Source organism: Dromiciops gliroides, chromosome 4, assembly GCF_019393635.1.
Source record: "Dromiciops gliroides isolate mDroGli1 chromosome 4, mDroGli1.pri, whole genome shotgun sequence".
Taxonomy (NCBI): domain Eukaryota; kingdom Metazoa; phylum Chordata; class Mammalia; order Microbiotheria; family Microbiotheriidae; genus Dromiciops; species Dromiciops gliroides.
Window position 1 is genome coordinate 60,403,010 of NC_057864.1, and position 72,089 is coordinate 60,475,098.

At 39.2% G+C, this 72,089-nt stretch overlaps 1 protein-coding gene across 1 annotated transcript; it reads right to left on the reverse strand.

Annotated features, from left to right (window-relative positions):
• Positions 1-1,162: 1,162 nt before the first annotated feature.
• DPT (dermatopontin) lies at positions 1,163-46,259 on the reverse strand. Its single transcript, XM_044004650.1, has 4 exons — positions 45,953-46,259; positions 26,268-26,393; positions 8,535-8,642; positions 1,163-4,268 (listed from the first exon to the last, which is right to left on the reverse strand). The coding sequence occupies exons 1-4, from the start codon at positions 46,246-46,248 to the stop codon at positions 4,202-4,204; spliced, it is 597 nt and encodes a 198-aa protein (XP_043860585.1). The 5' UTR covers positions 46,249-46,259; the 3' UTR covers positions 1,163-4,201.
• Between the last annotated feature and the right edge of the window lie 25,830 nt (positions 46,260-72,089).

Here is a 72,089-nt window from a genome sequence, read left to right on the forward strand (position 1 = left end):
CATACTGCATACTCTTAACTCATCCAAGGATGAGCACATCTTTTGGTGTGAGGAGAAGTGGTGCCTCCCATATCCCATGGTGTACAAAGTTAACAGTACTGCAGCTTCCTGTAAGTTCTTCAGCAGTGAAAATGGTGTCTGAAACTGCTTTTACGTTTTTTTCCTAGTGACTTGCACAGCATTGAGTCAAGAGAAGATGCTCAGGAAATAATTGAATTATTTTCTTTCAAGAGAAAAGGACAGAACACAGAAATCATCTTTTTAGTATGGTCCTCACATTAGACAAGAGGAATACAGGAGGGAAATCATAACCTTTCTCTGCTGGCTACCCTCTTCTTGACACCCATTCTGTCTTCATTTCATTGAGGCTGTGAAGGCAGTTGTCCCTCAGCTGGGACTGAGAACAGGCTAGCCATATTTCAGTCACTGCCAACAAACGGCTGAACCCTTTGGGCCTGATTTCATTATTTGTAAATCAACAGACTGCAACCTCTTTGATAACTGGCACTGGTGTATCTTTCATCTTTATGTTATTGCTGCTTAAGGGTAGGAGGCAGTCCTATAATTGCATTTCTATAGAGAACTAGGTGTGAAAATCTTCATTGTATCAGAAACTTGTCCATAACATAATCTTGCAGCAGAGATTCTTATCCTTAAGTCCATGAGCTCCTTGACAGTCAGTCACAATCGGTCAGTAAATATTAAAAGCTTGCTAGGTATGTGCTGGGCACCATGCTAAGTTCTGGGTGTACAAAGAAAAGTAAAAGATATTCTCTACACTTGAGAAGCTCATAACTGGATGGAGGAGACAACAGGTAAAAATTTAGGCAATACATTTTGAGAAATGTATTTTATTCTAATTGGTTTTCTTTAAAATCATATATATATATATACTTTTAAATGAATACTATAAATATATATTTACTGCAAATTATATATAAAATTTTGCTGTAAAATACATACATAAACACATACACATGCATATATATATATACACACTCTATTCATTTAAAAGTACTATTCTGAAAGGGGGTCCATAGGCTTCACCAGACTGTTAGAGGGATCCAAGATAAAAAAAAGGACCCATGTCTTAGAGAGTTCCCTGGGAGCATTGAATGGTTAAATGACTTTTCCAGGGTCCCACAGTCAGTAAGTGTCAGAAGCAGAATTTGAGCCCAGGTCTTGATGATTCTGTATCTGGTTTTAGTATCCAAGTATTCCATGCTTCCCTCTAGCTTTGTACCTAGATAGAACTCAAATGCTCCTTTCTCGGTTTGTGGAGGTATGATAACAAAGCCCAACTTCTCAAGGCTGTTACATGGAATAATATCTGTAAATTGCTTTTCATTTTCTAGAAGCCCTTTTCTTTTCACTATATTTCCCATAATTATGGCATGAAGCAGGTAGGGCAAGGAACTTTGACCCAGAGAGGCTTGACTCATTTAAGGTTACACAGTTTGTTGCAGGAAGATCCAAGATTAGAACCCAGATCTGGAGAATTCCAGCCTCCTAGTTCATCCTTAGACTCCAATACCTCAGAAAACAACAGGGACCGTCAAGCACTTTGCCAAATGGGTTCAGCTCACGTTAAGTATTCATTACTTATTTGTTGAGTTGAGTATGTAACAAAGGGCATATGCTTCTTGGCCTCAAACCAAGGAGTCAGTTCGTTCTTAGCTTCATCAGCCTCTTTGCAGACCAGCCATTCTACTTCAGGAAGGCATTTCCCCCTTGACTCTACTTGGCACCTCTTGTCATGGGACTTTATCTGTCCTTTCCTGCCCTGAATATTCTTGTACAAGCTCTGCCAGCCTTGCTCCAGCTGTGTGCTCCAGCATTTTTCATTAGCCTTGCCTTTTCCTGGGGATTGTCAAGTCAGCCAATCAGTATTATTTGTCTCAGTCTCCAGCTGGGTCCCTCCCACCCCCCCACCCCCAATCTGGGGCCATTTCCTGGATCTGGGACTGAACCAGTGCTGCAGTTTCTGAAATATTAATGGTTTCTTTTGTGAAGGACAACACACTGAGTTCTTTTGTTGCAAATTAAAATCTCCAGCAGGAAGAAAAGGAAGAATGGGGTGGAGAAGTCACTGTTCTGGAGTTTAAGGCAAATAAGGATAGTGTTTTTTCCTGCTAACTCTAGTTCATTCTAAAAAAGATGCCCTGGTTGAAGACTTAGGAGTCTGAGGTTATAACTAATCAAGCATTTAATTAATAATAATAATTAATAATTCAAAAAGCATTTATTAAGTACCCACTACATTAGAAACTATGTAAGAACAAAGGTTTTAACATATGTAAAATACTTTGCAAACCTTAAAATGCTATATAAACATTAGCTATTATTATTAATGATGATTACTATAATGATAATGCAATACAGATACAAAGGTGAAAGTTCCTGCCCTCAAGGGGCTTACATTCTTGGGTTTTGTTTTTTTTAAGGCAATTGGGGTTAAGTGACTTGCCCAGGGTCACACAGTTAGTAAGTATTAAGTAAGTTAGTAAGTATTAAGTGTCTGAGGTCAGATTTGAACACAGGTCCTCTTGACTCCAGGGCCAGTGCTCTATCCATTGAGCCACCTAGCTGCACCCAAGGGCTCACATTCCTACTAACTAATAAGCTTTGTTAGAGCTTCTCCATTTGTCTCCATTTGAATTGACTTTTTCAGGCTTCTCTGAAAATCTGATCAGAACCTCAATATCTTATTTTATAGAAGGCACACAGGATAATGATAGATTTCTGTGGCTTTCCCCCTTGTTTCCATCCCTCTGGAACTTTTGGGAAAGAGAAAGAAGAAAGAACAGCACAAGGCAAAAAAAGGGTGGGGGGGTGACTCTCTAGCAAAAGAAAGAGCAAAGGCCATTTAGCAAAGTGGAGGGAGATGGCAAAAAAGAAAGAGTTAATTTTTTTTAAAGAATGAGTTAAATAAGACTGGGAAGGAAATTTTGTGGAAATCACAAAAAGACACTGACTACTTATAAAATAGTGTATTTTTTATTTAGTTAGTTTGTTTATTCTGTTTATGGTCTTTATCCTTGTGCCAAGTGATAGGCATTGAAGGTGTCATGAGGTGGGGCTGGGCTGTAGATGGAGGAATTGGAACATTTCCCATATCTACTGCCTTTCTTTTGTCAAGGAATCCTAAACTCTACAGGGAAAGGGTAAATGGAAAGTTTCCCAGGGAACCAGGTTAGTAAGGCAACTGTCATAGGAATATTTCCTGACCATGTGCCCTTCCATGTCCTCTTGACTATTCACATTTCTCCTTCCACCTTTATTGGAATGAACACTGGTAGTGGAGATGGTCAGAACCCTCTGCTTATTCCCCCAGAATTCCAAACTTATCACAATTGTCAAGTTCTCTCTCTTTAATTTCTTTTCCCTGTACATTTTCTTAATCAACTATATCTTTTTTTTCCTCCCTCAGTCTGATTCCCATTTGCCCTTCCAACACATATTCTCTCTCTCTCTCTCTCTCTCTCTCTCTCTCTCTCTCTCTCTCTCTCTCTCACTCACACACACACACACACACACATCATTTTCATCAGCAGGCATAATGATTCATCTCTCTCAAGGACAGGGAATTATTTTAGCAAACTCTCCTCCCCTTCTTTCTTCAAACCCTTGATCCTCCCCCTGATTTCCTCCCCACTCTCCTCACTACCAGATCACACAATTCAAATACCCCCATGTGTTACATGGCAAGAAGACATTCTTGGTTAGGATAGAGTTAGGAAACAACGTTTGATTCAAATAGATGACAATCAGATGGGCATTTCCTCTTCCTCCACCTTGAACCCTCTGCCCCTGTATTCATCTTACACCATAGTCCTTTATATTAATTATTTGCTGACAATGGCACATTTATGACAGATCCTTTACAAAACTAGACTCTTTTGGAGCAGAGGGAGCAGATGTAATACATACATGATATAACACAGGAAGCCATCGACAGATATAGGAGATGGTCTCTAACCAAAGCATAAACAATGAGAAAGGAGACTTAGTGAAACATATGGGTATGATGGTACTAGGCAGAAAGGCCAAATGGGCTGATGTGATAGTCAATAACTCTGGGACAGAAAGAGAGAAGACCAGTTCCTTCTGCAAGAGATCCTGCTGGTCTGTTGATGAATAGAAATGCCTCTAGCTCTCTCCCCAGTCCTTGACTCTCCAACCAGCTTTGGTAAGTTACATTCTAAACATTTTCAAATTCACAGTCATAGTCTGTCATCCGACACATTATGAACTTCCACTGACGATCCCTGTGGGGAGAGAGAAAAGGACAGAAGGGTGATGTCAAAGTTGTGGTAGGCTGCTGCATAAACAGGGCAAACGAAATAAAGACAAATTCCTCAGGAACCAGTGTATTACTGACCTTCTGTTTAAAGAAAGGGAAGTTTGGAAGGGCTATGAGAAGTACATGATAATAACAGGTTACATTTCTATAGCAACTTCAGAGCACTTTTGAACCTCATAGCTACCCTTTGAGGTAGGTAGTACAAATGTTATTTTATATTACGCAGTGGGAAACTGAGGCTCATAGAACCTGAGTTATGACTTGCCCAAGGCACATAGCTACTAAATTGAAGAGCAAAAATCTGTCCAAAGTCTATGTATTTGAGTTTTTAAAACCCAGTGTATAGATGACTTTGACAGACAGTATGACAGAGAACTGAAGATCACTGTTGGTGAACCTGATAGTTTTGGACCTTACCTCCCCCTAGTTAGGTATGGATAACTAGAGATCCCAGTATCTAGCTATACATGGCTACCATCAGGGACCAATTAAATGCAGTAAACTAAAAGGAGTCTCCCAAGATTAAGCAGGATAAAAGCTAGGAAAAGAAGGCATTTAATCCATTTAAAAATAGCATGACCCCCAATATATTGGCAATTTCATTTAAAGTACACTCTGTTGGTTGAGGTAAATGGAACAATGTAAATGGAACAATGTATGAGAATCATGAAATTGGGGAAGGGAATTATGAAGAACCTCAAAGCATTGGATGGTGTGCATAAAAGGTAAGGTTTCTGAAGGCAAGGGTCAACTGTAACACTCACCCTAGAATGTGCTTACACATCCATAGGTGATATTTGTGTGTGCCTGTGTTTCAAGAGTCTCTAGTGGGTCAAGAAGAAATCAAATTCAGATGTTTGTTGGTTTTGGAGATGGGGAGTGAACAGGATTGCCCAATCTTTTAAAATTCAGCACTAGTTTTGCAAGAGTGTTTAACATCTACTGATGAGAGAGTACATGTTCTCTAAAATAAGAGGCAGGATGTAATGAAGATAGGAGTGGACCTGTGGTCTGGAAGACCTGGATTCAAATTCTACTTCAGGGAACAGCTAGGTGGCACAGTGGATAGAGCACCAGCCCTGGATTCAGGAGTACCTCAGTTCAAATCCAGACTCAAACACTTGACACTTACTAGCTGTGTGACCTTAGGCAAATCACTTAAACCCCAATGCCCCCCCCCCAAAAAAACCCAACAAATTCCACCTCAGACATTTAATTGGATATGTGACCGTGGGTAAGTCTCAATTTTCTTCTCTGGGGAAGGAGCAATAATAGTATCCATGTCACTAAATCTTTGCCCACTTTAAAGTGCTAGATAAATGTGTGATATTATTATCTTAGCAGAATTGGGTTCCCTTTTCCCACTCCCCCCAACCAAAATCCTGCTACTCCTTCTAATTCAGCACAGAACATCATTGAAAATCTACAGGCTATAATAGTTATTCCTACCATGGATATAGTCTGTGGAACACTGGCACTTGTAATGGCACCTCTGTTGCTGTTATTTTATGTGTGACAACCTCAAAAAAGTGATTTGAGAGAGGGTTACCTGGATGTTGGCTATTACTGTTCCCTCCCCAAAGATCAGGGAAAGGATAAAATATTCAAGTCTCTATACATGCTACTAAGGAAATGTTCTACTGTTCTGTGGGATGCCAGTCTAACCCTGATACTTCCCTCTTCTCTCTTCAGTCTGTAGAGAGTGCTCCCTTTACAAGAACCACATATCTTTCTTCCCTAGATGGGACTGCTGAGCCTTTCTCCTTGAAAGGCCCTCCTTTCATGCTATGAATGGGGAAGTAGGTGGGACCATTGTCAATATCCCTGCAGCCCTTGTATACACTGTACAAATGGCCCACAGCAGTCCTCCTCATTCTAACCCCGGCTCCAAGGTTACCCATTTAGAACAATTTGGAGACCAGGCAAAAGTTTTAGAGAGCCTGGGTGGCCAACTACTTTTGACTGGTCTTGGCTCCTGCAAATGTCAGTATAAGGGATGACTTGTTTCTGGTTGGAGATTAACCAGTTGGTGGTATGTGCATTTATCAGACATGGTTGTGTCAGGTTGGTGGGTATCTGGGATACGAAAAGTTAGAAACAAATAAGATCGCAAGCCAGGGCATTCCCACTACTGCTTCAAGAGGCTGTTAATTTGTGTTGGGCAGTGTTCAGAGACAGGCTTAAAAGGCATTCCAGGGGCTCTGTTCCCAGTGCCTCTCTAAAGGAAAACAAGAAGCAGTTTTCATCTAGAGGGTAAGAATATGCCAAGTGTACTACATTTTAGAAGTATTTCTCAAGCTGGAGTCTCTGGAATGTTGCAGTTCAGGTATTGGGAATAAAATGGTAGAAATCTAAATCTGGACTGGTGGGTACAAGAGCAAATCTCAGGGTATGGGTGAGCCTCAGTGTAAGCAAAGCCAATGTCATGGTATCTCAGTTATTCATCAGCAGGCAGGTAAACTTAGTCTCACTCCTTTAAGTGACAAAGCATTTCTTTTCTTTAGCCATTTATGATGGAAATCTTTCTGAAATGTAACACTCACCTGTTTTCTTTTTAAAATTTTTTTTTGGAAATTTTTATGCAGGACAATGAGGGTTAAGTGACTTGCTGAGGGTCACACAGCTAGTAAATGTCAAGTGTCTGAGATTAGATTTGAACTCAGGTCCTCCTGAATCCAGGGCTGGTGCTTTATCCACTGAGCAACCTAGCTGCCCTCCTGCTTTCTTAAACAAAAGGAAATTTTAACTTTTTCTTTCTGAATCAGGGTCTTCATTATAAGTATAGGAACTTGGATTTAGTGACTCCATCCTCCTTGCAGCTCCTCACCCAAGACATTCCCTCTCCTAACACTAAGTATTTGCAATGGCTGTGTCCTATTCTTGGAATGGTATCTCTCTACCATCTTTCTTCAAGTCTCCACTAAAATTCCATTGTCTTCAAAAAGTCTTTTTCAGCCTTCCTTAATACTCATGCCTTTCCTCTGGGTTTATCTCCAATTTACCTTGGATGTGTCTTATTTATATATGGTTGTTTACATGTTATCTCTCCCTTTCCTGTTGGAATATAAGCTCCTTGAAGGTAGAGATGCTTTTTGCTTTTCTTTGAATCTCTAGCACTTAACACAGTGCCTGACATATGGTAAGCACTTAATAATGTGTGTTGACATGACTCCTAGATTTAAGCTGAAGGGGAACTTATGGGTCATCTTGTCCTAGTCCTCATATACAAATAACGAAACTGAGATTTGGAGAATTTGATAGCTTTCTCAAGGTCACACAGGTAGTCATACATAGAAATGGGATCAGAACTCTAGTGTTCTGATTCTGGATTCAGTGATCATTCCAATGTAACCCATCAATTATTGCATTGTGTTTATAATGAAATGATCTTGGGGGTAGTGGGGGATTTTGAGGTATATGGGACAGGTTCTCCTCCACTAAATGGTTCTAGTCTGCATTCCTTTTTGGTTTGGGATTTACTTTTGGGGGGGGCAGGGCAATGAGGGTTAAGTGACTTGCCCAGGGTTACACAGCTAGTAAGTGTCAAGTGTCTGAGGCCACATTTGAACTCAGGTCCTCCTGAATCCAGGGCCGGTGCTTTATCCACTGTGCTACCTACATGCCCCTCTGGATTTACTTTTTAATAATATTTTGAACTTCTACCTTGTACTCAGTTTATTAGCTTCCATTTCTCATTGATACCTTTGTGCTTGCCTCTGGTAATATACACTTGGTCTTTGGAGCTGCTGTGGGATGGGAAACCAGATAACCAAACATGTTAGGATTATGCTTAAAAAAGAGTGAAGAGGCTCTGAGTAAAAGGGCTTTCATGGGTGAAGTATATCTTTGAATGAAGGGTGCAAAGACTTTGTGCCATAGTTTTAGCTGCTAAGAGCAGAGAAATGTTAGGGGCTGATTTCCTAACACTCTTCACCCACCAATGGGGAAAGTAATTGGTAAAAATAGAAAGGTCATAATAATTTTTAAGGATCATTATATTAAAACCACCACACATTTGATGTCCAGGTCTAAAGCTGCCCAGACCTGCTGTGCATAATTAGTCCAACAGAATAACTTGACACTTTTTTACCCAAGTTCCTCCATCTGAACAAGCGTTCCTAGGTAAGTCCCCTACCAGTCAAGAGAATAAAATGAGGTCACTGAGGATTGACATTCCCACATGGACCCTCCCTGCTTCTCCATCCTTCACTCAAAGGGAAGACTTACTTACCTTTCCACTGCTGAGAATGTGGTTGTCGCTCCCCGCATGTAATATTCATAATTGTAGGAGATCATGTCTATTTCCTCACCATAGTGTCCTGGGTATTCAGTTGTCAACCTGGTGGAGGGAGAAGAGAGAGACAGAGATGGAGAGAGAGAGAGAGAGAGAGAGAGAGAGAGACAGAGAGAGACAGAGACAGAGAGAGAGACAGAGAGAGAGAGACAGAGAGAGAGAGACAGAGAGAGAGAGAGATAGAGAAACAGAGAGAGACAGAGACAGAGAGAAAGAAATAGAGAAAAAATGAATAAAGGTTATTGTAGGAAAAATACCAGCAGATACCATCTATAGATGAGTGACAGGATTGAAATAGACTGAACGAGGTATGGACTATGTCTACTGTAGGCCTGGCAAATTACCATGAAAACACCAAGAAGAGTTAACGGGGGTGACAAGAACTCTACTAATTAGTTTCCCCCTAGATTCCCATCAAAGTGCAAATAAAAGGCATATTTCATCTCAGAGGAGGCTAGGTAGTGCAGTAGCTAGAGCTCTGCACTTGGCATCAGGAAGACCTGAGTGTCAATCCTCCCTAAGATACTTACTTTTTGTGTAATTCTGGACAAGTCACTTCTCTCATCCTCAGTTTCCTCATGTGTGACTTAGGGATAATATTAGAACCTACCTCACAGGGCTGTTGTTAGAATATATGTTAGAATATATGAATCGCTTTGAAAAATTTAAAGTTATACATGTATATGTGTGGGTGCATGCGTGCATGTATGAATATACTTAATTTTGTGTATGTGGTATATGTTAGCTATTATTATTGTAGGTATTCCTACCTGCTTCCTAACAATATTCCTCTTGTTCTTTAGGCTAGTCAACCCAGTCTATAGTATTCCCAAGTCCAAGTTGATTCTAGGCTCCTCCTGGGGGTCTGAGTTCATTTTCATCTAATCTGGGAGAAAGTTTGAGGTCTGAAGTCCCATGGTTCCTCTCTGTGGAATTATCAGCTCCCAGGACAACTGATCATTAGTTATGTTCATAGGGAGTCTTTTACATAAGAGCTGACACAGACCACAGTGTTTCCTATAGGTTGAACTGGAGCTTCAAGATCTGTATCTACACTCTAACATTGTCCAGGAGCTAACCTAGGCTCCTAAGTGGCAAGAATTTTCATCTGTCTCATGCTGACCAGGTCACTGTACCATGAAGAGATAAAGGGTCTTATCTATGTTGTCCAATTGTCTTCAGCTGAAAGGGAGGGCGATGAAACCTAAAGGGGCAGCTAGATGGTTCAGTAGATAGAGCACTGGACCTAGAGTCAAGAAGATCTAGTTTCTAGTCTGGCTTCATTCACAGCTGCATGACCCTGGGCAAGTCACTTAACCTCTATTTGCCTTAATCCCCTGGAAAAGGAAATAACAAACCACTCCAGTGTCTTTTCCAAGACAACTCCATGGATAATATGGTCCACAGAGTCGGGAAGAGTCAGATGGACATGACTAAATGACTGACCAACAAAAACACAAAATCATTGAGATCTAGAATGTTACAGTTGGCAGGGACCTTAAGTCATGTCATTTAAGCTCCTTATCTTATAAATTAGGAAAATGAGTTGAGGTCCAGAGAAATAAAGGTACTTTCTCAAGGTCACACAGCTAGCTAAGTGAATGAACTAGATTCCATATCTCCTGACTCTGACACTTTCTTCTCTCCATTACACAATGATGCCTTTCTTGTTCTGCACTTTATCTCTGCTTTAGACATTACAATCCCCCTGTCAGGCAGCCAAGCCCAACTGGAAATGTGTTGCATGTGTTTCTACTCATCGAGGTCACGGTGGGAAATCAAGCTCAGCCAAGTTCCGAAATCCATTCAATCTTTTCATTTCCAAATGGACTCAGACTTTCTGGGGCTTGCCTTTGTTTGCTATGAGCTAAGCATGGCTTCCTCTTTCTAATGAAAAACAACAGGTCTTATGAAATAGGAATTTGATGCCAAATTCAGGTCATTACAATTTCATTAAAACAGACCCTACTCATTTTATGATTCCTGATAATTCCAAGAGAGTCTAAATAGAGTTTACCTACCTATAGGGGGAAAAGCAATGGTGCTTCTGATGGTGGCTGTGGTGTTGGTGTTGATGTTAATGGTACCAGTGGTGGTGGTGGTAGTGGTGGTGATCGTGATATTGTTGCTCGTGATGGCGATGAGAATGGTTTTGATGGTGGTGATGTTGTTGGTGGTGATTAATGGGGATGGTATTGTTAGTGGTGGTGGTGGTGGTGGTGGTGGTGGTAATTCAGAGAACAAGAAAGTATAAACAAGATTAAAAGGAGGATGATCACCTTCCCTAAAATCAATGTTTTTCAAGCACTTCAGAAGTTCCATTTACATAAGTAGTTTTAAATTGATTTATACACTATTCTCCCTTTGACAAAATGAAACTACTATTTGGCAACAATTTCCTTAATCTAAATCAAATAGATATAAATGTTTAGAAGTAACATGTCTACATTTCATTAAAAATGTTATAGTTAAAGCTTTACAATAATTCTCATTGGTCTTCATCCAGATTCACGTGAAGTAATGAGGACTTTTTCAACTACCTTTGGGGTAGTTAAATGTGCCCCTCCCATGCACCCCTTTTTTCAATCAAGAGGGATTGACTTTAGAACAAGAAGGATAGAACAACAACAACAATGACAAATGGTTAAAAGCGAATTGAAAACTAGATATAATTGAGGAGATAGGAAAAGAGTACCTGGATGATCTCATCAAGGTCAAGTCCTGAGGCTCAAAAGAAATTCAAAAGAATTTGTGTGTACTGGAATTGCTGAGTCACTGTCTATGATCTCTAAAAAATGTCATGGAGACTAGGCCAACTTTTACAGGACTGAAGGAAGACAAATGTCCTGATATTCAAAAAGGAAATGAAGGTGAATATTTCAGATTATTAGGTTGGAGAGAATGATTTTGATTTTTAGCAAAACTGGAATGTATTATTAAAATTTTTTCTCTTGACAAAGGAGGTAGTGATTTCTATGAGTTAGCCATCACAGGTTAAGATAGTTAATCATACTAACCTGGTTTCACTTTTTTTCTTGGGGGGTGGGGTGGGTTGAGTTATTAGATGATAGATGAAAGGAATTTGCTAAGAATAAAGTGAATAGAACCTTTTTGACACCAGGGAGTATTTTTTTTTTTGCAGGGCAATGAGGGTTAAGTGACTTGCCCAGGGTGACAGAGCTAGTAAGTGTCAAGTGTCTGAGGCCGAATTTGAACTCAGGTCCTCCTGAATCCAGGGCCAGTGCTCTATCCACTGTGCCACCTAGCCGCCCCTCCAGGGAGTATTTTTAATTGTCTTTATGTCCTCAGTCCTCACCCATTGTTGCTTGTATACCAGCAGTGCTTAATAAATGCTTTGGGGGGCTTTAATTGATCGACTGATCTGGCTTTCAGCAAATACCTCTCATGATACCTTTGTGAACAAGATGGGATGGTGTGGAGTGAACAAAAGTACATTCAAGTAGATTTGGAAGCAATTAAATTATTGAGCCAAGAGAGTGAAAGACTGAATGACTTAAGGTAAACCTGGAGTGATGCTACTCATGAAACATCAGTGGGACTCTTCAACCATATAGATTTCAATAATTTTATTATGACTTAGATGAAGCCAGATGACAAGCTCATCAAGGTTAAAGGTGGTAGCTAATATGTTGTATGGCAGAACTGAGATTCCAAAAATATCCTTGACAGCCAAAGGTGATGAGCTAAGCTGAAAAGGGGATTATTTAATATGCTAAATGTAACGTCCTACATTTGGATTTTTAAAAACCAACTGAGGAGATAGGGGAAGAGAATTAATGAAGACAACAAGGTAAGATTTCTTTGCTAGAAAAAAATAACAAGCAATAGAAAATGCAGGGGACAGATTTTGGACCTACTGCTTGACTGAGAGGAGGAGAAAGGAGGGTGAGAATTAGGTACCTAAATATAAGAAGGAAAATAAAACCAATAAGTTAAGTACAAATCCAAAACTAGGAAAAGAGTTGACAAACAAATCAAACATGAGGGGCTGAAATGGGAGAAAAGTCTAAAGGAACAGGGTTGTATAAAAGTAAATTAAACAAAACTAATCAAAGGGGCAAAATACTGACAGGAGAGTACATGAAAGCCATAGCTTTCCTCATCTGGACATTACCTTTTTGAGAACATCAATTATGGTAAAATAACTTTTTGGCCCCCTTATTATACTGCTGGCTAACACTAAACTTTTACTTCATAATAGTAACTGACATATAAAAGGACAACATTACATGCAATATCTCTTTATAGCTTCACAACACCTGGATGAGATAAGTATTACAGATATTGTTGTTGTTGTTAAGTCATACCTTATTCTTTGAGACCCCATTTGGGGTTTTCTTGGCAAAGACACTGGAGTGGTTTGCCATTTCCTTCTCCAGCTCATTTTACAGATGAGGCAATGGAGGCAAAGAGGATTAAGTGACTTTGTTAGGGTCATAGAAAGTAAGTGTCTGAGGCTGAATTTGAACTCAGGTCTTCCCAATAGAAAATGAAATGGATAGGATTTGGAAAATGGCATCCTCTTAATTCCCCACCTCACCTCTGGCCCCCTCAGTACTTGAAGGGGTCAAATATTAAAGAAGGAAAGGTCTATTCTCTGTTGTACATTATAGTTGAGAGAGAAAATGCTTAGTGATTTTTTTCATTCAGTGTTCTCAAGGCATGTCATACAGGTGTCAAGGACTCCACCATCCTTCCAATTATATTAGATTCTTTACTCTCCCAACCCTTAAATATCCATTTACTTCCTAAATCTTGCTCTTTCTTTCTCAATATCTCTTGTATCTAATCTCTTTGGTTCATTTGCATAGCTACCACACTGGTTAAGAACTTCATCTCCTCTTTTCTACTGCTAATTAGTCTAATTAGCCTTCTAATTAGTTTCCCCATTTAAAATGTATCCTCATATTAATCCATCCTCCACATAGATACTCAGGTGATTTTCCTGAAGTACAGATCTGACCATGTTACCTTTCTATCCACCCTTCACCCACTCCGTGATTATTTCCTCTAGGATGAAATATAAGTTCCACTTTGAAGCCTTTCACAACTTAGCCTCTACTGACTTTTCCAACCTCATTATCTACATCCCTCTCCTCCCTGAACTCTATGGAGCATCCACACTGGACTTCTTTTTGTTTCCCATATATCAACCTCCATCTCCCACTCTATGACTCATATAGGCTGTCCCTATATTCCTAGAATAAACTCCCATCTCATTTCTTTCTCTTTTTTTTGAATGAATGAAAAACATTATGCTATGTACCAAGCGTTATCCATCTCATTTCTAACTCCCCAAATCCCTTGTTTCCTTCAAAACTTTCCTGAGATGCCACCTTCCATATGAAGCCCTTCTTAATTTCCTTGGATGCTAATACTTGCCCCCCCTCATAAATTTACCTTTTGTTAATTTATATATTAAATTAGATGCTATTATTATCCCCCTTTTACAGATGAGGAAATAGGTGGGCATTCTATTTTTGTTCTCTGAGAAGAAAATGGAGAAGCCCCATTCTGAGTAGAATCCAAGTCAGCCATTCACTCAGGAAAGTTTCTGTCCCAAGGAGGAATCAGGTCTCCTCACTAAAGGACTAGGGGAAACTTGCATTTGTACAGTATTGTAGTCATAGTGGTTGAGTTCTTATGGTGAGAATACTGTAGGTCTGAAATTCCACTTTCCTAAGACACAGGCCAAACCTCAGAAGAGATGATTATGGTTCTGATCTGCTTCTGAGTTCCTCTCATATCTCACCTTGAAGGTAGCATTATGCCAGAGCATTTCTTGGTTTAAAAGAGAGAAAAATCTTGAAAACGTCCCAGTCAGAGCTTAAGTATGTACCTGGAAAGCCTGGCTCACTCCAGCAAAAATGAACACTGATAAACTTGATTATGAGACAAGGATGGATGCTTGGAATGGAGTGGGGTCCCACCCTGGAATGGTGCATTAGAAAGTAGAACTGTCCTGTTTTTGGAATCTTAGATATTTTCCCCTCCCCACCTGAACAACAGTCTGTATGTCATCTCTCTCTTATGCTGTTCACATTTCTATGTCTATAAATCTTATCTTCCCAATCCCATCACCTGCTTCAGCATGGTGGGGCCCATCCTAGTGAGTGGCCACTAAATATTTGTTGAATGGACACCCAGCTGGCTGAATTCATGTTGTCTCACAGTAAAGAGGAGCAGTGGACAAGGGGCAGCCCTGCTTTGGCAAGCAGAGTTTAAGCTTTAGTGCCTTGCTTTGTCCTGGGAAGATTTAGACTCTGGCTGAATAAGGACTATTAGACAGCTCATCAATCCATGAATTCCCTGAGTTTTTGAAGCCCCAGCAGAAGGTATATGTCCTTAGGCAGCAGTTATATGATTAAATTATAAATATGGCATGATAATGTGAGTGAATGTAAGTCAGAATGATAAAAGGGACCATTGATTCTACTGAATCCCAGAGACCCTATTATCTATAGGAAGCTTTGTTCCTAAGCAGTAGCAGAGAAATGTTAAGAATACAAAAAAAGGACCTAGAATCTGATTGAAGTTTCCTTCAATTCCCCACCAATCTATTTCTAGTCTCTTAATGTATAGCATTCTCTTTGTCTATGATGAGAGCCACCAGCTTTCAATGCTCAGATCATTTGGGATAGTTTCTTACCTTCCATCCTGGGTATTAAGAAGTTGGGTTTGGGCATTCAATACTTCAGTTTAGGAACCTTCCTTAAGCACTTATCATATGCCAAGTTCTATGCGTAGTGCTCCAGGGAATATAAAGACAAAAACAAAATGATCCCTGCCTTCAATGAGTCTGTATTTTACAGGAGTGTCAATAGGTACTAGGAATGGAATACACAGAAAAGAAAAGTGGAATCTGGGAAGGTGTGAATCCTAACATTGTGATATGTTTCCTAACTTGTAGAGTGTATTGGGAAGAGCACTTGACTTGTAGTCAGAAGATCTGAGTTCAAATTCTTCCTTTGACACTATCTGTCTTAGACTATAGGTAAATCACTTAATCTCTATGTATGTTCAATCTACTCATCTGTAAAATGGGGGCAATAATAATGAACAAGGTTGCCATGAGGAAAGTATTGAAAGGACTATGTAAAATGAGTAATTCAAGTATTTCTATCACTTTCTATCACTTCATAGGATCATGAATTTAGAACCAGAAAGGACTTTAGAAGTCATCTGGGCTATTCCTTCATTTTGCAGATTGGGAAACAAAGCCTCAGAGAAATCAAATGGCCTTTTCAAGGCCATTTTCAAGAGCCAGTAATCTTTCTATTGTACCAGGTGATATAGTGGATAGAATGCTGGTCTTAGCATCAGGATGATTTGAATTCAAATCTTGGCACAGTTGCTCACTAACTGTATGACCCTGAGTAAATCACTAAATTTTCTCCTAGTCTCATTATTATCACTTAATTATTCTCCATTGCTATCTTGAAATTTTTTTGGGGGGGTGTTGGAATGGGTTGACCAGCATGGTCTCTTAGCAATCCATCTTTTGATATTATTTGACCTTCAACATCTTTGGAGACAATAGTCTGTAGGTATTCCACTAATCAGGGCAAAAAAGTCAATGTGAATTATGGAGGATGAGAAAGGGACATCACTCTGATGCCCCTCAGTCTATGCATTTAGTGTCTCTGCCTGAACTCCAAGATAGTTTCTTAGGCGATGATTCCCTGGTGGCACAGTCCCATGAATAAGCATCATTCTTTGAGTGAGCTTCTTAGATACCATAAATTCCAGCTCAAAACTGTGATCCTGGGTCAGCTAACAAGGATCTCAGGCAGGATTTGAAGTCAGGTATTTGTGACTCCATGCATAGCACTCTTTCAGATATACCACCTGCCCAAAGGACTTTCCTTGGCAGTAAACACATTTGGAAAATGTGTGGTTGCCTTGGATGCTGATATTGGCGGCTTGCTTAGGGAAAGAAATGGGCACTCACTTCTAAGCCTCCAGCCCTTTAGATCCATAGCCAGTCACTACCTGGACGGCATCATTGCCATGCTAGAAAACAGCAATCTGGTGTGCAAGCACCATAGCTGTTTGGAGAAGGGGAAATTGTCATTAGCAGTCTGCAGGCTTGTGGCTACATTAAAGATACTGTTGTGGCTTACTAAACATTGTCATGAGAAGTCTAAGTCTTTTTCTTGGCATGTATTTATCCACATACATGTGATTCTATACACACATGTATATATGTATACTACACACATCCATAAATGCATACATACACAATACATGTAGGGAAAGGGAGCCCTGATTGCTAAGTGGAGAGAGGGAGCTCTGATTGCATAGTAGAGAGAACCAACCTGGCTTCAAGTCTTTCCTCTGACACATACCTGAGTGACCCTGGTCAGGTCATTCTCAGTTCCTCAGGAAACTCTCAGAAACTAATACTTATAGAACTATATTATTGGTAAAGGGAGTTTTCTTATCTGGAATTCCCTATATCACTGAAATCACAGTTCCAGTTCAAATATAGCTATAGATATTTATGCATACATATCTCAATAACCATATATTTCTCTATATAATTCACCTTCATAGATGTACACACACACAAGTGTGTGTTTGCATGTGTGTGTGGGGGTATAGTTGATACAATAAAGGGCCTGGAGTAAGGCTGATTCCTCTTCGTGAGTTGAAATCTGGCCTCAGACACTAGCTGAATGACCCTGGGAAAGTCACTTAACCCTGGTTTGCCTCCATTTTTTCATCTGTAAAATGAAATGGAGAAGGAAATGGCAAACCACTCTAGGATCTTTGCCAAGAAAACCCCAAATGGGGTGAGGAAGAGTTGTATGCAACTGAAATATGACTGAACAACACTCCCAAACCGTCTGTCAAAATGCCCTTCCAATTCTAAATCCTATGTATGGGCTTGGGAATCAGAGGACCTGGGTAAACTGTTCATTATATCTGGATTTCTGAACCTCTGTTCCTTAATTTCCTTTGTTTGTAAAGGGGTATGTGTGCAGGTATATGCACACATGTGTACATGTATGTGTACATGTGTGTGCATGCTCTTATTTACCTTTCAGAGAGAGCATGGTGAAATGTTTGTTTTCTGTTTGTTAAATGTGCTTATGAACCTTTTGCCCTTAAGCAATTTCTTTGGTAGGGAAAATAAATAGCTGTCTTATAGCTAATGCCCATATTACATTTTGAGTACCTTTTCTAGAGGGGCCCCTGTTGACTTGAGGGACTCTGGACATAAGCCATATGTAAACTTTGTTTTAGAAAGTCTGTTGAAGTTACTCTAGAGTGGGAGCCAAGTCAGAGAGAGAAAATGCATCCCTGGGTACAGGGGGGAGGGGGATGTCAGACACCCCCAAAGGGATCCTGGTTCTTCTGAGTCTGGTTTCCCTTACTGGGAAGTTCCCTGGACTGTCAGATATATCTTAGAACCACATTTACTTCATTTGTAAATTCTGGTGGGTAATTACTTTATATGCATGTCAGTAAAATATTTCAATGTATAGTCGTATAGAGTTACTTAGAAACAGAAAGTTTAAGTAACTTTCCCACTGAGGCACAGCTATTAATATCAGAAGCAGGAACTGATTCTAGGTGTTTCTGGGTCTGGGTCTGTTTGGCCCAAGAAGGAGAATGAAGAGAAGACTCGGGATCAATGTAAGGAACAATGTCTCTACAATCAAAGCTGCCTCAAAGTAAAATGGGTGGCGGGTATTGACTTTCCTTGAACAGAAAGGAGGTTGGACAAACACTTGTTAGGGATGTAAGATAAAGGATTCTGGACTAGATTTCCTCTGAGATCCTTTCTACTTATATATTTTGTGGTTCTTTGATTCAAAACCTTATTGGGGGATCTCCTTCTTCCCCCGGACTCCTCTTTGGAAGAAATGCCTTCCTATAATTCTGTAGATTCCTGTTTTGATTAGTGTTTTAATCACAAACATCCGTCCATCTATCCATCCATCCATCTATCCATCCATCCATCCATTCATTCATTCATTCATTCATTCATTCATTCATTCATTCATTCAAACAAACAAACATTTATTATGTTCCTGGTATGCTAGCTATTGGGGACAAAAAAGAAAATTGTGGCTGCCTTCAAGGAACTTATATTTTCTTTGAGAAAATAATCAATTTACCCATCCAGGGTTTATTAAACTTAAAGCAGAGTCTCCACTCAATTCATCCTCCATACCTCCTTCCTCAAAGCATTGAGATGATTCTGAGATCTTAAAAACTACATCAGGGCAGTTCATGCATGGACTAGATCTACCAATCTGGAAAGGTATCCAGACCTAGCTAATATTGGAAAGGCTCATCACCAAGATGATAAAATTTTATAAGCCCGGTGAGAAAGTCTGTCTAGCTGGTGAAGGGGGTGGGTGACCCATGTCAGTAGGGGTCCTTATCCTTATGCAATAAACAATCTCAAAGTCTCAGAAAGAGAGACTGTTGGATTTAAGATGAACATGCAGCCAAATCAGCCAGGGAGTTTCTCTTCTTGTCCCTGTTCCTAACCCTCTTCTCCCTCTTTCACCTTCTCTTCTCTCTCCCCTTCCCTCTCCTATTGCTCTTTTTCTTCACCTCTCCTTCCCAGCACATGGGTAAATGAACTGCCATTCACATGGGGAACATTGTGAAGATTATTTATTGTGCTATCTCATACAGGACATAGACAACACAGTAAGTCCATGTTCCTCTTTAATGAAATAAACAAAGAGTTCCTGTTCTGGACATACTGACTTGTCAATGTCAACATTTGAGAATTAGGGAGCTGAAGGGATGTGTTTCCTTCTAATGTGTTGTTCCCTGGGGGCCTCCTCCCGGGTTGTGGTGGGCTCCCAAGAGCCCAGCAACCAGACAAGGCTATCTTTTGCATTCAAATGGTGAAACAGTATAGGATCTTATGGAGTGAGGTGTATAGTCTTTTGTTTGTTTGTTTTGTTTTATTTGCAGGGCAATGAGGGTTAAGTGACTTGCCGAGGGTCACACAGCTAGTAAGTGTCGTGTCTGAGGTTGGATTTGAACTCAGGTCCTCCTGAATCCATGGCCGGTACTTTATCCACTGCACCTCCTAGCTGCCTATGGTGTATAGTCTTTCAAGGCATTTTATTTATATATTGTGTGGGGAAGGCATGTGTTTGTGTGTGTGTGTGGGCACACATGTGCACATGCATGTGTATATGTGTATTGTGAAGTACTGGAAATTTTTAAATGAAGAGAGTCAAAAGCAACCAGGAGGCATGTGGCAAAGTGAATAAAATACTGAGTCTGGAGTCAGGAAGTCCTGAGTTAAAATCTGACCTCAGATACTTACTAGCTGTGTGACTTGCCTAAGCATCACTTAACTGCTGTCTGCCTCAGTTTTCCTGTGTAAAATAGGAATAATAATAGCACCTATCTCCCAGGGTTGTTGTGAAGATCAAATGAGAAATTTGTACTTAGCACAAAGCCTGGTACTTAGTGGGTGTTTAAGAAATCCTTGTTACCTTTCTGCCTTCTGTCTAGCATAATTATTCTGGCTATTAGATAATTTAGTTCTCTAAAAGGACCCCGGTTATAAGGCAATTCTGGCTCTTGATCTTTGTAGTTGAAAAGACAGGGATTTGTAGGGTGTGTAGCTATAGGGTTTCTTTATAGCACCATCTGTTTGAAGGAAACTATATATACTACTTTGAAGAACTCTAATGCATAAGGGCTGTAAAGTATAGATGCAGAGGTATCTGAAAAACTCCAGTGAGGGGCCCTATCCTATAAGACTGATCCTATTAATGGGCAGGGTGGGCAGGGGCAAATTTGAAGTGATATGAAACTTTCTGAAAGCTCTCATCTGCCAGTTCCTTCATTCATCACTCAGAATTAATGAATAGGAACAGATCTCAGGAATGGTATAGACCAAACAAACCTAAATAGGAATCCCCTGTAAAAGATTCTCAAGAACAGGGAACTCAACTATCATCATTCAAAAACTGACTTCATAGTCCTAATGATGCTGAAGGAGGGTTGGAGATAACTAAAGCATAAAAGGTTCATTTGCTTGCTGGCCATAGGGTTTATGGCTGGCTGGCTCCTGACTAAATGTAACATCAATAAAAGATGGATTTAGGGGACCCAAGTCAAGCAAGCTAGAAATTACAAGCCATAGTATTGCTTTGAATGAAGGGAGAGGAGAGGGGAGGGGGAGAGAGAGACAGAGAGACAGAGACCGAGACAGACAGAGAGATAGAGACAGAGAGACAGAGAGACAGAGAGAGGCAGACAGACAGACAGACAGACATACTGAGACAGAGACATACACAGAGACATACAAAGACATAGTTTCTCTATCAAATCCAAATATTGACAAGCTTCCCGGGGGCAGCTAGGTCGTGCAGTGGATAAAGCACCAGACCTGGATTCAGGAGGACCTGAGTTCAAATCCAATCTCAGACACTTGACTCTTACTAGCTGTGTGACACTAGGCAAGTCACTTAACCCTCATTTCCCCACCCACCCCACCCCCCAAAAAGACAAGCTTCCTGTGACTTTGGTTTTTGGCAGCCATCATCTACAGAGTGGATGTGGCCACAAGAGTCTTCCTCTGTCCATCTAGATGCTGGACAGAGACAGTATTTTGCACATTGTGTTTCCACTGCTTGCTTCTGATACTACCCCTAGGTCAGATGGATAGCCCCTTAGTGCTGCTCCCCTCCAGAGCTCATACCTGGAGCTAGACCAATATGGTAGAGCAGAGTAATAGGACCAGTCTCTCTGAACAAAGCTGCATTTCATTAGAAAATTGTTTTACCATGTTGTCCAGAGTAGACAAAGGTACCTGTTAGTTTTAATCTGTATTACTGATATATTCATTCCATTTTCATTTTTGTCTCACAAATGAACCAAGCCAGGGGTTCCCTCTACCTAAGCAGAGGCGATGGGCTAGGGTAAAAGGGCATTGAATGAATTATATGTTTGAATAAACATAGTTTTCAGTTCTCACTTTGCTTCTGTTTTCTTAGATATTTGGAAAGTCACAATGTTCCTGGGCCTGCTTTCTAATATTGCAAATGGGCATAACAACTGCCATATTTATCTCATAGGAATATAGTATGAATAAAATTACATTTTATATATGTTTTGAAAAACATCAATGGGTTGTTAATATATGGATTCCATTCTTATTTGAAGGAGAAAACACTTTCAGTAGATTAATACTATGTTTCTAAAATGTAATGTATTTATTATTAAGAAATGGAGCTGAATTTTTAGGGGATCTAAAGGGAAATGGAGACTTAGAGAGGTGAAGCAATTTGCCCAAGGCCACATAGGTTATAACTGAAAGAGTGAAATTTGAACTGAGGTCTTCTGCTCTAAATTCAGCCTTTTCCCACTGAATCTCAGAGAAAGTATGCTGATAAAGAAAGTAATACTTGAACAAGAAATAAGGTAACTGCTAGGAAATTAAAGCAACAGAATTAGACCTTCAATGGCTTTAACCAGCAGCAAGAAAGCTGAGAAATTTCTGGTCCTATGTTAAGCATTGTCAGAACTTTACCTAATAGAGCACTAAATTCTTGGCATTAGTGGGTAGGTTCTATTTCTCATTTGCAGGGGTAAAAGGGAGAAAATTATGTTGATCATACATATTATGACTCATCTGCTTTTCTTGAGCAGATGTCATATCTGCTGAGACTTTTGCACCTACTTGAGGGTGAAAGTCTATCCTATATGCAATATGTGTTTATTACCCTGAGTGCTTATTTGGGGTCTGGGGACCCTCTTACTCTATTTGTGGGAGGATAGACACGAGCTAGTCTCAGGCTATGTTGCGGGATTTTCCAGAATAAAACCTAAATTGGGAAATCATAAGATAAAAAGTGACCTTCTGAGGAAATACCAGTGATTGACCCAATCCAGATGAATTTGGGACTGATAGCGAGAGTGGTGGCAGAGCAACAGGCTACATTTATTTTTTTTTTGGTATATTTTGTGTCAACTTATCTGTGCACATGTTGTTTCCCTGGAGAAGAATGTAGCCTCTTGAGGTACTTCTTTTTTTATCCCCAGTGTTTATTTAGGACAGTGCCTTTCACACAGTAGGCACTTAAAAATAATTGAAGTGAAAAGGCAATCAGACAAAAGGTACTTAAGGATTAGTTGTACAAAGTTCCTCTTCCCCTCATATGATAACAACACAAAAACTGGAACAAACACTAAAGGAAATAAGGTCCTTAAGAAGAGGAGAATAGAGCTGTAAGAAGGGCGAAGTTCATCATGATGTATGATTAACATGCTAGGTCCTTGGTATATAAATGACTTCTGATGCCCTTGCTCCAGAAAGAGAATGTTCCTTGATACGAGGAAGGCTGCCATTTTGACTGCAGGGAACATTGCCCTATTCAAAAGACAAAAGTGGACGAGCTATCCCTTGTATTACCTGGCACCCACTATCATTTGGTGGTTACCATCTCACTCACCTTTCTTGGGGTAGCAACATTGTGGAGAACTGGAAGGATTTATGCTGCTGCAAGCAGGTGGTTTAGCCAAATGAATGCTACAATCACTTTTAATCCTGAACCACTTTCCAATTTCCCTGGCTCTTACCAGGGCTAGAATTTTTAGCCAAATCTTTAAATTATTTGATTCAAAAAGTGTCTTACCCTTTTCCCATTGTAAATAACTTGAGGGCACTTAAATAACCTTGTGCTGTCCTTCCTGGGCCAGCATCAGAGTCAAATACCAAGTATGTCTCCCTACAGCATTCTTTTGAGACATGTATTCTTTAGCACAAGATGAAAGTAAGATCATATGATAATAACAAGAAGAAGGAGGAGGAGGAGAAGTTGCTAACATTTATATAGTGCCTACTATATGCCAGGTATTTTGCTAAGGACTTTGCATATTTCATTTATCTTCACAACAACCCTGGAAGGTAGGTACCATTATTATCTCTATTTTACAGATGAGGAAACTGAGGCAAATATAGGTTTGGTAACTTGCCTAGTATCATACATCTAGTATATGTCTGAAACCAGATTTGGACTCATCTTCTTGACTATATGCTTTGTGCTCTACCCAGCGTACCTCCTAACTTTCTAATAGGTAGTTTAATATTAAAGTGTTCAGTGATGTTATTATTCAACATGGGAGATTGAGTCTTCTTGCCAAATATTAAATGAAGAGAGTGTGAATTTGTTTGTTTTATAGGAATCTAGGTGCTTGCATCATTGACCAACTTCTCTTAGGAAGGAAGAACTACTAATCTGGAAAGACATTAACTTTTGATGAGTATTTGTGGATATGTCACTTCTGAAAGATACCACAGGGTCAGGGGGAAGGAACCATATGTATATGTCAGAATAAGGGACTATGATATCATTGTTATAGGGAACTCTAAGGTGAATAAGGAAATTCCCTCTACCAATATAGGAGGCTCTTTTACTACAATGAGAGAAATGATTATTAATACTCAATGATCTGTGGAGATGCAGAATTCCCCCTTTTTCTATAGTCCTCATTTCAAAGTTCAGTCTCTTGAAGGACATTACTGATAATGAGATTGAATTAGCTCTCCTCAATCTTAGTCAAACCCTTTCCAGTCTTACAAGGCACTTAACCTAAGGTGAAGAAGGCCATTGTGTTCTACTCAGGTTTGTGTATGGATAAATTCTTTGATTGGATTGACCTGTGTTGGAAGTGAGGGGTGGTCTGGGTATAGAGATAGTCTCTCTGTTCTAGAGTGACATGATGTCATTCTCTCAGCTCCTCACTGGAGTAAACCCACTTCTCAATGTAATATGTACTCTTATTAATTGTTAACCAATCAGGGTTTATTGCCACCCTCAGGAATACCCACTCTTCCAAGGACATATAAACTGTGAACCTACCACGATGAAGGGTCTTTGGCATTCAAGAGTTCCACTTACCTCTTTTGTTAAGAAAAATGCTAGCATTATTAATAAAATGATTAATTACCCAGAAATTATGTCTCACAAACATTTTAAACATCACAAGAACTTATAGTTTTGGAGAATTGCCAAGAGCAATGAAAGACTGGTTTTCCCTAGGTTCTATAGCCAGTAAGGATTCAACCACAGATCTTTCTCACTTTGAGGCTGACTCTGCACACTATGTTACACTGGTTACACACATTATATGTATGTGCACATGCTTACACACACATATACACACATATGTATATGTGTACAAGCATATGCATGTACATACATACATCTATATCTTAATGGGAGACCTAGAATGTTCATCAATTATCCCTTGCTCTTTGTAGGTGTCAGCAACTCATACATTTTTCTTTTGGTGGGGCAATGAGGGTTAAATGACTTGCCCAGGGTCACACAGCTAGTAAGTATCAAGTGTCTAAGGCCAGATTTGAACTCAGGTCCTCCTGAATCCAAGGCTGGTGCCTCATCCACTGTGCTGCCCCCACTCATACTTTTATTTTTGGTGAGGCAATTGGGGTTAAGTGACTTGCCCAGGGTCACATAGCTAGTAAGTGTCAAGGGTCCGAGGCAGGATTTGAACTCAGGTCTTCCTGAATCCAGGGCAGGTACTCTATCCACTGTGCTACCTAGCTGCCCCCTCCACTCATACATTTTTGATGACAACCTATATATCGTTTACCTTCATGATTCTTTATTTGTAACATATTACCAATAGCTTCCCCCTGCCATACACTTTTCTTTTACTTTTTTGGCTAGTCTTCAATTTCAATTTTTTAGAGACTGGAATGATTTGTAACTTGTAAGCCTACCATAACAATTGGCATCATATCTATATTATAAAAGATGGGCCCTCATTTCAGGGAAAAGCTTGTTGTCATTGAAATGACTTTCCCTTTCTTTTTTTGACTTTCCCTTTCTATAACACTGTTATGAAAGTCATCTAAACACTCATTGAAGCATCTCTGATGAGGATATTAAAGCAAATAGGCTCTCCCAAATGATATTCCATTGTACACCATCATACAATTGATTGAAAGTTAAAGAAAATATAAGCTCACACTGAAATGAATGCTTGATAACTACAAAAGCCTCTGATTTATTAAATTTTCAGAATTTCTCCCTTAATACAGTCCCTTGTGGATGTTAAAACTGTACGATAATAGCTTATATTTATATAGCCCTTCAAGGTTTACAAAATAACTCCAATATCTTATTTGATCTGTACTATGGACCCACGATGTAGGAATTATTATTTTCCTTATTTTACAGATGGGAAAACTCAGACTAAGAGAGGTCAAGTGACTTGTACCAAGTCAAACAACTAAGTCTGAGATGGAATTTGAACCTAGATCTTCTGGATTCCAAGGATGACTCCCTAACCATGATATTGTACTGCTAGGACCAGCACAGAATACTCTAGATGGATTCAGACAAAGGCAGCATGCAGTGGCACTATCATTTTCGTTACTTTGTCATACTGCAGCCTACAATTTCATTCAGTCATACGATATGTTAAGTAAGGGTTTAAGATTTCCTTCTTGTAGATCTCTGGGTACTGAAAAGCTTCTTGACAACGTTGAACATCAAATGTAGAAGTTCTATCTTTTATTTTTTGTAGTTCTGTCTTAAAAATAGCAGAGGCTTAGGGTAAAGGAACTCTCAGCCCCCCTGCTAACCCTGGGAGTTCCTGAGAGGGTGAACTTGGCAGACAACAACTCACCAACAGGAATATGGGCACCTCTTGCTGTAGCGGCAACAGTAAAACTGCCACTCTCGGTCTAGGACTGATTCAAAGTAGCGGCTCTGGAACCCAGCCACAAGACCATTGCTGGAGCATGTCTGATACCTGAGAGAAGGGAAGAGAAAAAAACCATACAATTCAGAGAGGTTATTAGTTTGGAGTCACATTTAGCACTCCTAGTGATTGATTCATATCTGGTCTTTACCTAGACATTGGACCCAGTGTGTTCTCTATGTCTATAATACACTGCAGATATTGGTTGAGTAAATCAACTGGAGGAACATTCAGTTCCAGGGGAGGGGTCAGATTGGAGAAGGAGAGAAATGACTTAATAAAGGAAAAAGATTCCTATTTATCACATAAGGCCATCAGTTCCTAGATCTAGAGGTGAAAGGGACCTTAGAGCCCATCTAGTCTAGGTCCCTTGTTGATCAGTTGAGGAAAATAAGGTGTAATGTGATAAGTGAATGAATGAATGATCCCTCTAACTGTAAAACCTCCTTTTCTGATATAAAGACGAACCTAAATAGTTGGAGAAACAAGTGCTCATGGGAACTTAGAGTCAGTGTAACAAAAATGGCAAAGTACATAAATTAATCTACTCATTCAGGTCTGTACCAACCAAATTTCCAGAAGAATACTCTACATGAAGACCTAGAAAAAATTCATATAAAGAAACAAAAGGTCAAGATCTTAAGGATAATGATGAAGAAAAGTGGGGAGGAAAATGATCCATTAGAATAACATGTCAAACTGTGCTACACAGCAGCAATCCTTAAAGGAATCCCAGAAGACCATTATGAACTGATAAAGAGTGCAGTGAGCAGAACTAGAACAATTTATACAATGTTAGTGAAATTATTGAGGAAAACAACTTTGAATGACTTTAGAACTCTGATTGATTCAATGCTAAAATATGAGCCCAAAAGAATGAAGATAAAATGTGCTGATCACCTTCTGAGTTGATGAACTTAAAATGAAGAAAGACATATATTTTCAAATGTAGGTAATTGGGAATTTATTTTGCCAGATGATGTAGCTATATGTTAAGGATTTTTTTATTTTCTGAGTGAGTTTAAAAGCTTGTTAATTAAAACAAAAGAAATCATAACAAAAATATTAATGAATGAGCATGAAGGTACTTACTGTATGCCAAGCTCTCTGCTAAGAAATAGGTATACAAATGTAAGCAAGTATGATAGTCCCTCTCCCAAGAGGACTTTACATTCTAATAGGTGGAGACTCTATGTGTGTGTGTGTGTGTTTATGTGTATATGTTTGTATGAAGATTAAGAAAATGCCATTGGATTTGGCAACTTCTGAGATCATCAGTGACTTACTTAGGATCACATAGTCTTGACATCCAGTCTCCTATGGTTCAGTGCCAGCTCTACCCATTATGTCACAAGTAACACTATAGTGCCTCTTAGAAATTATATACAAGATATATACAAAGTAGATTCAAGTTGACATATTAAATCGAATTAGGATTACAAGGAATTCCCTATCTCCCTGTCATTCATTTCATATAAATGAAATACAGGAGGCTGGTGAAGTGTGTGCAACAATACACATGGGAAATAATACACAAATAACCTAGGAAGTGGCAGCAATTTTTTAGGGAGTGCCTAGCATTCAAAAGTTCTTTCTAAGCTTGTAGGTAGGTGTGGCCACACATGCATGTATATAATTATGTAAATCTTATATTAACTATGTGATTTTAATATATTTTAATAGGTGATTATATACAACCACATAATTACATATTACTATAGTCACATATGTAATATATGTGTTGATATAATTACGTATAAATATAGATTATATAGTCACATAAAATATTGTACATTATCATATTTGTGATGAATAATTGTATGTATATAGATATGTATATGTGTATATATCACTGTATGTACGTATGTGTGTATATATGCACACACACATATATCCCTCACATTTTATAAAATATATTATACATCAGAGTCAGAATGGCCTCCTGAAAAAGTGTTCTAGATGCTGCACCAGCCAACATGGGTTTAAGTCTTAGTTCTTCCAACTCTTACCTTGGACGTTCTCTCTTTCTGGTAGTTTCTTCATAAGTAAAATGAGGAAGTTAGACAAGATGACCCCGGAGGTCTCTTACAGGGGTAACTTTGTGATCCCATGATCCTCATCCGATTTGATATCAGGGAGGTCTGGTGGTCTACAGTACTCACCCAACCTGCAGTCAGGTTCCAAACCCCACCCCAGACACTATTGCTGAACAAGATACTCATCTACTCTGAACCCCAGTTTCCTCTTCTATAAAATGGAGATAATAATATGTGTTACAGAATGGTTGTGTGGTGTAGTGGATAGATAGCTGGCCTTGAAGTCAGAAAAACCTGGTTTTAAGTCACACCCTTGGACCATCCTGTCTGTATGACCCTAGAGAAGTCACAAAACTCTTCTGTTTCTTGTGGAGCTCTCTGAGACCCTAAGGGTAGAGCAGAAGCTGATCCACTTTGGCCCAAGGAGTTCCCTTCACCAGTGAAACCATAAGTCTGGTCTTAAGAGAAAAACACTTGTAAGATCTCACTGATGGGGCTGGTGTGGGACTCAAGTGAAATGATCTCTTTGCAAACTCTCATTGAGCAATCCAAAAAGAATTTATTGGGCACGTATAGGGCCGGCACTGGACTAAGTGCTTGGGGATACAAAGAAAGGGCAGAGACACAGAAACAATCCCTGCCTTCAAAGAGCTCACCTACTAATGGGAGAGGCAACGAAACAATAAATAGGCGCTTATAAGAAACACGTAGAGAAAATAGAAGGGAAACTTAGAGATGTCATAGGACTGAGAAGGGGGGCAGGGTGCTCAAGAAGGTCCACCACAGAAGGGGGCATTTGGGCTGAGTTAGAAAAGAAGCCAGGGATTACAAAAGGTGAGAAAGGAGAGTCCTCCAGAAATGGGGGACAGCTACTTCATGGCCTGGAAATGGGAGATGGAGTTGTAGGTGTATGGAATAGCAAACAGACTGGGGCTACTGGACCACCAGGCATGCATGTGGATGGGACTAAAGTGTGAGAAGATGGAAAGGCAGGAAGGGGACAGGTTGGCAAGAACCTTACATATCAAACATACAATTTCATATTGGACCCTGGAGGTAATAGTGAGCCAGTGGAGTTTATTGAGTAGCAGAGTGATGAGGTCAGATTTACACTTTTAGAAAATCACTTTGGAAGTTGTGTGGAGGATGGAATGGGGTTGGGAGAGATCTGAGGCAGAGATGAATTAGAAAGCTGTGACAAGGGTAGGTGATTTCCTTTCCCTGTGTTCTACTTATTCTACAATTCCTGGCTTCTCTTGTGTAATCAGGGCACCACAGGGGATAGCCATATTGCCAGCATAGTGCCTTCTATATATGTATGGTTCAGGAATCGGGAATCAGGATAATTGGGCTTGAATCCTTGTTCCCTCCATTTACCAGTCCTAGGACCTTGGGTTAGTCATTTCCTTTCCCAGGGCCTCAGTTTCTTCATTGGTAAAATCAGGGAGCTTGACTAGATAAAACCAAAGATCTAACACTCTGGCACTAATAGTTTGTGACTATGAAGGAAGCTCATTGGACTAAAAATAAGCACAGAGAGATAAACTGATACATTCAATAGGCTACCCACTATCTTGCCAGCTATCTTTGTTTCAGGAATTTCCTGCCAGCTGTTAGTCAACCAGTTGGTGGTTGCCCTTTGTGGCAAGGGCACATGTCACATTTACACACACACACACACACACACACACACACACACACACACCCCTACTGGATTTTATTTCCACATGGCTCCTTTGCAGTAATTTATAAACTGACCCAGATTTTCTAAAAGGTCTGGATCTATAAGGATATAATGATGAATTTTGCCCAAAGGGAACCATTCAACACTGGCACCAACCCCACTTGAGTTCCATAAAATTGTTCTCATTTTCAATTTTTTTTTTGCTATTGCTACTAATTTACATGCCTTAATGTATAAATAGACAATTGAGAGGACTGAATTTGGACATCAGAAGACCAGGGCTTGAGAATTATAGATTTAGAACTGAAAAGGTCTTTAGAGATTTTCTATACCATCCCCCTCACTTTATACTGAGGCAATGAAGAACACTGGAGGCAGCTAGGTGGAGCAGTTAACAAGGTGCCAGCCTGGAGTCAGGAAAACTCATCTTCCTGAGTTCAAATCTGGCCCCAGATACTTCCTAGGTGGGTAACCCTGTCAAGTCATTCAATCCTGTTTATCTCAGTTTCCTCATCTGTAAAATGAGCTGGAGAAGGAAATGGCAAACCACTCTAGTATCTTTGCCAAGAAAACCCCAAATGGGTTCATGAAGAATCAGACACAACAAAAATAGGGGAGAGCAAGCAAGATTAAATGATTTGCTGAAGGCCACTTAGACAGGTACTAAGTAGCAAAGCCAACAATGGAACTTTCTTCCTGTGATTCTAAGTTCAGCCACCTTTCCATGGTATTCCACTTCCTCCCTGATCTGTGACTTTCTATCTCTGTGCATTTGGGTAAGGCTTCAGTTTTCTCACCTGTAAAACAAGGGAGATAGGGATCCTGGATTTTGGATATTAGCTAGTTGATGAAGTTACTTTTATCTCTGACTCTACTCTATGATGCTCTGATACTTCCCAACTCAACATTTTAAGTGACTTCCTCTTGTACGAAATGCTCATTCCTATAGTCTCCATGATTCTTCAAGTCCAAATTCTGCAGTATTTTGTAATTCTTTCTTGACTTTCTCTTTAGATTTCACTGTTGACTCCACAGGATTCCCTCTACATGCTGTAGAAACTACTTTACCCTGGAAGCTGATTTCACCCCTGGACTATTTCTCACATTGGAAATACCGTCTGTTCCTGAGAGCTCTCCTTCTGATTGGCTGGTTTCTTCCAAAACATCCATTTTAAGAAAAGAGGTCCAGGCCAACCATATCTTCCTGAACTTGAAGGCTGAACTTCCGACCCATTTCCACAGGTCTTTATCCATAACATCTCCTTGATGGGTACCTTCATTACCATCCTTTTTAGCTCCTTTTTCATGTGTTATTTTCTCCCATTAGAATGTAAACTCCTTGAGGGAAAGGACTGTTTTTCTCCTTGCAAGGGGAAAGACAAGAAGAAACCCATTCACAAGATCTGGAAATGTGCCCATGAACTTGATGGAGAAAAGATGATATCTTTATATTCTCTAACATCCACCTGATGTTTGATATTTCTTTTAATTATGAATTTTAAAAGAAAACATTATTCTGAGGAAAGATCTATAGGCTTCACCAGGCTGAGGTCCATGAGAAAAAAAATTTAAGGTCCCCTAATGTAGATGGTCCCTAAAAATCTATGATTCTCTGATACTTACCAACATAATAGCAGCAGTGGCGGCAGCAGCAGCATTTCTATAGTGCTGTAAGGTTTGCAAAGTACTTTACAAATATTGTCTCTTTTTATTTTCCCAACAACCCTGGAAGGTGGATACTATGGGATAGCACTGCCCACCCCAATTTGACCCCTCTAATTTCCTATCTACAGGGCAGCTAGGTGGGGTAGTGGATAGAGTATCAGCCCTGGAGTCAGGAGGCATGGGTTCAAATGTGTCCTCAGACACTAGCCTCAGACCCTGGGATAGTCACTTAACCATGTTTGCCTCAGTTTTCTCATATGTAAAAAGAGTTGGAGGAGGAAATGGCAAACTATTCCAATATCTTTGCCATGAACCCCACCCCACCCCCTGCCAAAAAAAAAGGGGGGTCAAAAAGAATTGGACATGGGGCAGCTAGGTGGCGCAGCGGATAAAGCACCGGCCCTGGATTCAGGAGGACCTGAGTTCAAATCCGACCTCAGGCACTTGACATTTACTAGCTGTGTGACCCTGGGCAAGTCACTTAATCCCAATTGCCTCACCCCCCCCCCCAAAAAAAAAGAATTGGACATAACTGAAAATGGCCAAACACAAATTTTTCTATCCAAGATTCAGTTATTGATCGATAGCTCCCTCCCACTGCTAGATCTGCACTTCTTGAAGTTAGAACAATAGTAGATCGTTGGGAATAACAGAGCCCAGATGATGGTAGGAAAAACTCAAAGTCTGTTCTCTTTGCATGAGTGTGTATTGTAAGACATATTTTTAAGAGGAGCATTAAAATGCATCATCTTAATGTACAGAAGCTATCTTGGTAGATTCAATATATTCGTGCAATTAGCTAAAACTTCCTTTAAATAGTTTAGTCATTTTAGTTTTGTATAAAGACTAACTAAATGCAGTAGATTTTTTCCCCTTCAAAAGCATGTATTTAATATGTTAATAGGGAAAACTAAGGAATAAAAGCAGATGCTTTTGAAATGTTTGAAACAATTTTTAAAAATTACCTTCGGAGGAAAAGGACATGAGAAGAAGGTGGCTTTAAAAAATAGTTTGTAACTATTCATGATTAATCATACATTGTTGATTATGATACTTATGGACTGCCCTGAATCCCTCACCACCCCTTTATAATTGTCATTCTAGGAACATTCTTTCAGAAAATCCACAGTCACCATACCTCACTTACAGTCTTTACTCTCTGGTCATCACCTCCTTGCCTTACCCCTTTACTCCTCCCTCCCTCCAGCATACACCATCCCATCCCCAGTTTTGGAAATAAGAATCATGACAATGTCTTTTTTTTGCCATTGTTTCTGGATAGGGTGTGCCTATTGATCTTCTAAGACCTCATGCACCACCCTGCAACTGTCTGGAACAAAATGCCCTTTCTTGCCCAATCACTTCTCACTTTTATGTTGCTTTAGAATGTAATTTCTTGAATATGGGGAATATTATTTCTTTTGTGCCTTTATGTAACCATTGGCAAGTTTTCTGGGACTAAGAATTGATTCCACATTTTGAAATGGTTGAAGAAAAAGTCTCTTTAGTAAACCATATTTCCTGTTTTTCAAAGAAAACTATGTGTGAGAGATTTATTTGGGAGTGATGGTGGGATTAAAGGAGCCAATTTTAATATATTTCAAGTCAGATTCCTAAACCTTTTAGGATATCAACTTTGAAGAATGAGTTATGTCACATTTCTGTTTATGGATGGACAGACTCTCCAACTTGAAGTCTTCACATTTTTTATGCTTTTGTATTTCTGAAGTATGACTAGATCTGGTCATAGAATAATAGAATCACAGAATTTCATAGTTGAAGGAGACCTCAAAGGTCATTTAATCCAATTCAATGAGAATTATCCTCCTAACCCTTCAGCAAGGTGACATAGTATATAGTGTGGTAGACCTGAAGTCAGGAAACCCTGAGTTCAAATTCTCTCTCAGATACTTACCAGATGCAGGGCCCTCGACAAGTTGCTCAGCCTCTGTCTTAGTTTCCTCATCTGTAAAATGGGACCAATAATAGCACCTACTTCCCAAAGATTGTTGTGAAGACTGAGTGAGATAATATTTGCAAAGTGCTTTGTACATTGTAAAGGGATATATAAATGCTAGATTTTGTGATTATTATCCTCAGCAAGTGGCTATTTAGCTTTTATTTAAAGATCTCAAGTTATGGGGAATCTATTTTCTCTTGAGGTAATGCATTTCATTTTAGGATCACATCATTAGGAAGATTTTCCTCATGTGAAAATTAAATTTGCTTCTTTAAACCCATTATTCCTGGCTCTGGTCTCTAGCATTTCAGTCATGTCCGACTCTCTGTGACCCCATTTGGTTGTTGTGGTTGTGGTTGTTGTTGTTTTTGCAATGATACTAGAGCGGATTGCTATTTCCTTATCCAACTCATTTTGTAGATGAAGAAACTGGGGCAAACAGGATTAAGTGATTTGCCCAGGGTCACACAGCTAGTAGGTATCTAAGGTCACATTTGAACTCAGGTCTTTTTGACTCCAAGCCAGGCATTTTATCCACTGCACCACCTAGCTGCCCTGTTAGCTGGAAACAACTAGGGTCATAATCACAATCATAATAACATTTCTTTGATACTTTATAGTCTCGAAACATAAAATAAAAAGATTGGATTGTGAAGATTCAGAGGCCCAGAGAAGGGAGGAGAAGACAACTTCAATATGGCTGGTGGTGTTAGCCTTCCCATCTTCCTGGAATGACTTTTTCAGTTAGCCTACTAAGTGACAGGCAGTATCATGAAAGAGCCTGACTGGGATGTGTGCATGGGGAATCTAGGGAGGGCTGGTGGGAGAAAAGGGGGAAGCTGAAAGGAGGTAGGGAGGGAAAGATTGGATTGAGGAAGATACAGGAGAACCATATGACTTCACAATTTTCCTTCAGTCCAGCATAGATGGGGAAGCCTTTATTTGGTGGAGCAGTAAAGTTTGCTTCACTCTTTGTAATTAGATCTCCAGAACCTAGTACAATGCCTAGATTATAGCAGGTACATTGATAAAAACATGATTGAGTAAGAAGAGGAAAAAAACCCCAGTAACCATCTTTTTTTTAATTTTTTTTTTTTTTTTAGTGAGGCGATTGGGGTTAAGTGACTTGCCCAGGGTCACACAGCTAGTAAGTGTTAAGCGTCTGAGGCTGGATTTGAACTCAGGTACTCCTGACTCCAGGGCTGGTGCTCTATCCACTGCGCCACCTAGCTGCCCCCCTTTTTTTAATATTTTAATCATTGAATGAAGCCAAAAAAGTGAACCCAATCTCTAAAGGTCCTTTGCAAATATTTGATACAATTCCATGCCATTACCTATTTAAATACTTCTTGTGATTACCCCCTTAACTCTGTCTACTAATAACTCATAATCTTAGAGTGCTTTCAGTTTTACCAAGAATTTTCCTCATGCTAGCTTTCTGAGGGAGATGATACAAATATTATTCTATTTACAGATGAGTAACTTGGCTCAGAGAGGCCAAATTACTACAGAAGGAAGGACTCCTGACTCCTGATGTAACGATTGGAATGACGCCACCTGCTGGAGACTTACTGTAGAAGAGTTCCTCCCATGAAGGGAAGGTCTTTGAGGGCAAGACCAGGAGTCTTTTCTTTGGCATGAGGAAGTGACGCGGGCGAGTGGGAGGAGGAAGGAAGAGACTGGCGCGCTCAGTCTCGCGCTTTTTCCTCTGGACTCTGGTGGAGAGCAGAGCTAGAAATGTGCTCTCCCTTTAATAGATAGGAATCTAGGCCTTTCTCTCTCTTTACCAAATTCTTATTCTCCTTAATAAATGCTTAAAAGTCTAACTCTTGCTAAAGCTTATAATTTATTGGCGACCACTCATTAGATATTTTAGACAGTTTAGCTAGAATTTTAGCCCTTAACAGATGGCTGACCACGAAGAGGAAAGCTGAACCTCACTTCTGATCTTCTGGTTGGGTAAGAAATTTCCCCTACCCTCTCCCTTGAACTGGTAAATACTGGCGTACTGGCTGTGTTTTCCCCTGAAATTTTTTCAAATGGACCTTTTAAACTCCCTAATTACCCTATTTTTTTATTTTAGTCTGTTTAACCAGACAAATGGGAGATAAGATCATGTTAATGCTTTGTTTTTGTGGATTTTCTATTTTTATTTTTATTTTTGTTAAAAGAGCCAGCAACTTACTTACACAAGGAAATATCTCTCCCTCTCCCAACCATGCTTTTTCAGAGAAACCTGAAGAGATTCCTGCAGCTTTTCCCAGTTCTAACACTAATTGTTGCTCTAATTTTGCATGCCTGGAGGCAATGACCCACCCTCTTGAAGCTTTTAGTCCCTTAGCACCTGGAGGCAAAGTGGGGGAAGAGGAATCCAGGCCTGAGTTCAAAATCAAGTCTGATTCAAATTGTGCTGGTCCCTCCCCTCCTCTCCAGACCCCACCCTCTACTCCCCCCATGGCCAAGCCCATTGCTTCCCCTGCCTGGGAAGTCCAGAGATCTGATGTGCATGCTCAACTTTCTGTAACTACATTTGCAGCTTCAGGCTCAGCCCTTCCCCAGCCTGGATGTGCTTCTGAGACAACCTTAGAAAGCCCTTTAAATTCCACATATGCCCGTTTTGTTCATAATTTTTCTAACCTGCTTTTGTCTTTAATTAGTAATATTATAAAGCATTTGTATGGTGAAAAGACTGACAGACAATATAGAGGGGTTAAAGAAGAAAAACTCAAGCTGAATAAGAATGACAATCATCAACATAGTTTAAGACTCCGCTTCTTTTGCCATGGAAGGGTATATATTTTACAGAAATGTCGAAGTAAGTAGCAAGGCATTGATATGAGTATTGGGGATTTTAGATATTGGAATCAAAAGTGTTCTAACTTTACTCAGAGTATTAATGTCAGTTCGGAGGTTACATAGGATTTCTATGCCATTACATATACATTTTGAAATTAATGGTATGGGTTTATTTTCATAGAGATTTTCATGCTTTTGAGATTGTGTCTTATACTTAGTTTCTAAAACAAGGAGAATATTTGTAAAAGCTTTTTATAGTCATGTGATCAAGTTTATATTTTATAATACTCTTATTGATATTAAGTTCATATTCATTTAGATTTCCCTAGTTTGAATTTCATTGTCTTTTATTGTTCCATGTGTATTTTTTTTCTATTTATTCATCTCTCTAATTTTGAAACATTACAAGATGGTTTTGATTTCATAATACAATGTTAATTCTAGGAGTATTGTGCTCCCATATTCTGAGTTGTTTGTTTTTGTTATTTTTTCTCAACTGATTATTTGATCAAACTCTTTAAAGCATTTCCCTGGCAAATTGGTTGCCATGGCAAGTGTAAATTGATTCTAGAAGTATTATTTTTGATAAGCATATTCCAAAAAAAAAAAAAAAAGAGGGGAACATTTGTAAAAGTTTTCTTTTTTCAAAAAAAAAGTTTTCTTTGAGATTCTGTTGTGCTTTAACTTATATTTAAATATGTTCTGATTTTTCACAAAAGTAATTGTATACTAAGTTAAAAAAAGGGGGTATTATTTGAAATTGTTGCATAATTATATATTGTGTTCTAAGTCAAGATGTATTCACATTTTTTGCAATCATTTATTATCCTCAATTTTTAAATCCATATGAGACTTGGATTATGGGAACTTATCATTTAAGACATTAATTGCCTTTATTCTGAGTTATTAGATGCCAGTTGGCCAAGATGCCATCCAATCACAAGAGGAATACATGCAAGAGCAGACACTGAACTGTCACATGAGGGGAGACATGCATGAAGTCAAGGTATGGCTGAGGGAACGGCTTTTGACAAATGTTGAGGTTGGATTCTCTTGGTTTAATATTTTATTTTATTTTTCCCCACAATATTATACAGATGGCTGGAAGTATTGATCCCACCCATCTCACTTCTACACCTGGCTTCTATGCTCCCTCCTATATGCCTGATGCCATGGACCATCTCAATCCCATGCATCTGATTAAGTCTGACTCAGTTTCCTCCAATATGTTCAGTGGCATGGACATATATTCCATCCACCTATTTTAAGCCTGGCATACTGCATGGGCAGTATATATTGCTCAAGTGTGGGAATGCTCATATCCCATCATTTCTCTGTTCTTTTATGGTAACCCCCATAATTATCTCAGGTGTCATGATAAATACACTGTTGAATTTGGCCTTGACATCTGTTACCAATTGTATAAGATTTTAAAATTTCTCATAATGGCATGAGGATAATTAGGCAGATGATGCAAAAAGTGATGAAACAAAGACAAAAATTATTTTTAAAAATTAATATCGCAGCAATTGTCTTCTCAATTACCCTACAAAAGGGGGGACTATAGTAATATTATAATTTTAAAGAATGTTTCAATTTTTGTTTTATTGTATGTTTCATGTGTTAACAACCAAGATTCTGAATTCCCTTGGACATGTTTTTGAGAACTTTCATTGTTTGATTTGATTATTGACAAAGCTATTTTAAAGTTGTATTAAGCTCAATTTTGTAGGAAATTTTCCTGGCTGATTACCAGCATCCACACATCAACCCCTGAAAAGACTTCCATTCCATGATTACACCTAGAGGACATCTGAGAAAAGCCTTTTAGAGACTTTAAATGAACAGTTTTGTTTTTGTTATTTTTTTTTCTCTTTTCTCTTTCTGTTATAATATACACTATCTGTAACATGTATTCTCTGCAAAGGCCCTCCCTTTGCAAGACCAATGTCAAAGCGTCAGTTCATGAGGACAAAAAGATCGCCCCTCTGGACAAAACTTTCCTCTCTCCCTTTTCTATATTGTTATTAACATATTGTTAGTTAGCATAGGTTATTATATTCTGTTATTTTTGACTATTTCATCAAGGAAACGTACCATTTCTTGAGGAAACAAAGCGGGGAACTGTAACGATTGGAATGACGCCACCTGCTGGAGACTTACTGTAGAAGAGTTCCACCCATGAAGGGAAGGTCTTTGAGGGCAAGACCAGGAGTCTTTTCTTTGGCATGAGGAAGTGACGCGGGCGAGTGGGAGGAGGAAGGAAGAGACTGGCGCACTCAGTCTCGCGCTTTTTCCTCTGGACTCTGGTGGAGAGCGGAGCTAGAAATGTGCTCTCCCTTTAATAGATAGGAATCTAGGCCTTTCTCTCTCTTTACCAAATTCTTATTCTCCTTAATAAATGCTTAAAAGTCTAACTCTTGCTAAAGCTTATAATTTATTGGCAACCACTCATTAGATATTTTAGACAGTTTAGCTAGAATTTTAGCCCTTAACACTGACATGCTAGGTTACCTCTCCCTATGGTCTATTTCTAATTCAAACCCATTCCCTATCCATATCAACTGCTTAGAGAATGAAGACTATACCTCCAGAGATACTTCCCTTCTATTTGAAGCAATTTACTCTGTCCTCTGAACTTCTCCCCTGTTTTCTTCTGACAAAAAAATCCAGTAACCATTAGATAGATAGTCAGACTGAGAGAGTGAGGCAAGACTTTGGAAGCCAGGTTTGTTTGGGGTTTGTTTATGAGATTGTCCATGGAGTCCTTCCCTCTGGTCCCTATTTGGTCTCATTCCAACAGTGACAAAAGGGAAAAAGAGATTGTGTGGGGGGGAAATAAAACACCATCTTGGCCGAAAGCAGTTAAAAAACTCTTAAGACGAATGCTTTAACTGTGATGCTTCCTTACCCAAAAAATGAACTCTCTCTTTAGTCTCTCCATAAACCCAGACAGAACAAAAATCTAACCACAATGCATACTGAGATTCCAGGTAGATGACCTTATGTGTGGGGGATGGAGGTGACTGTTTTCTGATGGTATATTTCAGGGATGAGAAAGCCATCTTCTCCCTCTACACCCACACCACCTCTTCCTAATATTTCCCCACTGGCTTACCTAAAATTCTACCTTTGGGGATCCCTTCTTTTAGCTTGTATCTCTGATCCCTGTTAAAATGCAATCTCTTGTTTTGCTTGCCCATGCTTATGGTACAAGGGTTTTTTGGTTGTTGTTTTTTAAAGTGTGGGGAAAATATGGAAGGGAGAAAGATAAATGCCTGATAATTATGAAAATAAAATTTAATTAAAGTTGTAAAATGCACAAAGAAAACAAAACCATAGAGAAGGAGATGCTGAAACCTCCACCCTCATCCTTGGGAAAGAAAATTCTTAGAACAGAATATCAGAGCCAAAAAGGAACTTAAGAGGTATAAAAATAATAATAACAACGATAATTAATATTAATAATAATAATAACAACAACAACAACAATGAACACATATAGTGCTTACTATGTGCCAGGCACTTTATAATAATTATCTCATTTGATCCTCACAACAACCCTGGGAGGGAGGTGGTTTTCTAGGTAGGTAGGTCTCTAGCCTTACTGCTCTCATAAGGAGGAGTATACACACACATATCTTGCCACTGGACACAGATGGCTCTGGAGGAGAGAGTGCAGCTGGTGACTTTACACAGCCCTCCCTCATGTACATCCAATTCACTGCAATTCATGACATCACCTGATGTTATGGTCCTCTTTGAGAAAGAAGGATCAACAATAACAACAATAACAACAACAACTTTGATGATGAGAGAGCTCAAGGATGTGTTTCCAGTGGGGCAGAAACTAAGACTAATGTTGACTTGATTTAGGGACAGAGAACTGGGAGAATAGGAAAGACAAGAGCAGAAGTATTCTTTACCCACCGCAGGCCACCCACCACTCAATAGTCAAAATGACCTTTATTTAAAGAGCGGGTCTTACAATGTATGTCCCCCTATTCCCCTATCCTTTCCCCTCCCTGACTCAATAACCTCTAGGGGATCAAATACAAGGTTGTCTGTTTGGCTTTTAAAACCTTTTACAACCTGGAGACTTCTTCCTTTTCCAATCTTCTACTTTACTCCACTTTACATTTTCTCTAATCCAGCTACCCTGGCTTTCTTGCTGTTCCTCTCACTTGACACCAGCTATTCCCCATGTCTGGAATACTCTTGCTCCTCACCTCTGCCTCCAGCTTCCTTCAAGACTCAGCTAAAATCTGACTTTCTACAAGAGGCCTTTACAAATCTCTTCCACTGCTAGTCTCTTTCCTCTGAAGTTTCCTCTCATTTGCACTGCACAAAACTTGTATGTACACAGTTCTTTGATATTGTCTCTTTCATTAGAGTGGGAGCTCCCTGAGGGCAGGACAGGAACTGTGCTGTTCTTACTTTCCTTATCCTGGAATATGTCACCTAAGTTGGAAAGGAGCTAGGGATGCTAATAGGTGGAGGTGAGGAGGGCATGTCTTTCTGACTCAGGGGATAGTCTTCACAAAAGATTGGTGGTAGGAGAAGGGATGTTGAGTTTGGGGAGCCATTAATAGGGCAGTTCATTTGGAACCTGGAGTGTATGATGTAAAGTGATCCTAAATGTGTTAAAAGGTAGGTAGAAGCCAGCTTTTGGAAGACTTCAAATGTCAGGCTGAGTTTGCATTTCATCCTGGGGGTGATAAGAAGTCACTGAAGATTGTTAAGAAGAGAAGCGATGTGGTCAGACCTGGAAGAATGTTAATTTGGCAGCAGACACTAGAATGAGGAAGGGAGAGACTAGCAGGAGTAAGGCCAGTGTGAAGGCTGCAGGAATAGCAATAGCAGTCAGGGGATGAGGGGTCAAGCTAGGGTAGCGTTCCTGGGAAGGACAAGAAGGGGCCACTTGTGAGAGGTGTGGGAGAGCTCAATTTGGAAATAATTCTATAAGGGGGGGATGGAGGAGAGTGGGATGAGGCTGAGGGTAGGAGAAGAATCCCTCATGCTGGCAGTGACTGTGCATCTACCAAGGACTAGAAGGCAGGCATTTGTTCTATAGCTATGTAGACATGTAAATATTTAAATAGTTGTCATGGCCTTTGGCTCCTACATTCAGGATGTGCTACAGATGAAACTCCTCCTCTTCACTCAATTGCCCTATGTCTTTATGTGTTTTGGAAATAAGATTATGGAAACTTTATGGATGTTAAGAAGAGTCTAATTGAGACAGCCCTGAATTTGGAGCCAGAGACGAGATTCAAATTTTGCTTCTGTACCTTACTCTGTAATGGCCTCCGCCAAGCCATTTAACCTCTGTGGGGGGATTCTTTCTCCATCTTTATTTTTAAAATAATGTTACCCCCTAATTACATGTTAAAACAATTTTTTAAACATTAACAATAAAAAGTTTTGAGTTCCAAATTCTAGTTCTCCCATCTTTAAAAATGAGAGTGTTGAGGGGCAGCTAGGTGGTGCAGTGCATAGAGCACCGGCCCTGGAGTCAGGAGTACCTGGGTTCAAATCCGGCCTCAGACACTTAACACTTACTAGCTGTGTGACCCTGGGCAAGTCACTTAACCCCAATTGCCTCACTTAAAAAAATAAGGGTATTGGACTAAATTATTTCAAAGATCCCTTTCAACTCTAAATCTATAATGCTATTATAAAAATGGGGGATCGTGTCAGCTTAGACAGTCCACAACCCATTTAAAGTAGGTGATAAGTTGCTAAGCCCAGGGGAGAACACATCTGGACTGAATAAACCAGAGGTGTCAACTAGGCTTGGACATTCATGTCCTAGGACAGACAACAGACTTTTTATTTTGTGACTTCCTATAGGATTGGTTGTTTAAGCTGGCTCCTTGTTCTATGAACATTTGAAGATTTTCCTATAATGTATTATAGACATACAGTGCCTCACTTTTGGGCAGCTAGGTGGTGCAGTGGATAGAGTGTTAGGACTGGAGTTAGGAAAACTCATCTTTTTGAGTTCAAATCTGGCTTCAGATACTTATTATCTGTCTGACCCTGGGCAAGTCACTTAATTCTGCTTCAGTTGCCCTATCTATAAAATGAGCTGGAGAAGGAAATGGCTAACCAGTATCTTTGCCAAGAAAACCCCAAATGGGGTCACGAAAAGTCAGAGACAATTGAAAAAACAACTGAACAACAATAATAAAGGGCTTACTATAATTACAACTAGATTATGTGGAAGCTCTGGGTTTTTATCCATCTCATTCATCTTCAATTTACTCTCTCTCTTAAGTCTATGGGACATTCCCTTCAAGAGATTTGTCATTGGCAAACCCATACACAAATATGGTTAGTGTAAATCAGGTTGTCATTTTTAAATGCTTAGAGAATGTCTTTAATATCTTAATATCCACTAGAACAGGAGGACTGACTAGAATCATAAACTTCTAGAGCTCTTAGAGACAAAGAGAATACTGTATCCAAGCCCCCTCATTTTTGTATGAGGAAACTGACGCCTATGGATTTGAAATGGTTCGATTGAGGTCATGCAACTATTGATAGGCGCACAGATAGAGGGCTGAAAGGGACCTCAGAGTTAATAAAGCCTAACCCCTCATTTTTCAGATGAGGAAACTGAGGCTCAGAGAATTGACTTGCACAAGGTCACAAGAATAGTGTCTGAGATGAGATTTGAACCCATGACCTTTAACTCCAGAGCCAGTGCTCTTTTTCCCACACCACACTACCTACTTGTAGTGGAGATGGAACTAATGTTCGGATCCACCCATTTGAATTCCAAGCCTCTTTCCACCACACCATGCTGACCTGCCTCAGGGTTGATGTTCAGTTTTGACCTCATCCCTCATGGTATTTTCTTTACAAACACAAGGCAGAGAGAGCCTTCAGGGAAACAGCTGAAATCATGCCCCATAATTGCAAGAATTGGCTTGGTGATTCCAAAGCAGAGGTGGCCAATTCCAAGTAATCCCTAAAACTGGAGACCGGCAGCTGGGGTTTAGTGACTTCAGAATCTGGTACAGCAAACTGGGCTTTTGGCCGATAAAAACATGGTAAACATCAGTGTTTCGAGCCAGGCATGCCTAATGGAATAACCATTCCAGCACTGGCTCTCCAAGGAACATCATTTCATTTGCATACCAATGGCTGCTAGAACTCTGTCCTCTCCCCATAGTTCAAATAAATGTGAATGCTAATTCTATTGGACAAGGCAGCCAACCAGTGTAAAATATTCCCTATCTCCAATCCCCTGCTCCCTCCTCCCCAAACACATGAAGAAATACACAGCTTCCAAGATGCCTTAATCACTAGTCTCCAATCTTTGGGCAATTTCTTTCTTTCTTTTCAAGTTTTCAACTGAACTCAATGTAAAAACGCCTCCAAAAATACTGGTGCAAGGAGGGGCTGTTATCACTCTTTAAACCACAGAGACTGATTTGAAAAGAAGCATTTTTTTTTACAACTAGTAATGTGTAGGGGAGATATATGAGGGAGGACAGGAGGCCCAAAAGCTTGCCCCACCCAGCTAGGCTCCACTCTCCCCCCCATTTAGAATGCTAAGCCTGAGGAGATATAAGGGACATTTCTCCTCTCGGATTTTCAGTACAGTCCTATTTTCAAAGCAGTTTCTTCATTTTTTTTCTCTCTCTCCTATGGTTTGGGAAAGAAAAGGATTTGAAAGTGAAGCAAAACCAGCCAAGTGCTAGCAGCTTGAAATCAGATGGTTGCTGCTTCCATCTGACTAGCAGAGAAGGAACTAAAGAAAAAAAAGGGAAGGGGGTAGTCTTAAGTGAATTTTCCAGAGCAAAGAAAATCATGGAATATTTGGAAGAACCATAAATATTCCTTGCCCCCAACACACAAACATACTTCATGATTTGGGTCCAGACACTGAGGTCCAGAAAACTAACATGTTTTGAGGCAGCTAGGTGGCATGGTAGATAGAGCACCGAGCCTGGAATTAGGAAGACTTGAATTCAAATCTAGCCTTAGCCACTTACTAGCTATGTGACCCTGGGCAAGTCATTTACCTCTATCTGCCTCAATTTCCTGAACTATAAAATGATGGTTATAACAGCACCTGCTTTGAAGGGTTTTTGTGAAGATCAAATGAAATAACATATGTCAGGTGCATAGCACAATGCCTGCCACATATTAATTACTATATAAATGTTTGATCCCATCCCTTTTGCTCAAGCTAGAATGTGATAAAGAGGAGGTCATGGTAGAATGAGTGCTGGCTGTGGAGTTAGGAGACATGGGAGTCACATCCCTGTTTCTGATATTTACTTCAAGTGTGACCTTGGGCAAGTCATTTCAGTCCTTCGGGCCTCTGTAAAATAATGGGGTTAGATTCCTACATTCCTACTGAGCTCCAGATGGATGATTTTATGATAAGGAAGATGAGAATCCAGATCCCTTTCATCTCCTTCAATCCCTACCCTGTGTTCTTTCATTATATCCCATAAGCTTTGAGATGACAAACTTCTGAGAAAGGCTTTATTTAAAAGAAGGCAGATGGAAGGAAGCCTCAGTCATAGGGAGATGATTTTTAAAAGGTCCATCACTATCAGAACATGGTAGGTAATGACCTAATCTAGATCAGTTCAACTCACAGCAAACCTGTCTGGCAATGGGAAAGGCATAGGCAGGGGAAATGAGCTGTTGAGAGTAGCTATGAGATGAATTTCTGCCGTGGCTGATACCCAAGGCTCTGAGTTGACATCCATCTGTCAAGAATGGTTGCAGAAATCATGAGGTCAGCTCTGTTACCAGGCAGTGGGAGTTTCCAATAGGGATGCCCAGGAAAAGGCAGGCATAACCCAAACTAGTTTATTATTTTCTCTCCCCCTTCGTATTGCAAGAGCATAGTCACGAAGCATCACAGAATATCAATCCACACCATCTGAGTGCCGTGGAAGCTAAACTTAATTGTCTTTGGCTCATGATAAAGCAATGACTCCTGCAGTGTTGCAGTGAGCACTGTCATTCTTGCCCCAGAGATTTTCACTCCTCAAAAATGCCTTAGTCATCAAGTAAGTGGGGATAGGGACAGAAAAGAGATGCTATAATCAAGGAACTGTCTCTAAAAGCACTATGATTATTTGGGGGATGGGGCAACAAAACTTGTCCCAAATGACAGAAATGAAATAATATGCAAGAAATGAAGAAAGAACATGAAAACAAGGAAAGCAAAGTACATGTCCTGCCTAATTCTCTGTTGCTATTCACATACTATAAATTACAGTAACTCCTTAAAGACACCAGTCTCCAAAGGGGTAAATTTGGCGATGAAAGCCTTCCTATCTTGGTTAGATAAGCTTTGCAACATGATGACTAATGTCCACCACCCCACCTTCAGCATGTCTGATGATGACTTTGGCAGGTACCTGCCCAGTCCCTCTCAGGGATGATGGGAAACCCTGCAATTTCCCTAGTCCAAATAGAGCAGACTAGATCTTACCATTCCATTCCAGCCCTGTTGATTTCCTCCCACCAGCATTCTGTCGGCTCCCCAAGACTCTGGGGGGTGGGCAGGCAGGCATAGTTCCACTGCCTGTCGGAACCTTCCTTCTTACTGAAGATGCTTCTCACAGCCACCACCACCTGCCCGTGGGGACACTGAAAACTGAAGCCTTGTCGGTTCAGATTCACCCAGCCTTCATCACCATAGTCATGATATTGATACCGGTAGTCCCCATACTGGCCCTTGGCTACCATCAGCAGTGGTAGAAGCAGGCAGAGAAGCATGAGGTCCATGTTGCCTTTGCTCCTGGCATGCAATTTCACCCTTGGTTTGTCTGGCTGGCCCCTTTATACTGCCTCAGACATGTGGTTTCCAGATGTTGATGAGCTTGATCCAACTGCAGTGTGTCATTGTTTTAACAAAATTTCCCTGCCTCAGAGATGTTGGCCACAAATGCATTGAGCTATTTTTAAGGTGGACTTCTACAAGCAGAAAAAGCTAGAGGAGAATACAGGTGGAGTAGACCCTGGAGAAGCAGCCTTGCAGAGAGGTCAAAGAAACCCACATCTCCAGACCCATGGGCAAGTTCATTTGCAGAATCTGCATTTGGTAATCATCTACCTCCCACTTCCTTAAAGGCAAACCCTTAGGCTAATCTTCTGATCACCAGATGCGGATGACTCCCAACAGATCTCTTCCAAACACTGTCTAGGAAACATCAATTCAATTCAACAAACTTATTAAATGCAGGATGTTGTGTTGGGCGCTGTAGATACATAGACAAATTCAGAGTGGTTCCTGCCCTCAAGAAAGTTACATACTAGTGGGGCAACACCAAATGGAGCACATGCTTTCATGCAAATATCCTATGGCCAGGTATCTACTAAGTCAAAGATAGAAAGGTCCCATGTATATCACAATATTCATAGCAAAGTAAGGTCATGGATTTAGAGCCAAAAGACATCATCAAGTTTAATTCCCTCATTTCATAGATAGGGAAACTGAGGCAGATGGAGGCTGAGTGATTTGCCTGAGAGTATATAACTAGTAAGTGTCTCAAGAAGGATTTGAATCCAGGCCTCTTAGACTCCAAGTCCAGAATTCAATTCATTATACAGCTGCCACTCAGGGTAAACAAATTGTAGTACATGAATGTACTATTAAGACTATTATGAATATGGAATCTCCCCAAAATTTTAGTAGGATATTTAATTTAATATAATAGCATATTGTTAAAGTTGAAAAACTTTTAAAGCTATTTAAAACTTCACAAGCACTTTTGGGACATTCTGCAAAACAAAAACAAACTCAGAAGACTTATATCAATTGAAAATTAAAGTTATCAACTGCAAAATAAAGTAAGCAGAGCCAAGAAACAATATACATAGTGACTACCACAATGTAAATGGAAAGAAAACAGTAACAAGAAAACAAAACAAAACTGGAGCAGATAAGTACCATGACCAAGTTTGGTCCTGAAGAAGAGATATGAAAAAGCACCTCCTCCTCTTCTTTGAAGAAAAGGGAAGTTATAAGAGAGAAACACTGTGCCTATATTCACATTGGTTGATGTGTTGGTTAATTTCACTAACTTCCTTGTTTTCTTCCTCCTTTCCTTGTTCCTTTTTTCTTTTTCTTCTTCTTCTCCTCCTCACCGTTCTCCTCCTCCTCCTTCCTCAGTTTGGCCATGAAAAATAAATTTTGGAGTCCATGAGGTGGATATAAAGAGAAAGTATATTCCAGATATGGGTAACATTACCTTACAAAGGCACATAAAATGGGAAGGCCTGGTTGACTGGAACAGAAAGTGTGCGAAAGTGATTATGTAATAAGAAAAAAGACTGGGAAGGTAAATGGGAGCCATATTCTGCAAGGCATTAAATGCTAGATTAAGAATTTTGTCTTTTATCCAAGAGGTAATACAGAGTGCCTGAAGGTTCTTGAGTATGGGAATATATATGTTAGTGATATATATGTTTTATATGGTGATTTATATGTTTTAGGATGTTTATGTTTATCAGTTTGGCAGCTGTGTGGAAGATGGGACTATTTTCTTCATATCTCCAGCTCTTAGTACAGTGCATGGCACCTAGTAAAAAGTTAATCACTGCTCATTGACTAACTGGTCTGAAGAAAAGACCTAGCAAGTCAGAGAGATCAATTAGGAAGCAACTGCAATAGCCCAGGTGGAAGATGATAAACAGCTAAAGTAGGACAGATAGTGAATGAGTAGAGAAAAGCGAATGGATGCAAGAGATATTGTAGAAGTAGAATCAACTAATTTGACAGATATGAGGGATAAGCAAGAGAGAAGAATGAGTAATACAAGGATATGAACTTGGGTGACTAAAAGGATGGTAGTTTCCTCAACTGAAAGAAGAAAATTTTAAGGAGGAATAGATTTTAAAGGAAATGAAATGAGTTACAGTTTGGGCATAATTGATTTTGAGATTCTTATGACACATCCAGATGAAGATGTTCAGCAGGTAACATGGGGGTCCAGTTCAGGACAAAAATAATCATTGAATATATTATAGATGACAGTCAGCTGCACAGAAATGATAACCCATGAGGCTGATGAGTTCACAAAAGAAGAGACTATAGGGAAAGGAGAAAAGAAGGTTTAGGAAAGCCTTGGAGCCCCACCAGCACTTTTGAAGCCAGAGGAAGGTGATGATCCAGTAAAAAGACTGAGAAGTAATAGTTAATCAATCAATGGGTGAGCATTTACTACCAGTGTCAAATGGGGGAAAGTTCAGTGATGCCACTGAATTTATATTTAAAAGATTTATAGTAAACTCAATGAGCAGTTACATTGAGTTCTGGGAATAGAATCTAGAATGCCATGGCAGTGAAAGCAGGTGAGAGGTAAGGAAATGGAGGGAAAGAGTATAGATTTATAGTATGATAGAGAATGGTAAAGAAAAGGGAAAGAGATTTTTGTCTGTTTTTAAGGATAGGAGAAATGTGGACATGTTTGTAGGTAGTTCAGAAGGACCAAGTAGATAAGAGATTGAAGATGAGATTATTGAGGTAGCAAACTCCTCGCCTTTATCAAAGGCCTGTGGAAAAGAAAGCAAAGCTAATTGAATTCCTTCAAATGCTGATGTCTTCCTTGAACATATTATAGAATATTACAGAATCTCAAGAACTAGATGGGATCTTAGAGATCATATAATCATTGATTTTTAAACTTGATGGTTCATCTACCCCAAGTATCAATGGATTCATTTCAGGGGGTTCTGTTCATTTGAATGGGAAAATTTACATCTTTCTGTTGACTAACTTTTGGTTTCCATTGTAATCCTGTGTATTTTATTTTTTGCATTAAAAAAAACCATTATTCTGAGAAAGGGTCCATAAGCTTTATCAGATTGCCAAAGGAATCCACAACATTAAAAGATCATGAATTGGGGGCAGCTAGGTGGCGCAGTGGATGAATCACTGGCCCTGGAGGGGCCTGAGTTCAAATCTAACCTCAGACACTTGACACTTGCTAGCTATGTGACCTTGGGCAAGTCACTTAACCCTCATTGCATCCACACACAAAAAAGGTCATGAATCCCTGAATCTAATCCAACCCTTTTTTATAGATAAAGAAACTAAAGGTCAGGGAGAGGGAAGTTGTTTATTCTAGCTCACATAGGAAGTTAGTAGGAGAGCTAAAAATGAAACCTAGATTTCTGGTCCCTAGTTTAGTCTTTTTTCCATCATATTCTGGGGCCTCCTGTTACCAAATGTCTTATAGTCTTTAGTATTAAGGTCTGTGTGCTACTTTACATGATTAGATGTTGGTTTTGGTGAGTCTCACTGGTGAATCCCTTGAAGGTACCTATGTCATGAATTATTGATACCTAAATACCCAAATAATATCTCTCCCTTCCTCCATGAAAGTGTATGTAATAATAGCTTGAATCTATCTATCTATCTATCTATCTATCTATCTATCTATCTATCTATCTATCTATCTATCTATCCATCTATCTATCTATCTATCTATCTATCTATCTATCTATCTATCTATCTATCTATCATCTATCAATCTATCTATCTGTCTATCATCTATCATCTATCAATCTTCTATCAATCATCTATCAATCTTCTATCAATATATATCATCTCTCTCTCTCTCTCTCTCTCTCTCTCTCTCTCTCTCTCTCTCTCTCTCTCTCTCTCTCTCTCTTTACAATTACCTTATATCATTGAACTTCATAGTCTTTGAGGATAAGTAGATCTTAGGGACAGGCCTGACTAAGGTTTAATGTCGGGATAAAATGAGGCACTCATAGATCATTGAACTGGTTACTTAGCCCTAACATAACAGGGATTTTCAGAAAGGGTACAGCAGCGTTTATCTTCAGTAGATACAACCCTTTTCATCTCCATATGTAAATACAGTGGTCAAGAAACCAAGGTCTGATAACTTATGAAGTATCAGGACATCCAACAAGTCTGAAGGGCACAGACTCTATGTGGTTGAGACTTTTATGCTATTAAGTAACAAGAAGTCATGTCAATGCAACTCCAGGCCACCAGGAAGCTTCACCATCAAAGGAAGTGTAGTTTGAACCTTGCTCCATCCTTTGGGTTAATCAAGTCCAGGCTTGTCTCCTTTTAGGGAAAATCTATGCCAACCTTTGAGGAGAGCCAAGGTACCCTGGTCAATATTGGCCTCATAACAGCAGGGCAGGATTATTATCTCTATATCACTGTTTAAAAGGAACCGATACCAAGAGATGTCGGGTAATAGTTATTGAGTGGTAGAAGTCAAATTCAAATCTAGACCTTCCAACTGGAAATGCCGCATTCTTTACATTGCTCCCAGCTATTTCTAGATGTCTACACCTAACCAAGCCTTTACACCCCTCCATGATAATAATCTTAACAATGACTCATGTTTATATTACACTTTCAGTTTTATGAAACACATTCTTTACAACAGCCCTATGAGATAGACTCTGCCTTCCTTTACCACAGGGTGCCTGGGGAAATTAGGGTCTCCACTGACACTTATGCCCCTGGCTGGGTGCCATCTCTATCCTTTGCCACCCCTGGACTAGGGAGGATATGACTCTAGCCGGATCTCCCTCAGGCATTTGGCCAGGAAGTCTCCTCATATTGTCACTTGTGGAGACACTGACAGCTCTGCACAGTTATCACTAAGTGTCTTGGGAAAACAGTGAAGGCATAGATCTCTGTGATCATGTAGCATTTACACCTTTCACTTCCAGCACCCCATCTAGGTACAGGCCCTAAAGCACCAATCTTGACAAACAGTTGAGCAAACAGTTTACATTTGGGTATCTCTTGGATACATAGCATCCTCTATCATCTTGGTACAAAGCAAAGAAACTGGAGCCAAGTGTGAGTTCTGTCAGGCTCGCAGAGACACGGTTACCAAGAATTCACTAAACCAAATGCTTGAGCCCATTTCTCTGCTGTGACCACCCCCTGCCCGCTCTTTAGAATTTGGAGAGAACAGGCTGACAATAATCTCTGTTATCACAAGAGAGTATGGGGGCATGGGGGGTGGGGAGGAGTTGTCAATTGGTACTCTACCCCAACCCCCATCCTGTGCCTAGCAAGCTCCCACCTTCTTCTGTACAAGAGTTAACATTTGCTGAGTTGAAAATCCCCTTCCCCTGCTAAAACTGGCACAGATCTCTTAAACTCATTTCCTTCTTCGCTAAAATGGTTCAGAGAAAATAGCATTGGAAATCTAGGTTCTAGGACCAACTTCTTGTATTTTCTATGTGACATTCAGAAAATCACCTCACATCTCTAGGTCTGTTCCTTTATCCATAATATGAAGGGGATGGACTCAGTTATCTTGAAAATCATGTTCAGATCCTCTAGGAGCCGATCAGTGTTTGGCTACAGTTCCACGTGACCAAAAATAGGATCTGAAGGAGCTTCTCTCTTCACCAAGTCCATCTCAGTTTCACTCACAATACCATGCAATTTCAGGACCAGCATACACTACTCAGCATATGTTGTTCCACCAGTAAATCTGGGCAATGTAAAATTGGTGGCCCACCAAGGCAGCTAGGTCATGTAGTAGATAGAGGGCTGGGCCTGAGCTTAAATCCTGCCTCATATACTTATTAGCTGTGTGGCCTTGGGCAATTCAATTAACTTCTGCTCACCTCAGTTCCCTAAACTATAAAATGGTGGATAATAATAGCACCTACCTCCAAGGGTTGTGGTGTGAGGATCAAACGAGGTAATATTCATAAAGCTCTTAGCACAGTGTCTGACACATAGTAGGTGCTATGTAAATGTTAGTTATTATTCCCTACTCATCCATGCTACTCTTGGCATGAAGCAGCCTTTATATGGGATGTCTTGAGGAGTACATACATTATGTCCTTGGGGATTTTGAATGCAGACTAATCCAAAGCTAGTCCTTTCTAGCTCAGGGACTAAGCAATGTTTGTGTGGGTGATGTTGGTTTAAAAGCAAAGAAGGAAGGAGAAAAACTGTAGAGGAGAAAGAAGTAAAGAACTGAAAAGAGAAACGGTAGAAGATAAAGAAGAGATAAGAAAAAGGTGTATGTGATGGGGAAGGAACAGCATGAAAGAATGTGTGCATATAAGAAATCTGGGGAATATTTGGCAATAACTAAGTAGTCCAGTCTGGCTTATATACTACCACCATTACTATTGCTGCTGCTGCTATTTGTACATGTAGGCTTGCAAAGTACTTTTCTCCCAACAATTTTGTCAATCAGGTAGGACAAATATTATTCTCACTTTGCAGATGAAGAAACTGAGTCCATGGTTAACCCATGACCACACACAGTAAATGTCCGAAGTAAGATTTGAACCTAGATCCCCAATCTCCAATATGCTATAACCATAAGCCTGGCTTATGTAAGATCATCCAGAACATGGTAGCAAGGACTGAGGAAGATCCTGGGAAGAGTTTGTTTTTAGTCATTAAGAAACCATAGATGGATTTTGAGAAGGGGAGGGAAATAATTAGAGCAGGGTTTTAGGGAAATGACTCTGGCAATAATAAAGAAAATGGAATGGAAGAAAGAAGACAGTTTTCATTAGTTTAAGAGAAAATGATGAATATACTTTGAAAACCATGATGGAAATGTAAGAAATTTTCCATCTTTAAGATTTGATGATTCTATTATTATCTCTTGTCTGGAACAGTGGTCATGGAGTGCACAATGCTGAGAGGTATTGCCTTTGACTAGGAGTAATAATGGCAGCCAAAGTAGATAGGTTATTAGGGGAAGTGCCTTTAGGACTAGGACTGTGATTTCATTAGTATAGAGGACTCCCAGGCTTGGAAACTTCCTCTACCATTGCACATTGGCATCTTCTCTGCAACTTAGAGTGTTATAGAAGTGCCTTGAGCAGTGAAAAGTTAAATGACTTATTCAGGGTCACACAATTAATATGAGTCAGTGATGGGCTTTGAACCTAAGTCTTCTTGATCCCAAGGTTGGTTTTCTATTCACCATACCACATCACCTAAGAATAATTCATATACTGAATAATTATGGTATTTCCTACTCATTGTAGAATATTTTCAGTTCATATAGGCTGAGAATTTAGGGATGAGCATGGGATGATAACCTCCTACCAATCCCCTTAGTAGATATAGAAAAAATAATGGAAACAATGAGCTCCATTAACCTGACTTGATGGCACAAAACCACTAGAGCCATTTAAAAGAATGCTTGAGACAGTCTGAGAACAATTGAGTTACACGACTCATGGCAAAAGTGAGGCATAGATAGGTGGTGGAATTCAAGAGCACTCTAAGGAGTGCGTACATGAAGACAAAAAACAGAGCAGGAAGGAGGGAGGCCCTTACCACTTAAACCAAGAATGATTATTGAATGTCCTCTTGGGGGGAGGAGCAACTGAATTGCTCCCTACAAAGAAGCATTATAAGCAATCTGGTACAGTAGAAAGATTAGTAGATTTAGAGTCAAAAACTTTCCTGGTTCTTTGACTCACCACCTATGTGACATTGGTCAGGTCACGTCATCTTTCTGGGTGTCAGTTCCTTCATCTGTAAAATGAGGGAGTAGGACAAGATCATTTCTAGGTTCCCTTCCATTGCTAACATGATAATTATGTTGAAAACACCAATGGTCCACACATTTACAGGAGGATTGAGTGGCTCATTTGTACTTGGGGATCCATTAAGATGAATGAGGCCCAGAAGTTCCAAGTACTAAAAAAATCCTCTATTACATTGTAAAGTACATGATGTGCTTATAAATGAGAGCTGTACAACCACAGAATAATCCCTACAGCCTGGAGTCTGGGAGGATGATCAAGAGAGTTGCCCTCCCTCCCCCTTTTTTTTTCTTTTTCTTCCTTTCTTTTGTCACAAGCACTCAACAGTGCTGCAGTATCCCACTTTCCTCATCTGTCTGTAGCATCTGCTTCAGACCTTTCTGGGGCTCCAGTCCCAGACATGGACGCTTCTGAGAGGATTTAACAGGTTAACTGAGGGACCGTCTATTCCCGGAGCACCTTGAATGAGTCAGCTCGGACATATGTTTGGCCTCAGTTTCAACAGAGATGCTAGATGCTCTCAGCAGAAGCCAAGCCTTCTGAACAATGGGTTGAGCTGCCTACCCCTGACAGATGGCCTAAAACTTTCTTGGTGTCCAGGCCCAGAGCATTCACCGTCTTTCTTTACTGCTTATCTATGAGATCTTTGAGAGCAGGGACTGTCTTTTGCTTTTCTTTTTATTCCTAACACTTATGCATGGGGTAAGTGCCTAATAAATGCTAGGTAAGTCGACTTGGTTTTATTTCTCTGTCCAAGTGTAAAAATGCGGGGGCCTGATTCGATGGCTTTGAAGGTCCCTTCTAACAGTAAATCTATTATCCTGCCAACCATGGTGATGAATTGTGAAAGACAGACACCCTCATAATCATCCATCCAGTCACACAGGGATCCACCCACACACTGTTGCATATAAATTATCACATGAAAAACAATCACACATACACACACACAATACAAATCTGTACTGTAATCTCTTTTGCTCTCCCTTCTCCTCCCTTCTCTCTCTCTCTCTCTCTCTCTCTCTCTCTCTCTCTCTCTCTCTCTCTCTCTCTCTCTCTCTCTCTCTTTCCCTCTCTCCCTCTCTCCATCCTTCTCACCTCACTCTGCCTTCTCTGAATGATGGCTTGAACCACTTGCCCCTGACAGATGCCCTAAAATTTCCTCAGTCTCTATTCCCAGAGCATCTATGATGTCTTTCTTCACTACTTGTCTATGAGCTCAGAGAGCCTTTCTGAATATTTTTAGCACTTAACATAGTGCCTGGCACAGAGTAGGTGCTTAGTAAATGCTTGTTGAGTTGACTTGATTTTATTTCTCTTGGCTTTAGATTTTTCCAAGAGTAAAAATAAAAGGCCTAGATCAGAAGCAGGAATCTCTTTTCTCTCTGTCTCTGTCTCTCTCTCTCTCATACACACACACATAACACATCACATCATATCTTACACAAACCTAGCCAACTGACACGTATGAATACTCTCCACAAAGCATGCCCTAACTCATCCAGTTGTGTTGCCAGCACAGTATAGGGGAGAGCCAATGCAGAGATCTCCAAGTAGACAACCCCCATTCCCAAAAAACTGCAGAGCCTCCTCTGACTCTGAGGCATGTGGACCAGGCTGAGTGCTCTGCACGATAATTTAGTTTGGAAGGAGTCTCCCGCCTGCCTTGTGGTTTGCAGTTCTCACACTCCACCTACGCACAAAGTGACTGAGCAGAAATGAGTGCTGCATCAAAAGGCAGAAGCTAAGGGCTTTTTTCCCCTTGCTGACAACAGCTTGGAGTCAGACGCATTGCACGTTAATTAGTACTATGTTCTAACCAGGCTTTAAAAATGCTGGAATATTAATATGTACCCAAAATAGAAGGCTATTGAGCAGGGGCTTATACCTGAGCACAAATACTCTTCTAGGTAGCAGTCTTCCTCCTAATATCTCAAAGCACTAATGTCTCCATAATATGGGGGTATTTTGTCATCCTCATTTTAATTTTAATCGCACCAGAAAAAATTGATTGGCATGAGTCAATATTATGAAAATCAATCTCAAGATCTCAGGTTTGCAGGGCAGACATCTGGCTACTGCTTCTTCTTTCCTCCCCTCCCATCAGTCTGATGTTACTAATGCTGCTCCTATTTCTTATTCCTCTTCAAGGAAAGAGGAATATCTATTGGCTTGGGAAAAGAAATTATCACCATTACATTTCAGTTTAGGTTCAGGGAAATCTGGATCATTTCTGGGTTTTCATTTGCTCCTCTAGAAATCACACTTAAATGTGAGGGGGGGCAGTAGACATTGTATAAAAGGAGAAGAAATGTTAGTCTTAGACTCGGAAGACCTGAGTTTGAGTGCAGGCTATGTCACTTAGTAGTTGTGTGAAGCTCAACTTAACTGGGGGTCAGTTTCCTCAAATACAAAAGATTTGAGCAAGATGATCCCTTAGGTCCCTTCTAGCTCTAACATGATATGAGTCCATTAGAAAGCTATTGAAATATTCCAGGGGGAAGGTGATGAGTGCTACCTTGGGCAGGGAAGGCTCTGCTCTGAACTCAAGGGTGGTGATCCATCTGGATTATATGTGCTCTTAAGCCAATAGTCTGTATTTGGCTGGCAACGGCTGACATGAGGCCCTCCTCCTGAAGGCTCATAGACATTTCTGGCAGGAAGGAAGGGACGCACTCCAAAGCAGTTGCAGGTCATCAGCTTCCCTCTTCCCCACGTCCTTGACTCCTGTTTTTGTCAGCAACTCTTTCCCCTGGTCAGTCTTTTGCCTTAGTAGTTAGTCTCCATCATATAAGGCTTGGTTGAGGGAGCTGGATGTACTTGGGAGGGAGAAGACTCATGGGGGATATGACAGCTGTCTTCAAGTATATGAGGAGCTATCATGTGAAGAAAGGAGACTTTGTCCTCAGAAGACAGGAATAAGAGCAATGGTTGGAAGCTGCAAAGAGGCCAATTTAGGCTCAATGTCAGGAAAAGCAAGCAAACAAAACCAACTAACTGACCAAAAAACAACAGCTACAATAACAACACTTCCTAACAGAGATGTCCAGAAGTGGAATTGGTTATCTAGAGAGGTGGTGAGTGCCCCCTCCTTGGAGGTCAACAAGTAGAGGTTAGAGAATCACTTATTGGAGAGATTATAATGGAGATTACTTTTGTGTAGGTGTTGGCCAAGATGGCCACTGAAGTACCTTTCAATTCTCATATTTCTTTCTTTCTTTTTTCTCTTTCTTTCTTCTTTCTTTTTTCTCTTTCTTTCTTTCTTCTTTCTTTCTTTCTTTCTTTCTTCTCTTTCTTTCTTTCTTCTTTCTTTCTTTCTTTCTTTCTTTCTTTCTTTCTTTCTTCTTTCTTCCTTTTTTCTTTCTTCCTTTTTTCTTTCTTTCTTCCTTTTTTCTTTCTTCCTTTTTTCTTTCTTTCTTTCTTTCTTTCTTTCTTTCTTTCTTTCTTTCTTTCTTTCTTTCTTTCTTTCTTTCTTTCTTTCTTTCTTTCTTTCTTTCTTTCTTTCTTTCTTTCCTTCCTTCCTTCCTTCCTTCCTTCCTTCCTTCCTTCCTTCCTTCCTTCCTTCCTTCCTTCCTTCCTTCCTTCCTCCCTCTCTCCCTTTTTAAAGGAAGGAAGGAAGGGAGAAATTGCTCTAAGGATACATGGAAGCAGCTCGATATAATGAGATCCATTGGGTAGAAGAAGTGTTAGTGGCAGAAAGATATAAATCACTTGGGGCAAAGAAAAATGAGATGGCTTTTTAAAGCTCTTATTCAAGTTCCTGAAGTCTAGAGGCAGAACTATGAACACTGACAGGTTTGCAAACAATAATGACAGCCTAAGGACATTCTTTCAATATAGGCAGTAATGGAAAGAACAACTAGCTAACCACAGTCCCAAATGGTCATTATAATATGGATATAAACAATAATAGTGATCCATATTATATATGTATAATATATAAGCATATATGATACAATATGACACAACATGATACATGACATGACACAATAAAATTATCATATCATATCACATGATATATAGTGATATGATGAAATATAATGCAATATAATTGATGTGACATAATATGCTACATATGATATAATACATTTAATAATATGCATATTGGTTGTTCAGTCATTTTTTAGTCATGTCCAACTCTTCATGACCCCATTTAGGTTTTCTTGGCAGTGATACTGGCAGGGTTTACCATTTCCTTCTCTTGCTCATTTTACAGGTGAGGAACCTGAGGCAAACAAGTTTGACTTTCCCAAGGTCACACAGCTAGTAAGTGTCTAAGGCCAGATTTGAACTCAAGAAGAAGAGTCTTCCTAACTCCAGGTCTGATGCTCTATCCACTGCACCATCTAGCTGTCCATATGTCTATAATCTATAGGTATATAATAACATTAAATATCTCTTTCTATATGTGTATAATTTACTAGTTAGCATTTATATAGTGCCTTTAAGTTTGCAAAGTACTTTACAAATATTATCTCATTTGATCCTCACAACAACCCTGGGAGGTAGATGCCATTATTATCCCCATTTTCTAGATGAGAGAGCTGAGGCACACAGAGGTTAAGTAACTTTCCCAGGATGTTTTGTCTAGTGAGTTTCTGAGCCTTGAATTGAACTCTATCTTCTTGATTCTAGATCAAGTGTTTTATCCACTGCACCACCTAGATGTCCTTGTGGCAAAAACAGTCACATTATTTTAATATACAAAGTTTGCTTTAAAATGCTTCAGCCTTGTTATAGTCAGATCTGTGATTATATTAGTCTAGGTATATTCCCCTCATTGATAGAGATGGCAACTCCTCTTTATATTAGTAGCTTTTTCATTCTCATGGAAAGCACTCTTAAATCAGCCTTTTAGATGAAATTCAAGCGCTGTCTGGCTGCTTCCTATTTTAAATAGCTGTTTTTACTAATTAACTTCCATTGTCAGTTGCTTCTATAATACTCAAGAAGTTTAATTCTTGTCAGCACCCTCTAAATTTTAGTGTCATAGGCTAAAGTCATGTTGCCCTACCCTACTTACAGCTGTGGTAGATAATTTTCATTAGTTTTTGGAGCCAAAAAGTATTATTTTCTATTGGCCAACCTTCTGGTGATGACCTTTTCTTCGTTTAGCAAATCTGGTCCTCAGATGGCAGACCTGCATTACCAAATTGGTTTCCAAGCCCATGTTTCAAGTCTTTCCATCTTGATAAGGTCTGACAGTGCTTAGCTCTGCTGACATAGACTTTAAGAGCACAGATTTTGAGAACCAGGGTCCCCTTCACTATAAAATGAGGTATCAAAGTAATACTTAAGTAGAGGTTAAGCATTTTAATTTCTCTCATATATATATATACACACAGACACAGACACAGACACATATGTATACACATATATACATAGATGTATATTTATTTGGATCTTTAATTTCATTAGTGGAGGGAATTCCCCTTACCAGTGTTCACCCTTGGTAACTGAAGGACTTGTCTAGGGTCACACAGTCAGTATGTGTCAGAAATAGGACTTGTGGGATAGCTAGGTGGCACAGTGGATAGAGCACTAGCCCTGGATTCAGGAGGACCTGAGTTCAAATTTGGCCTCAGACACTTGACACTTACTAGCTGTGTGACCCTGGGAAAGTCACTTAACCCTCATTGCCCCACAAAAACAAAAAACAAGAAATAGGACTTGAACCCAGCTCACTCTGACTACATCCGTTATGTCATACTGACTCTTCTGTGAGGGTGGCTGTATACCATATGGGAAACATTTCCATTTACATACAGATATCTATAGAAATCAACTGACCTACTTGCTTGGGCCATTTAGAAACAACTCATGTTGAAAGAGTCCTTTTAGCAAAGCAAATATTTAAATACCTTTGAGTTCTGAGAAGTAGCATAAACCAGGGTAGTAAGCCTACCCTGAAACATCCAGGCTTTGAAAGTCTTGTTTTGTTTATAGCAAGAACAAAGTCTCTCTCAAAAGAACCAAGTCTCAAGTGAGGGTTGATTTGTTCTGTTTATCACAGAATAAATGGTCCCAATGTCTTGAGTAATCAAGTACATGGGCAAGACCAAGAGAAGGATGGTGGCAATTACAACCTGGGGAGGGGTGAATATTGCTAAGCAACAGGAACAAAATGTAAATAATAGGAAGCAATAGCTTGCTTTTATTTTAGGGTTCTCTGCATAAAGGAAATGTAGATTCACCTTTAGGGAAGGAGACACAAATGTACTATAGTAAACCAAATCATGCTAAAGTGTATAAGCACATATGTATAAAGAATAACAGGTAGAGGGAGGAAATAAATTTGAGTTCCAGATCAGGGGGTGGGTTGGCTTGGATCATTCTCTACTACTATGAACATTAATTTAAAATCTTTAAAGAAGGAGGCCTAGTTAAACATGGTATAGTTAAACAGCAGCAACAACAACTTAAAATATGCAACAAGATGACTTGATTTAAATCTCAGCTCTGCCTCCTTGCTATCAGAATGATCTTGAGAAAGTCACTTTACTCCCTCTGTACCTCAGTTTCCTCATCTATAGAACAAGTGAACTAGTCTAGTTAATTTCTGAAGTACTTCTAGCTTTAGATCCCATCAATAATGAGAAAAAGACCTACATTCTGTTCTTTGATCAAAATATTATTTATGATAATTGGAGAAATAAATCAATAGTTTTAATTGAGTGCCTGCTATGTACTCAGCACAAAAGTTCACAACCCTCAGCCAAAGTACTTTGAGCTATCCATTACATAGAGAACTAAATCACAGAGGAACAAAATCTATAGCATTTTCATACTTAAATAGATCAGTGATATGCTCAATTTGGATATTTTCCCATGATTTTTATCACTGCTTAAGTTGTATAACTCTTGTTCATGACTTTCCTTAAGTTCTCCACATATTTTACCCAACATCAGAGCTCTTCCCTTTTTTCCCCTTTTTCTCTTACTCTCATGATGATAAAATGGAAGCACTTGAGCTCCCTACCTTCCATCTTTTGTCCTTAACATGTGGCCAGGTTGTCTTCTTTTGTGATCACACATTTCTCTGATGGTAAAGTGAGACACAGGGCAAAGAGCAGGGAATCCATAATATGAGGAACTGAGTCAGATTGACCACCTCTCAGATTTATTTTTTGTGTGATCTTGGACAAGTCATTTCATTTCCCTGAGCCTCAGTTTTCTCAATTGTTTTTTTCATCAATATGTCCTTTTTTACTTAATTTCTTTTTCTTTCTTTTTTTTTTAGAGGAGAAAGACAATATATTTCATAACTTCTAAAAGGGAGAGAGGGGTTAGACTAGATCATTCCTGAGTTTTCTTCTAGAATTAGGTGTATGATTTTTTTTTTAACTCTTGTTCTTTGAAATTTCCCCCAACCAAGGAAGAATGTGCAGTCTATGTACTCCAACCACATGCTTCTCTGTGACCTCTGTTTGATGCTAATTTTCAATTTTTCAGGGAGTATAGTGTTCTGTGTACCACAGACATATTTCAACACTGGCATAATAGTTATATTAAAGGACATGCACTTGTCTCTGGCGAAGGCTTGGGGTAATTAAAAAAAGCTTTATAATTCAAAGGCAATTTAGCTTACTCCCTCACCACCACTTATCCCTTGCTATTTAATTCTGTACCTAATACATTGTCCATTTGTAATGTCTTGTATACATATATGCATATGCACATGTACCTGTATGAAGATGTAATGTACTTTTTTATATGTATATGTGTGTGTGTGTGTGTGTGTGTGTGTATATATATATATATATATATATATATATATATATATATATATATATATATATATATATATATATATATATATATATATATATATATATATATATATATATATATTGGACAGTAGACATTCTCCATCCTTTTCTCTTTGGATAGTTAGGTTAAACTCTTTTAAGTGGTTTAATATAGTTTCTAGAAGGATCTGCAATATTCTGAGACCTTCCTGTAACTAGCAAATAAAAGTTCAGTAACCAACATGAGTATCAGAGGGAACTTGGCATCTATTATATATTGCTCTTTAATTGGACACTGAACCAATTTTCCTCCATCACAATAACAAACACCTTTGGTTAGCATACACTCTGTTTTAGGGACTTGACTGACTTTCAAGATCAGAAAATGGTTGAACAGTATTATTTCTGTTGTTCATCCTTTCAAGGAATCTTGAATGACTTTAGTGTAAAAAAAAAGGAGACATGCTTTTCCAAGAGGACATTTGGGAAGTGTTTTCCTCTGCTTTTTTATAATCCAAAACAATAAAGACAGAGGAATTCTATAGTTTTGCATCTAAATACTCTCTAAAATGCAAATAATTAGAAGATAGTAATGATATAGAATTTCTTTTACCAAAGCTGACATGGTTTCTATGAATACGCTTATGAAAGATAGACTCAAAGACTATGTAGAAAACTTTCATAAAGATTTTGCACAAATGGGTAAATAGGCATATGGGTCAATCATGGTTAATGTTTTTCTGGTCACTTTTGGGGGGTAACATTAAAAATCTTATATTTTCCCATACCTTTTTTATCTTCCTTTCCTTCACATATCTTCAGATATCCCTCCACGCACTCACAATATTCTCCTCCAGCATAGATTGATCTTGTACACTTGAAGGACTGATCTGACTGTTTTCCCCATTTTTGCTCTCTCTAGCACCATTTATGTCTCCTGAAGCATGACTGGCACTGTCAACCAACAGGAAATCCAAATATAGCAGCCCTACTGTCCTTGATGATGAAAATTATCCTAAAAATCTATACACATCTGTTTCATTTTCTTCTGCTTGTTGTTATCCCTCATTCCCTTTTTAAAATGCTCTCAGGACATTTTTCACCCAACATCTCTAGGTATTAATATATGCATTGATTTGTTGTGTAAATCATCAGGCATAGCCACTGTACTATTTTTACTTATTTTTCTTTGTTATGTAAGGGCCAAATTTATTATGGGGAGAGTTAATTGGGTGGCTTGCCATAATATTGGGGTTCAGAAAATAGTGAAAACCTCTAGGTCCAAAGTTTCCTCCCTTCCAAACTGCTTTTTTTAGTTATTTCTCTCAGGCTAATAAGAAAGGAGATTAACAGCCTCTTTTCCACAAACAAATCAGGTCTTATTAATGGGAATAAAATTTACAACAAAAGTGAAGTTAATAAATCCAGGGACAAGGGAATAGGGGAAGAGAAAAATTAATAAGTTCCCTGGCTCTAGCAAAGACTGACTCAAACCCCAAACTTTCTTCTAGCTCAGCTAACTCAAAGAGTTGGTCTTGCTTCTAATAACTCACCACCTGGGGTCCATAGTTTCAATGGGAGTCAGCTGTGCAGTCCCTCTCCGGTATGCTCCCGAAGCTCACTGAAGGGCAAGAGGCTTCTCAGAGCCAATGTTCTCCCTCTTACTTTCTCTCTCCCTCCCCCAAAGAGGAGGTCCTTCAAGTTGGTTGGCTGAGAGTGGTCCCCTGCTGATGTTAGTAGTACATCACCATGTCACTCAGGGCCGGCCAGGCGTGGCTACAATCTAATCATCCCCAAGTAGGTACTTAATCAGTTTCTCATTCTCATCCAATTCAAACAATACTAAATCAATCAGGTGGGGCCCCTGGGCATCTCCCAAATTCCATTATTTTATCACAGTTAGGAAGGGAAATTTAATATGGAGGGGGAGGAGATCATCTTCAAAAATGGCTCTAAGATAAAAGTTTTTTCAAGATCTGGGTAACCTAAGGTTGCTAACAAAATTAATGTAAAAAAAAAACTTTTTAAAAGTAATAAAGTGAGATGGAGGAGAGATAGTGAGCTAGATGTAACTGGAGGTATTACAAGTAGAAAATAAATGACTATTAATATGGGCTGCTTTAATGATCATTTATATTTGGGGCTGGATTTGGACAAGAAAACCTCTGAACCTTCTAACTTTGAATTCCTATTCTGATGACCTTGAAGAAAGTGTTCTTCTTCATTGGTCTTCACTCTATGCACTTGATTAAAGTATTTAGTGTGCTGTATAAAAAGTCCAAAAGACATCATTTTTGGGTAATTAATAATATTATTAATTATTGCTAATGGATAATTAATAAAAAGGATGGTCATTTGGCTTTCTCTTATAAACCAAAGATGAATAATGGAGGTCTCATAATGTGGAAATCAACTCTGATCTGTTAACAATTAATGAGAAAATGAATATTATAATGACAGGTAGACCTATTCACACACTATATGTATGTGTGTGTATATATATATATATATTATATATATATATATATATATATATATATATATGTCTTTGATTAGATCACTCAGAGACAAAGAGAGACCTACACCTTGGGTACTCCATACAAAAGGATCTACTCTCCACCCAAGACTGTCTGAATAGAACACAACAGTTGGAATTCACATAGATTAGATTCTCTTTATAAGGTTTTCTGGTTGGGTAGCTTAAGAATTCTACCTAGATAAGATGGTCTAGGTAGGTTACATTTTTGGCCAGGGTCAGAAATCTCCTTGAGAGACTGGACTTTGAATGAGGAAATGGAAGGGAAACTCTCAATATCTATTAATAATTGGTTATTAATATGAGAGAAATTATAATTTCTCTCAAAACACAGTGTGTTTTGAGTCTCCATGTTGAACGAACTTTTAGGCATCTGCAAAAAGGAAAGTAAAGAACACTAATGTTTACCTATCTCTCTGGGCTTCCAGGATAAAATCCTATTCCAAAACCAATCCAATGCTTGTTATCAAACCTAAGGAAGGAGGATAGACAACATATACTTAACCATGTTTTTTTTTTCAGAGTCTCCACTGGCATATATATAGTGTATAAGTCAAGCCAGGAAACTGCAATAACCAATTATGTGTCTATTGGCTTCTGCTCATTTTAGGCTGTCACACTGCTCTTTCCTAAAACAAAACACTGTCCACCAGTTAGCTACTTAAGACATATCAAATCAGATGGATGAACAAAATGGATATTAATGCAAGATCATGTCCCTCCAGAAGATATGGTCCTAAAACATATACAAACTTATTGAAAGTAGGAGAAAATAGCTGTAATTATCCTGTCATAAAAAATAGGGGAAAATAAACCAAAAAACTCTGCATCTTTCTTTCTCCCACCTTTTCTGCCCAGAAACTCTTACCTCATTGACAATGGTATTAGCTGAATCTTGGACTTAAGTAATACAGCTATCTTTATTTTTTTATTTTATTTTATTTTTGGCGAGGCAATTGGGGTTAAGTGACTTGCCTAGGGTCACACAGCTAGTAAGTGTTAAGTGTCTGAGGCCAGAATTGAACTCAGGTCCTCCTGACTCCAGGGCCAGTGCTCTATCCACTGCGCAACCTAGCTGCCTCTACAGCTATCTTTATTGAAAATGCAATTTAGGAATAGTTCTGTGCCTTAAAATTTTATGACCGCTTTTGTATTTGTGTGCAAAGGCATTGGTCAGTGAGGAAATTGGGGGATAGCTCTCTACAAGTCTTTGAAAATTATGATAATCTAGGTTATTCCATTGGTATCTAATGGCATTGGATGATAATACCTAGTAATTCTGTGATGCTTTTTGAAATTTTAAAATGCCTCCTACTATGGAAGTTTTCTTTGTAGTCCACCCAAACACCAGTAGGGCTATATAGCTCCAGGAGAGGTAATTGGGAGTTTCTCAGTGGTCAAGGGAATAAAATATCCTTTTTTTGTGTTTTGTTTCCTCCAAACAGCATTGCATCTCCCACTTGCTCATAGCTAGAATGCACTTCCTCCTCTTCTTCCCAAGGGTCTTCTAGCTGCTCAGAAACTCTACCTTTTTCTCCCTACAAGGCTGGATTCCTAAACTATCCAGGAAATCAAAGACAAGGGTCTTTTGGGTGAGAGAGCATGAAATTGCCATGTGCCTCTGTTTTAAGGCAGGCATTAGAACCTGGGGACTACTGGTTTTGGGTGAGTGGCGGGGAGTAAATAAATGCATGGATTTTTTTCTTTTGTCAGGTGCAGGTGACTCTTGGCATTGCCACTCTGGCCAAAAGGCAGTAAGAGAGGCAAACTTTGCAACACCAATTCACAATTCACACAACAGCTAGCTAGCATTTTTATATAGTACTTTCCAAATATTATCTCATTTAATTCCCACAACAACTCTGGGAGGTAGGTGTTATTACCACGCCCATTTTACATATGAGAAAACTGAAGCAAGTAGAAATTAAGTGATTTGCCAAAGGTCACCCAGATAGTTAAGTGTCCAGGGCTAGATTTGAACTTAGATCTTCCTAACTTCAGGTCCAGCACTTTAATCATTACTCTATCAAATGTCTCACTTCGAGACTCAGTTTCCTCATTTGTAAAATGTGATCCTAACCTTTGTATTATATACTGCTCAGAGTTGCTTTGAGGAAAAAAGATTTTCAAACCTTAACACAATTCATAAATATGTAAGCTTTTATGAGGATCAGGTGACCTTAGTTAGAATCCTGCCTCTTTTACTGACTTTGGACAATTCCCTTTATTTTCCTAGTTGTGCTTCTGACTCCAGATTTTGACACCATGACATTCCTTTATTTTTGCACTCTGACTCCCCTTTCCCCACTTTTTAACCCACTTTAGGTGTTTTCTTCATTTAATTGAATGTAAGTTCCTTGAAGGGAAGTATTTTCTTTATTTTTGCTCCTATTTGTATCCTCATCACTTAGCACAGTGCCTGCCATGCAGTAAACACTTAATAAATACTTGCTGCCTGCCTAGTCTTCTGATAATTAGTTTATTCACCTGTAAAATGGGGATAATAATACTTCTGTTACCTTCCTCTAAGGGTTTGTGTAAGGAGAAACATTTTGCAAACCTTGCACCATTTTATGTGTAATTCCTATAAAATAAGATCAATTTAAAAGGCCATACATAGGCTCTGGCACCTTATGGATGCTCAGTAAATATTGATTGATTATAATAATGGTGATGGTTTGGTTGACTGAGGAATTAGTCTTCTGGCCTAAACTACCTCCCTTGTCAAGTATGTGTCACTCACTTGTTTCCATGCTTCTCTCTTTTCCTTCCATGCCAGTTTGCAATCTGATGATTTGAAGGAAGATTTAGGGGAAGTTGTTTAGGGTTTCAACCTTTGCTGAGCCATGGTCATTTAGCAATGGCCAAAAGTAGTATACATATTGAGGTTAGTAGAAAGCAGTAAGATCTGGCAAGGAGTACAGAAAGTCATCAGGGCCAAAGGGCAGATCTTCCTGGCTAATGACACCACGGAGGCCTTCAAGTAGGATCAGAGTCCAGAGCCTGAAACCCCAACCCTTCTGCCTGGAAATCACCCATGTTAATGGAAAATGAAAGAGCAATTCTCCAATAGATAAATGATGGGAAAATAAGAACAAATAGTTTTACAAATAATTATAATCTCCAAATAATCATTTGAAAATGTGTTCCAAATCAGGGATAGCAGGATAATGTAACAAACAAAACAAAAACCTTCTTCATCTTAAACCCTTGAAATTTGCAAGATGATAAAAAAAAAATATGAACAGTCAATAATGTAGGAAGCCAAGAAAGAACACAAATGCACTCTTGTGGAATGGGAAGTGAGTCAACTGTTCTGGATATCAACTTGGAATTATGTGTAGGACAGCTACATGGCACAGTGGTTGGAGCACCAAGCTTGGAGTCTGAAGACCTGAGTTCAAATCTAGTTTCCAATACTTCCTAGCTATGTGACCTTGGAAAAGTCACTTAACCTCCTGTTTGCCTTAGTTTACTTATTTGTAAAAAGTGGATAATAATAGCACTTAGCTCCTAGAGTTATTGTAAGGCTCAAATGAGATAATAAAGTGTTTAATAAAGTATTTGTAAAGTGTTTCGCACAGTGTCTGGCACATGTAGATGTTATATATATATATATATATATATATATATATATATATATATATGTGTGTGTGTGTGTGTGTGTGTATATATATATATATATATATATATATTTGTTAGGTATTTTAAAAATTATTGATGATGACAATGATAGAGAGAACTGTCCATATCCTCTGTCCCATCAATACTACTACTGGCCACATTCCCCAAGGAAATAAAAGTCAGAAAAAAAGATCCAATATCTATCAAAATATTCCTAGGAGTAGCAAAGAATTGGAAACAACATGGGTGCTCATCATTTGAAAATGGCTAAAAATAAATGGAGGTCCTGTGACAATGGGAATAGTATGAAGGGGGTGAATGTGAGCTATAGCAGACATGCTGCTTTGATCAAGTGAATAATAATGTTGGTGATAATGAAATTTGTTTTTTAAAAAATTATTGTGTATTATATGCAAAAACAAATAGAGAAGCCAAGTGAAATGTTGAATTGAGCTGAAATCTTCATTACCTGGTGACTAATTGGATATATGTAATGAAAGGGAGGAATTAAAGATAATTCTGGAACACAATGATGATTATATGATGATATAATGGCATAGTGGATAGTGGTCTGGTCTTGGAGTCAGGAAGACATAAAGACCATGTAAGTATGAGTAAGTCATTTAACTTCTCAGTGTCCCAGACTACTCTCCAATACAAGAGACCTTTAGAGTCCTGGGGTCCTTGGGGATAATTAATAGTAGTTATTCCATTCACAGACTAGAGCTTTGAAGAGGTCACATGACTTACATCCCATCACCCAACTAGTGGTTATATGTTAACTTTAACCTAAGTCCTCTGACTTTATCTAGATTCTTTGAATTCTATGAATCCTCTATCAAAGGGTTAAAAAAACCAATCTTGATAATTAATTGTTTTCAGGCAATTATTTTGAGTGCATTGGGATAGATGAATGAAGTGATAAATGTCTCTAGCTACTGAGTAAATAGGATTGGAGGCCCCTCTCAATTATTTATCGACAAATACATCCCATCAAGGACTCCTGCTGCCAACAGATGACTAGGTGTTGTGAAATCTTAGCTGCAGGGTAACTTTCTACTAATAGTGTAGAGAGTATGCACTTAACCAGGGCCAGCTCACACCACCTGCTCCACGAAGGTGAAACTTTATCTTCCTCTTCATTGTCCAAGAAACTATTTTGCAAATTTCTCTCTGTGTTAATAACGCTGAAAGACCAGTTGGGTGAGAATTTGCTAGGCAGGTTTCAGATATCAAGGCTACATACCTAGTATTTTTCCATGAAACAGAACCAAGTAGCCCAGAGCAGCAAGGGCTTCTCTCCCCATTCAAAGGTTCCATAGATGCATCATCAGAGTAGGCCTGGCCACATATAGCAGACAGGTGAGGGGGGCGCAGGACTCTTCCAGTTCATGGGCTTTGCCTAGCAGCTGTGGTGGAGTGGGAAAAGTACTAGATTTGGACTCAGATGACAAAGGTTTGTTTAAGTCCTTATTAGCCATATGATCTTGGACAGATCTCTTTAAACTCAAAGTTTAAGTTCCCTCACCCATGAAATTGGTATAAGTGATTTGAACTGCTTGCTTTGTAGGGTAGTTTTGAGCCTCAGATACCATAATGTGTGTAAGGTGTTCTACAACTCACAAGTACAATGTATAGGCATATATAGGTGTGTGTGTGTGTGTATGTGTATATATAGATATAGATAGATATAGATATAGATATAGATATAGATATAGATATAGATATAGATATAGATATAGATATAGATATAGATATAGATATAGATATAGATATATATGTCAGCTATCATCATTATTCCTAATTCTGACCTCAGTCCTAGGTGAGCTGATTGGCTAAGCCTTATACCGTCTTAACGGATTGTGATACCAGCTTGTCCCAACAGTATTGTAATATTCAGATATTGTGCATGAGTTTTCTAAGATAAAGCCATTTTACAACTTGGTATTCCTACTTTCCCTTAAACAGGTTGGAGAAAAGCTGTTTTAGGTACCTTCCAGCTCCAAAATTCTGTGATTCTTAACCTCAAGGACTGTCTTTTGCCCATTTTTGTATCCCCAGAACTTAGCCCTGTGCCTGTCCCATAGGGAATACTTAATAAATGTTTATTCACTGATTAATACTCACACTACAACACAATATCATTATAATCAAGGAACAATAGTTCTTTACAATGTACACTAAAATGCAATAGGTAGGGAGTACGGTAGGGTTATAGGGGAATACTTTTCCAGTCTTCAAGAATCATGGGGAAAAAAAGAATCTTGCAATACGGACTCTATCCACCATTCTACCACTATCCATGTATCCAGGGCTGATCCTACTTGGTCCCTTTTCCCCTCTCCTTGTCCTTCCTTCTCTCTCTTTGGAAAGATCCTTCAAACTTGTCCTATAGAGGGAAAGACTCTTCTGTCCAGCCCTGATCTTGTGTTGGCTTCTTCTCCTCCCAGGCAGGTAAGAAATACAACTCCTTGATATGAGCAGAACCAGAAGAACATTGTCCACAGTATCTTCAACATTGTGTGCTGATCAACTGTGATGGACTAGATTCTTCTCACCAATGCAGTGGTACAGGAGAGTTCCAGGGGACTCATGATGGAAGGGGATCTCCAAATACAGAAAAACAAAAAAAGAACTGTGGAGTATGGATGCTGATTGAACCATACTGTTTCTGTTTTTGATGCTGTTGTTTTTCTTTTTTGAGGTTTTTCCTTGTTGCTCTGCTTCTTCTCTTATAACATGACTAATGCAGAAATATGTTTGAAGTTATTATATATAGATGTATATGTATATATGCATATATATGTGTGTGTGTATATATATATACATGTATATATGTGTGTGTGTGTATATATATATATACCTATATCAGATTACCTGCTGTCTAGGGGAGTGGGGCAGGGAGGGAGAAAAATTTTAGATTGGAAATCTTATAAAAACAAATGTTGAAAACTATCTCTACAGGTAATTGGAAAATAATAAAATACTTTTATTTATAAAAGAAAGAAAGAAATACAACTCCTTGGGACTTTGCAGCCAGCTCTAGCCTTGTCAGAAGGCTATTATGTGCTCATATACAAATATTCAAATATGAAATTCACTCATCTCTATGTGTGTATATATATATATATATATATACACACACATCTATTTATGTATTTTCATATGCAGTCACAGATCCAGTGATCAAGTGATATGGTTTGATCCCATGATATGTTTTGTTCATCCAACTGCCTATAATATTCTAGACAACAGTAACTTCATCAGCCGGTTTTTCCTCTATGCCCAAACTCTTTGGATTATTATAGATATCATTTAGGATTCTCCCCAATGTTCTAGACTGCAATCAGAATAATGTAGTCAACAAATAGTAGGACTCACCATTTATAAATAATCCCTCGTCTTCAATTTGTGCTCCATATTGGACATCTTCCATGATTGTAGCAAACACTTGTGAACCTATGTTTCCATATTCCATGCCTTACTTGATATTATTACAGTAAATATTCAGAAAGTAATTACCATCATGACATCTTTTAAGAAATGCTCTATAATTTTGACATTTGCATGGGAGGCACCATGTAATACCTAAAGAGATAAAAAACTCAAAGTAATTTTGAATGATAAGAAAGAGATCATATGAATTACATGGGGACAAGGAGAGCATGAAACAAGGTCCCCTTTTTTTGGTCTTTGCATCTTCATTCTAGAAAAGTGTTTTGTACTTTTTGTTTTACTTATGACCTATGATGTCATTGCTATGCTAACTTTCTTGGTGAGGAAATTTCATCTACCATTTCAAATAGGCAATTGTTCAGCAACTTACAGTCTTAGAGATATGTACAAGACATTGAAAGCTTAAGTAACTAGCCCAGGGTCATATAGCCATGTCAGACTTGACAGGTAGTCCTGACCTCATGATAGACCCTGTATTCTCTATGGCATATGACCTCATTCCAAAGATAACAATGACTTAATAAAAGTATATTGATTTTTATTGAGATGGAGAAGGGGAAAAAAGGTGTCAAAAATCATCACATCAGCTATAAGGATGTGGGGGTGAAGAAGGAAGGAAGAGATAGGAGACTTACCAGAAGAGGACAGACTATAACTGAAAAAGAAAAAGGGACAATTTCAAAACAAGATTCATTTGCTTCACAATTTTTCTTTGGACTAGGCCT

Coding starts and splice junctions, on each gene's coding strand:
- DPT (XM_044004650.1), bottom strand. CDS start 46,248: ATGGACCTCATGCTTCTCTGCCTGCTTCTACCACTGCTGATGGTAGCC. Junction 26,394..45,952: donor AACAGGGCTGGAATGGAATG/GTAAGATCTAGT, acceptor CCCTTCTCTCAG/GTATCAGACATGCTCCAGCA. Junction 4,269..8,534: donor ACATTCTCAGCAGTGGAAAG/GTAAGTAAGTCT, acceptor CTCTCCCCACAG/GGATCGTCAGTGGAAGTTCA.